We start from the raw sequence: 51,156 nt of genomic DNA on the forward strand, positions 1-51,156 counted from the left end.
TTTTTCATTCTTTTTACAGTCTAAGTCGAGCATTCTTTCTCCTTCCATTTCCTGGATTTTAGGAACGTATTTTGATGGTATTTTTGTATATTTTGAATCTTTATTTATAAACCCTTTTTTAAAGGCATAATTATCAAAACTTGTTTCCCATTTAAATTGAGATTGATTATCCTTAGATGTTCCAGCTTCATTTTTTACTTGTATTGGAATTGCTGGTTCTTCGTCACTTGAATAATCTAGAATGTGTTCTTCATTTTCTATGTTTTCAGAATTTACTAATTCTTCTTCTATTTGAAATCCTTGTTCCATAATATTATTTTCTTGAGCCATTTTTAATTGTTTAAAAAGCATTGTAACTTCTTCTAATTTTTCTTCAATATTCATAATTTCAATGGTGGTTTTACTTTTAAGTCTGTTATGTTGATTATATTTTGAAATTTTTCTTCTTTGGGATTCTCTTTTTCCTTATTTCTTTGAAATTTTATGGATACTAATATTTCTTCAAGCATATCTACTATAGAATTTAATTGTGGGTTAAAAGTATGATGAAGATGTGGGGAATCATTTCCATGGTAGCATTTTTTAGAAATTCCATGTGAACAATAAGTTTTTTCAGGTTTTTGAAGTCCTTCAATAAAACTTATAGTAAAATAAAGATTTTGAGAAAAATCATTTTGTATTGATTTTAAGAATTCAGTATCATTACAATTAACATTGGTTAAAATCATTAATTTTTGATCTATTAGTTTTGATAATTTAATTATTTCTTCTCTTAAATCTTCTAATTTACTTTTTTCTATTAGGTGACGCTTTTCTATGTGAAGAGTTACGATTTTAAGTTAAAAGTGTGGTTTTAGAATGTGTGGTTTAGATTTTGCCACATAAACACATCTTTAAAACAACATCTTTACCATATATTTCTCCTAATAATAATAGACTAGCAGCGTTAGTATAGGACCATGCAATTGGAATTCTGCAATTGCAATCAGTAGGTCCCACATATTTTTAATTTATGTTTAATGAGATTTATTAAATATTTAAATTTGCTAGTGATTACAATTAAAAACGGAAAGTTATTTATGCATAAAAATACAAAGAATCTTTTAAAAAAGTTATAAAATTTTAAATAAATTTTACTATACCATTTATAGCTAATAAAAACTTACAAATAGAAATTATTAGTTTTTTTTTATCCCTGTTAATGATAACGAAATGTAAACTCTTTAAAATAAATATATTATATATAAACGATATACTTATTATCAAATTCTAAAAAAAAAATATACCCTAACGAAAAATAAAATATATTTATTATCATATTTTATAAATAAAAATATATAATTTTTTAATTAGGGCTAACACTATATACATTATCTACAGGTACATAATCCTACCAAATTCGATTAGTAAAGTTGTTTATTCGATCTGCTGCGAATAAGATATAATGCAAGTAGAATTTATTTGTAGGTAGGATCAAATGCGAGTTCATAGTATATCCTACCCTCTTCTATCCGTACTTCTCATATATTAGATAATATATATTTAAATTTAAAAATTATATATGTAGTGAATGATTATTAAACCCACAAATTTTTTCTTGTACAAACTTAAGAGAATTACTAAGTTAATAATTTAAATTATTAATTTAATATATTTATTATTTAAAGAATAATGCTGTGAGAACTTAAAATTAAAAAAAGAGTGATGAGACATTTATTTTTATTTGAGCTATTTTAATTTTATTAAGAATTTAATGATCATATTATTCGTAATTTTATTTTAATTTTTTTAACATTTTATTATTTTTATTTTTAATTTTAATTTTAATTTAATTTTTTATTTTTTTATTAATATGTATGAAATATGAAATGATTAAATTTTATATTTGTTTAAAAAAAATTTATTTTTCTGCGAATAGGGTCAGGTAGGATAGGATTGAAAACTTTAGAATGCAGGTAAGATTAGAGTTAAGTTTTAAGAAAGTTTTTAACTCGCGGATAGAGTTAGGGTAGAGTTTGAATATAATTAGGGTAGAGTCTAAATCCTATTCTATTATATCCATTGATAGTCCTACTTCTAATATATATGTATTTTTTTTAATTAGCATAATATTTTTTTAAATTTATAGTGATGAATGAATTAAAACACTAAAGTCTTCTTTGATTAAAAAAGATTATTAAGAACTACAAATAATTAAAAATTAATTAAAATTTAAGGATTTTCATCATCCATTTTCTTTTACTTTTTTTTACTAAAAAATAATATTCTCAAAAAGACCTAATGTTGACAAATAAAAATATTATCTCTCAAATTCGATCACAACATGTTATATTATCCAAAAGTCTTCTTAATTAGATAAATGTAAAAATAAGATACACTTAATTTTTTAAACAATAAAAAATTCAAATGCATTTGTATGAAAAAGCCCTTTTTTTCACAAAATAATAAAATAATTTAAATATAATCTACTATTCTCTTCCTTCATTTCAAATTCATTATTTCTTTTTATTTTATTGTGGTTGGAAATTAAATGTCTTTCTTTAATACTAGAAATATTTTTGTCTTTCTTTTCTGATTGATTACATTTTCAATAATTTAAAAATTAACTCGGTCCAATATTTTCATCAATTAATCCTCAATCAGGTTCCAAAACTCAAACTAATTAAATAGTTATTATCTGTTAATAAAGTCACCAAATCATATTAATTCACACTATTCATTATGAATCTATATATTCCTAGGCTGCAGATTTTATGTCTAATAGACTACAACTTTCAATCAATAACTGTCAAGATGAATGACGATAAAATGATGAACATTAGCTACATAATCAACACGTGATTCTATATGTGTAGAATCATATGACTATCTATAGAATACATGTTTCATTTATTTACTAGATAATCTGCCTCTGATCATTCATAATAACTTGGGGTCAAATTCTAAAAGCTTGTAAATGGCTGAATGAAATGACTCACTAATCAAGTATATATGCTGGCTAAACCTTCTTCATTTATATAGCAAAGCTTCTTGCAATAACCCATCAAAATAGAGGTGGCAACACTACTCGAACCCGCGGGTATCCACCCCACCCCTATCCGTTCGGGGTGGGTAATTACCCGCACCCGCACCGGAGCAGATTTTAGCGGAGCAGTTTTTTGGGCAGGACGGGACGGGGCCGGATTTAGGTTAAATCCGCCTATAAAATAATTAGTAAAATGATTAATAATATTGTATCATATTTAAATTTTTACTTTAATTTATATTATGAATGTAAATAATAGTTATATAATTTTTAAAATTTTATTTTATTTTTTGGATTTAATAATTATTGAGGCGGGTAGGGACGGGACGGGTACCCACAGGGACGGGTTAGGATTTAACATTTTACTACCCGCGGATAGAAGTAGGGCGGGTTCGATGCAGGTTTTTGTTGAGCGGAACGGGGTCGGGTAGAGCAAAAACCCGCCCCGTTGCCACCCCTATATCAAAACACATCCAATCATCCATAAATTCATGTTTTGTAAAATATGTTTTGTTCTTTTTTCTAACTGGTGTGAAACTTTTGCATATATTACAATAGTTATTAAATTTGATGGGAAATAATTTTAAATTAAAAGTACTTATATACATCCTATGGTTAATTTTGTTTTATATCATATAAGATAGGATAAAATATAAAATATATACTACAATTCACCAAATCAAATACAGTCTATTATATCGTTGCTGCATAGGTTCAACCTTTCCACAAGTCTGTAATAGTTCTATACACATCATCCATCTTTGGCCTCTGTTCCATAGAAGGTTTAACACATTTGCATGCAACTTCTAGGAGGCCATGAATTTTATCATCAAACCCTTTCCCAGTTATGCATTTGTCAGTGGCATAATAAAAATCACTAGGATCAGTGAACAACCTATTGCTAATATAGCTCCTCAAAGAGCTATTATCAACACCAATGTCATCATCATAATTAGTAGAACAAGAATCACTACTTATGCTTAATTTTTGTCCTGTTATAAGCTCAAAAAGGATTATTCCAAAGTCATAGATATCCTTCTCAAAAGAACCCTTCACCCCAATGACTTCATCAACCAGAAACAGTCTCATCCTTGCATGATTCTTTTGGTTCATGATGAACTTTGCTTTGCCGAAATTCGAAATTTTTGGCTCGAAATTCTTGTCTAGCAAGACACATTCAGAAGATAGATTGAGGTGTATGATCTTGCACTTTTTGTGAAGCCAAGATAATCCCCTTGCTATCCCAATTGCAATGTGAATCCTCTCAGGCCATTCCAATTGAGAATTATGTAACCAGTGACATAATGTTCCATTTGAGATGTAGCTATAGACTAGTATCCTCTCCTTCTTCTCTATGCAGAATCCAAGCAGAGAGGCTATGTTTCGGTGCATGTGTCTCCCTGGAATCATTGTTTCAAGCAAGAATTGTCTCTTGTACTTGTCAGAATAATAGAATCTCTTCACTGCTATCAAACAGTTATTTGAAACCTCTGCCTTATACATTATCCCTGTTGTTCCTAACCCCATGATGTTGTTTGAGCTAAAGTAGTTAGTTGCTTTGCAAAGCTCCATGAAGCTCATTCTTGGTATCAATCTCTCCAACAATCTACAGAGCTGTAAATCATGAAATAGTAATATACTATATTAAACTACTCTTCTATATTAGCCCATGACAATAATAAAGAAGTCTTATGGCCCACAAATTCAGCCTAACAGAATACATAAATTCAGTTCTAATTTCAGTCTTTATTATTTTATCTTATCTTATCTTTATGTTATCTTCTCTTCTTATCTTATCTTTACTTTTATCTTTCATAAGACAATACTCTATATATATTTAGTTTTACCTTCATAATTAATATCTTTTTTAACGGTATTAACACTTAAGGGTATAATTAAAACATATTTAAATTTTGAAATATAAAGATAAAATTGAAACAAATTGATATTTTAAAATTTTTAAAAAATATTGGGATAAAATAAATAAAGAAAAAATAAACAAAGCAAGAGAGAGAAACCTCTTTATTTCCTTCCTCTTGCAAAGCCAGTGGAAGCAATTGAGCTACATTAGTGGTATGCTTTTGGTTGTTCTGTTCTTTTCTCAAGGGATATATGGTGTTACTCTTCCTACTACTCTTTTTGAATTCATTCCAAGGTTGAGTATAGTCCATGAAAGTTACTATGACAGAAGTTGCTGAACAAACAAAAGCAATAACAAAACTATACCAAAAGGGTTTACCAAATAAGCTCTCTTCATCACAGCTTTCCAATGTTGTTCCCCCACAGAGTCCATTATTATTGACATAGCTCAAGGTAACATTAACATTATTGTTCACAAACACAGGCACTGGCCCTGATAACAAATTGTTTGCAACACTGAACACTGTGATCCTTGGAAGAAAGCCAAGTTCTTTTGGGATTGTTCCATTTAACTGGTTACCATCAAGTCTAAGGGTATTCAAGTAAGACAAGTTTGCAATAGCCTTTGGGATTTCACCATAAAAGTTGTTGTTTGATAGGTCAAGTGAGGTTAGATATGGAAGCTTACTTGAAATATCAGGTGGGATATTCCCAAAGAGCTTGTTGTGTGAAAGGTTCAGATTCTGCAGCCATGAGAAATTCTCAATGCAATGAGGAAATTGGCCTTCTAACCCCATGTTAGAAAGCTTGATACTTATTACTTTTTCTTCATCAATACCACTGGTCATGCATTCAATACCAGTGAATGATGAGCACAAATCTATGGTGTTGATATTGAAATTGAAATCCCATATTTGATTAGATGAGTCCGATGAGTTGTTGATTTCTCTTAGGCAATTGATGTCACCTAATTCAGCTCCATAAACAATCATGAAGAAACAGAATAATGACCACAAGAATATATGAATTGGAACAAAACTCAACATAATTTTGAGCATGGCAAAAACCAAATGAAAATGGACAAAATTGAAAGATAATGTTGGATATGATGATACTAAAGAGGGAGAGAGAATGCGCTGAAATTTTCAATTTTCATTGTGCTCGTTATTACTTAATTAATTCATAGTCAATTTTGTTGAGTTACTAGATCTTCAAACGTAGCAATAGTTGATCAAAGAGGTAACGAAATTTCGCAGAGACACAATCCGTTCCCAAGTTTCGCATAGAACGTAGATATTTCCAATTCTGCTGACCATAATAATAACAAAATTTTATGTGGTCACAGTCACAGTTAATTTGACGAAAAATATTAATTTCATTCATTGATTTTCCTCATCACTATTATTATATTAATCTAGATAAATGCCGTGCAAGACAAGGGGAAAGGATTTCGAAATGTCAAACAAGCTAAGAATTTTTTTAATTTAAATCTAATTCACTTTGAGTGTGTTATTTAATACAAATCATACAAATCTAAGTATCTTAAGTGAGTTGGCTAGCCAACTAGAAGTTGATTGAATATTGTATTACTATTAATTAATATTTAACTTATAAACAGGGTGATTGATTATGAAATGACCGATCAAATATAATATATAGAGTTAATAGACAAAATCGTCCCGAAAGATATTCTGATCTTCATTTTCGTCATCGAAAGATAAGTTTAATCAAAATTATCCTCGAAAAATTTAAAATTAATCACGTTAGTCCCTTCGTCTATTCTATCACTAACAACGTTAACTTTACTGATGTGACACGTTATTTTTTTTTGTCTTTTTGGTCATCCAAAAACCAGAAACAAAACACTAACTACCCAGAACCCGATCCACCTATATCCGTCCCGAAAATCCCTCCTCAACCCATCTGAAATTATGAGTAGCTTCGAGCCTCTATTTCCGTTCCGCTGCAACACAACCCCCACAATGGTGGTTCTTCAAGATTCACGCTACGCACCGTCTCCAGTAACCACCACCGTCGTCGTCGGAATTTAAGCAAAGATAAGACCTCGTTCTATGAACAAAACCAAACATGCAAAAATACAACCAAAGATAAACGAAAAAATTACTAGAATAAAAAACACAAAAACAAAAGCGCATGATCAGTGTACCATGAATGATCACACCACCACACCTGATATGCTCCAAAAGAGGTACAATCTTTAGACACAACAGCTTCAGAAAATGAAAATTTCACACGATATAAAGTAGTAGTAATAAAAGGGAGCTACAACGATGAAACATACCAGTGTGGTAAAGAAGTGAGATATAAGCTTAAGCATCAAGAGTATTTGTTAAATAACTCTAACGAAAGCGACAGAGAAAAGAAAAACCGTTTTCACAGAGACGACCTCCAAAATCCAAACTCTAAAGTAAGTCAGATCTCTCTCCAAATGTGAAAGACTTAATCTAAACCGATAGTAGAGAGAGGCAGCAGCTGTGGAGCAGGGGTTCTAAGACGCTTGATAGGTAGCGGAAGTTGCGTTGCAGCGAGATGGAAATGGAGACTTGAAGCTACTCAGATGGTTGAAGAGGGATTTTCAGGGTGGGTCGGGTTATGGGTAGTTAGCTAGAGTTCTGTTTTTGTTTTTTGGGTTTAACAGCCCATGATTAAAAAGAAAAAAAAAACTAATGTGTCAGGTCAGCAAAGTTAATGTTGTTAGTGATAGAATAGACGGAGGGACTAATGTGATTAATTTTAAATCTTTCGAGGACGATTTTGATTAAATTTATCTTTTGGAGATGAAAATGAAGATCGGAATATTTTTCGGGGACGATTTTGACTATTAACTCATAATATATACTTGTACACGATGATGAATGCTTTAATATATTTGATTAGTGCTAATTGCAAACTTTTTATTTATTTATTTTTCATTTTCACAATACATTACACAGAAAGATACACAGGACAAAATGTCTTTAACAAACTAACACCACCACAGTTTAAACCAAAATCATCATTAAAAAAACTGCAAGATTAACATATCTACCGTAGTAGCTAGAAAGTACAAATTAATTCATTATACCCAAAATATTTATTCATTATTTATTTAATTTTTTAAAGTAAAGATATTGATAAAATATTAAAGACTAAATACTTATTTTTTCATTTGACCAATAACAACACTTTTAATAGGGGGGTTTATTTGGAATGTTGGCAAGAGGACTATAGTAAAAAATAACAAGAGTGCCTTCATTATTGCGACATTTAAAAAGACAAAAAGATACTTATTTCTATCATTAGTGCAAGAGTTGGAGTTGTAATCAAAATAATTTTTTTACGGAAAAAGTCTAAGGCATCAATTATATAACAAGTCAATTAAATCAACTTCTTTTTATTTTAAAATTTAATTTGAGAAACTAAGATGGTGAGATGTTTTCTTTTTTTATAATAAATCTTGTTGAGTTTAAAAATATAAATAACAAAATTAACGATGACAAACATGTTGAATTTGGGTTAATAATCCAAGTGAGTTTGATGATATTTATTGCATGTCTAAATTATTTTTGTTATAGTCTAAATATATGAAATAAAATGATCAACAAAGCAGCTGAATGAAAAATGATTCGTTAACTCAGTTCATTATCTTCCAAAGAAAAAGAAAACAATCCTAAATTAAACTTCAGAAAAGTTCATTTCGGGTAATGCTCACACAAAAAAGAGTATTCTAACACCAAAGGAAGAAAGAAAAAAGGAAATCAAGGAAGCCATGTCAAATCAAGATCAACAAATTAAGTTAAGCAAAATCAAAGATTAAAGGTAATTAGTTTCTTTTAACATGTTAATTGCTTATTTTTTTTCTGTACTACTATTTCGAGTAAAATAAAAAAAGTGGTGGCAAAATTTTTTTATTGTGAATCAATGGTTGAAAATGTTTTTCATAAATTTAAGGGTTTGAATTTTGCTAAGCTCTTTAAAAAAAAATAAATAATGTTGCTGCTGTGTCTGCTACGGTGCTTAGCCTTGATTCAAAATTTTTAATTTTTGGGGCTAATTGAAGAAAGAAGAAGGAAGATTTCAGCTAGTTCAAGATTCAAGAAGTTTGACTTTTTCAAAAAAATTCTAACCGTGACTCAAGGAAGATACAAAAAGAAAAAATAATTTTTATTTGAAGACAAGGTAGGGGAGAGAACTCGAGAGAGAAGAGTGAAAACCTCACAAAGAGTTTGAAGTTTTGGAAGCATTGCACCTACACTAAAGGGACACTCCGCCAAGATGAAGAACAATGTTTTGAGTTCTAAAGTTGGGTTTAGTGCATATAGTCAAGGCTGTGAATCATCATCTCCTTCATGGTTTAGTGTTTATATTTCTGTTTCAATGTTATATCTTTCTTTGTATTCAATAAGAGGTAAATGGCAAGAAAAAAGGCATTGAGAAAAAACCATTAAAAAAAAGCTGAGAGAAACACTTGGAGAGAAAAGTCGAGAGTAATTTCAGATTTCTTTTGGTTGAATTTATGTTGTGTCATGTACCTGAAAGGTATTTTTTGCCAAGTTTAGTAAGTACTTAGTGTGTTGAGTCTAAGTAGTTATATAGCCAAGTCAAGTTTATGTTAAAGTTTGATGTGTTTCTGATAGAATTACGTTGAGTCTTTGGGATTAGTGTATGCAATACTTAGAAAGATAGTGAAAATTTTACCAATATTGTGGTGGAGATTGAATGTAGGTTGCATTACACTAGATAACTGAATCAGGATATATGACTATGTCATTTTCTTTTTTCCTGCTTTAATTCTGTTTTTTTCAAAATTCATGAGACAAAACGAAATTGTTTCTTGCATAATCCAATACACAGATCAAACAAAAACTAAATTATAAATTCTGATTTGAGACTTTATTAATCAAGTTTTTAAGAAAGTCATAGATTTAACTATTTTTCTCTAGGCCATCAAAAAATTTTAAACTTTGTTTTTCAATTAATTAATCGGAGTTAGTTTCACTCTTAATTAATTTTCTAGTAGAACTGTTGTTTATGTCCACCCAAAAAGACACCACATCTGCTCCACTTGGCGATCCTAGATTATATGCAACGTTTCGGCCAAATTTGCGAGGTTTCTGATGTGTAATTCCCCTTTGCAGTTTGCAATATTTGAAAAATTATAGCATATAAATTTGTTTATACAGATTAATAGATTATGTGACAAGTGGCACTATGATGCTTGAAAGGGAACAGGTTTGGCAGAGATCATAACACTTGTCGGGCTTGCAGGAGGAGCCACGACTTAGAGGAAGATAACCAGCTGCTTGCAAGGGAGCTACAAGAAAAACACCTATTCAGGTACACTTGAAAAGTATAGTCAAAAGTGAAAAAAAAATGATGCTTTAGGTTACAGCTACGCTTTTTGGACTACGGCTATGCTTTTTGTGGTGATTCCTATTCGGCCGTTGCCTATTCTCAAAGGCTACGCTTTCCTGCACCAAGGGCTACGCTTTTGGTATTTGGGAATAGGCTACGCTTTTCAAGTGATGCTGTCCAAGACCAAAGGCTACGCTTTTCAGCTTTCATTTTTCCAGAATAGGCTACGCTTTTCAACTCTACTGCATCACTTGTAAAGTATAGCCACATTGTATACAATAGCTACTTTTTATAAGCATAGCCTTAGGTCTCTTTTTTTTGTATACTATAACTACTGTATATAAGTGTAGCCTTAGGTCCCTCATTGTTTTTTTTTTATTTTTCTATATATATATATTCTAATAATTTTTTTTTCTAAAACCTAATATTTAGTAATATGATTATGTGTATAATCCTATTTTTTTAATTAAATTAGTCAAAAATTATAAAATAAAAATAAATACATAATAATACCATACAATATTCTTTAAATAATAAAAATTATCCTTTAACAAAATATATTTATAATGAACTAAAAATATTGAAATGATCATAAATGAATATTCATACATCTCACACTAAATTAAACATATCCATATCAAAATATACATTAGACCACTTAAAGTTTACTACTAATAAACTATAAATAAATAAAAATCAGGAAAATGTAAAGTAAAACCATGATTACTGTGAGATACAAGTTGTAACAATGCAACCAATAACTATAGAAAAATCCTGTGTTGCAGGGCCAATGTGTAATGGCACTACTGTGCCAGGTTTAACCAATAATTCCTTAAATTCATCACTGCTACGTCTCAAGCTCTCTATTTCTTCCACTGGCCATTGAAGCAAATTAGTTCCAGTCTTCTTGTCATACAATACTGTTCACGAAATAGTCTGATTCCAGCACCCAAAACACAAACATTTGTGGATTAGAAACAAAACAAAAGTTGAAAACAAAACACAAACATGTTGGAAACTTTGCATGGTTTTTTTCAGACCAAAGTTGGAAACTTTTTTCTCTTATTTTTGCATTAAGCTTTTCCTTAGTAACCTCCATGTTCACAAGGCAAAAGGGTCATTCACTTCATATTGAAAAATGACTATTATTTTAATATTTGGTTATTGACCGTTTTTTTCATGGAATTTCTTTTTTTATTTTTTTTATTTTTTTTGATCATGTGGTGGGTGGCTAATTAAATAGCCTTCTTTCTTAGTTCTTTTTATTTAGTTAGATTAAATTTTATTTTGAAAAAAAAATATTATATTAGATGTGTATTTAATCTTTTGTTATTTTTTATGAAATTCTAAGAATACATACAAATTTTATTATTTAAAATAAAATAATAACAAATTATTTTATTTTAAATTAAGAATGTTAAGCTTAAAGAATTAAAGAGGCTTTAACGAATTCTCTTTTAAAAATATATATATATTTTTTATATTAGTTATTCAATACAAAATAAGCATTTAAAAAAAAAGATCCAATGACAATTAATTTTATGCTGAATAAATAACTTTTATTAAAATAAAATGTATTAAAATATTAATTAGTTGATTGGCTCTTATGTATATTTTATTTTGATTTAATAATGATAATAATAATATAAATAATAATAACAAAAAAAAAACAGATAGTAATAATGTTAAGAAACAAAAAGTAATGAGATAGTAACATTATATTTTTGAAAGAGCATAAATGAAAGAGTAATAAATTATTTTAGAAAAATTAGTACAATTAAGCTTTTATGTTGTCTCATCCAAAAGAACAGATATAATCAAATAATTATATAAAAATATTTTATATTGTCAGTACATTGAAATTAAACTATAATTTGTATCTTAAAGTGTAAGATAAAAATACATATCAAATCAAATTTAATAAAAAATAAAATATTATTGATGCATTATAAATTAATGAACTTATTTAGTTGAAGTTTATATAAATGAGTTTTTTTACTCAAATTTATTATTATTATGTTTTCTCTAATTATATAGTTTGAGGTATAGATTATCATCATCGTCCTTCTTCGTATTGGAGGAAGTGTAACTATAGATCTCTTCTGAACTCTTTGAATCAGATCCCTCCTCTTCACTGCTAAATCAAAGCTAAAGTCCATGTTCAATAACATATCAACTCAATCACCTGGCCGGCCACGGTACAAAGAAAGCGCATCAATATGATACACCACTAAATAAATCCAACTACAGTCACGGTTCCAACATTTATATCACAGCATCAATGAAATGACACACCAGATTACAGTACATCACACCACAAGTGACCACACCTACTCAACAATCATATCATACACTATCATTTTCTCTTATCATTCTTTATACATGTATAACTATTATCGTCTCACAGTCAGTTCGTCACTATTATATTGTCTTATTTTATTTCCTTTCTTTGTTTTCTTCGTCTATTCACCTTAACCGCAATTAACTATCACCATGCTATTATTATTATTCTTTTAGACTTTTTAATTTTTATTTTTATTATTCTTTTTTCTTACTATTCTCTATATACATATATATCTATCATTGTCTCAAGACTACTATTATATTGGCTTGTTCTTTCTTCTTTCTTCTTTTTTTAATTCTTTTTTTACCTTCTCTTTTCTAATCCCAATTAATTATCACTATGTATTAATTTATAATTATTACACTAAAAAATGAACACTACTTTAAAAATAAATTAAAAGAATATCATAACTAGGAATCATCTACGTTCCTATAAATGTAATGAAAGAGTAAATTTAACTTCCTCTACTATGAGTAATTTTTTTAATCTTTATTTTTATCTTTATAATAATACAAATAAAAAGCTTTTATGCTAACATGGCACTCATATATTGAATTTGGGAATTATTTTCTTAGATGTCGTCTTAAAAATTTTTGAAATTTTATTTACAAATTAATAAATAATAAATTATTTGGTTAGATTATTAGATATTAACAAGAATTTAGTTTTTGAGTTTATTAGCAAAATTGTTAAAAATTTAATTTTTATTTTTAATATTATTAAACTAATTTAAAATGCTGACATGACGCTCATATGTTGAGTTTGAGAATTATTTGCTTAGGTGTTGTCATTATAATTTTTTCAAACTTTATTTATAAATTAATAAATAATTTGGTTAGATTAATAGATATTAACAAGAATTTAGTTTTTTAATTTACTCGCTCGCAAGTAGTTAGATATTTAATTTTTAATATTATTGAACTAATTAAAAAAAAGTTATTTATAAATTATTAATAAATTAGTACCGTAAATAAACTTTAAAGTATTGATTAAGAAAAACAATTTTTAATAGGTTTAATTTAATAAATTATTGTGTGCATTTTTTCTAAAACAGTATAAACTAAAATCTCTCATGTTTTAGGAAAAGTTTAAAATTAATTGAATTAATTTTAAAAAAATATTTAATTGAACTTAAATGTCCTTAAGTAAAGATGGATTTCACTCTTTTTTGTTCGTGTTAACAAAATCAAGAGTAAAGTATTGTTTTTGTCTCAAATGTTTAGGATAAGTTCTAAAGTTGTCCCTAACATTTCAATCGTCCTATTTAAGTTCCTAACATTTTAAAATTGACTCAATATTGTTCTACCGTTAGAGATCCATTAACAGAATTGACGGCAGAACAAAATTGAGACGATTTTAAAACATTAGGGATTTAAATAAGAGGGAAACTTTGGGGACAAAAATGATACATAGAAATAAATTTTAATTTTATCCTTCAATAATATCAATTTTTTATTATACATAGTATTCAATTATTTTTTAATCAGATCTAAGTAAATTACAATTAATCACATTACTTTCATTATAAATAAATTAATTTTTTTATAATTTTACACTTAAAGTAATGTATTTTTTTATAAATAAATAACTTTTACACTTTTATTCTAAATAATGTAATTTTACTTTGATTACTTAATCACATTACTTATATTTTCTTTATAATTTTACACTTTCATTCTAAATAAATTAATCTTTTTATTATTTTACACTTAAAGTAATGTAATTTTTTTATAAATAAATAAATTTTATGCTTTCATTATATTCTAAATAATGTAATTTTACTTTTATTACTTATAATTGTTTTTATAATTTTACACTTTCATTCTAATCATTATATTATTTATTTAGAGTGAAAGTATAAAATTTATTTATTTATAAAAAATTATATTACTTTAAGTGTCAAATTATAAAAAAATAAATTTATTTATAAGGAAAATAATGTGATTAAGTGTAATTTATTTAGATGCGATTAAAAAATAATTAAATACTATGTACAGTAAAAAATTGATATTATTGAAAGACAAAATTAAAATTTATTTCTATGTATTATTTTTGTCCCCAACGTTTTCGTCCTATTTAAGTCCCTAACATTTTAAAATCGTTTCAATTTTATCCCGCTATCAATTCTGTTAACAGATCCCTAATGACAGGATAACATTAAGTCAATTTTAAAATGTTAAGGACTTAAATAGGATGATTGAAATGTTAGGGATAACTTTAAAACTTACCCCAAACATTAAAGACAAAAACGATACTATAATCCAAAATAAAAAACACTTCAGATCCATTTTTGTTTTTTTTGAGATACACAGTATAGCCACTATCCAAGCCCTGCCAGGACCCTGCATCTGCTAGTACCATGTGTTGATATGCTATTGAGGCATATAAAATATCTATAAATCTGCACCAAATAGTATTTTGAGCATTCTTATGAATTTTGAGATAGTCTTTGGAGAATTTTTGAGCCATTAATAACAATGGCACCACACTTACAAAACTTATTACGAGTGCCAAAGTTTTCAACAACCTTTCCATTTTCTTAAATTTTTCTTTGTTCCTGTGCAAAAAAATTTCTTCGTCAACATTTTACCATTTTTCAACCGGTTATAAGGGACACGAAGATCATTTTTCTTGGTGGCTGAGCACTGCTTCGATAATTTTCAACTTTTAGGGCACACTGAGTTCCTTATCCAAATAGTTAGGAACTGGAACAAATATTTACTCTAATCATAAAGATCAAGAACCGTAGTAAAAAGTGCAAACTTATATTAAATTCTTACATATATTGGTAGTGTAGAGTGCTAACAGGTTTTATTTATTTAGTGATGATAAAGTGTGTTGAGGGAGATAATTGACGAATTAATAAGGAATGGATCTTTTTAAGTGTTAAAAAAATTTGAGAGTATAAAGTGTGATCTTTAATCCTTTATTATTCTCTCTCTCATATTTATTTTTGGTCCCACTTATAAAATTAAGGAAAAGTATATAGAACCAACTAATAATCAGTCAAGAATAGAACAACATAATTAATTATAATTAGTTTTATTAATTTATAATTTAATTTGTTTTTTAAATTATTGTTGCGCTAGTGATAAGAGAGAATCACAGAACAAATGCTTTGATCATTCATTAGTTAGTTCCATATAATTAATTATGTTTTATTAATGCGTTACACATGAAACATAGAAATCATATCCAAAATCATCCAATTTACAAGAAAAAGAAACATCCGTATGCTTATCAATAGCAACATCCGGTTAAAGTCACCGATGCCTCTGATTTATCAGTTGGCTGATTTTTGGCTTATATAGAATTGATTCCCTAACATTATTGTAAAATTAGTGAGGTGAGATCACACTTTAAAAAAAAATTGAGAGGATCGATTTCCGAATTAATAGGGGCGCTCATTTGGAATGTTGCCTTTAGGGCTATAATAACAAGTAAAAAGGGTTCCTTGATTATTCAAGCATTTGTTTCCAGAACATCCTACAGAAGTAGTTGTACGCCAAACAACCTGTGTATAGTAAAGACATTGATTTTTGTCATCAATGCAAGAATTTGTTTTGTAGTCGTAATATCTTTCTTGATTCACAAAGAAAGTCACAGCATCTTTTCCGGTTCGATCTAATTCTGATGAATACTTGAAGCGTACAATGTTTTGGCCATATTTAGATTTCGTAAATCTAATGCTATTGCAACGTGAAATGTATTTATACACGTATCCCATAGCATGTCTTGCCAGCTTCCGGTCCCACTTTAGTGGCTCTACACCAATTTTTGCACGTGCATCGTTGTGAACTCTAAATTTCTTAGTGTTGCAGGGAAGGGGGTATATATATAGATAGATATACGGTTATATTAGAAAGACAAAAAACAGCTAAAATTTATTTTATTATTAATAAATATTAAATAAAATAAATTCTGATTGATTTTAGTTAATTTTTTTAATTAAATATTTCCAATATATACATATAGCCTTAACAGATAACCGAGAAGGTAACAAGTGAAATAATAATAATATCATGTTATATATATTGTCTTTTGGTTCTCATTAGTGTGAAAGCTGGTTTGTTTAATATTTCAAAGTTTACTAATATATATGCGATGCAGCTAGTATATTTAGGCCTGGTTTAATAATTTTTTATTTTTGGAACTACTTGTATTTTTTAAGAGTATAAATACGTTTATTCTTTGTATTTGATTGTTACAACGTGCTTAAGTAACTTATAATACGACGAGGATGCGATAAAAAAAAAATAACGACAATAAAATTGCCACTAATTTTATTATGAAAAATGAATAAAACCATTAACATATATGAAATTAAACTAATTTTTAAAAATATCTTGACTGTATTTTTGTTTTTTACACCTCTTTTTTCTTTTACCTAAATTAAATATATTGTAACATGTTTTTGTTTTCAATTGCTTATGATTTTATTTAGTCATTGTATGTGAAATTTTTACGGTTATATTTTCAATTAGTAGGCGATTTGCATATATGATTGAACTCGTTAGACAGTGATGATGAAAAACATCGCAGCTTTATTAGGAACTTTTAATGTTGATCGTATCCGGAAAATTAAGATATGATTATTGATCCGATGATCATTCATTTTAAAATAATCAAATAAATCCTTCATTTTTAGAATCGTTAATTTTCATTAGTCTAAAAATTATTAGATGTATTAATGTTGTTGATGTATACAATTAAGTGTTAAAAAAGGAACATCAGCATCAAAAATGAACTTCAAAACGAGTTTGGTGTGAATTAGAAAAAAGTGAGGCGGAAAGAAAAGAGAGGAAGCGATCGAAATGAGAGGATGAGTGAATAAGAAAAGAGAGAAACAGAGCTTGAAATGGCATCATCTTATTGCCATTAGCTAGATCCTAAATCCTAAATGATGTCGTTTAGTTAAGTGCTAACTTATCATTTAATTGTATACCTCAATGACGTTAAAATTATGTTTGATAATTTTTGAATTAACAGAAACTTACGATTCTAAAAGTAAAAAACTTATTTAGTCATTTCAAAAAAATAAAAGACTAATTTAATAAGAATTAAAAATTTCGGAGACCATTTAAACATTACCCCTCTATATATATTATGTGATGTAACTGACACCTACCCATTTAAAGCTTCAAATGCTCTAAAAATATTCCACCCTACAAATTTATAAGCTTCAATTGGCTGCTAACTGTTTAATTCAATTTTCATTTCTTCTTCAATTATTTCTCTCTTCAATCTATATTTCACATTATCATAAGTTCATTAAATATCTTAAGTATTCCTTTTTCTCTAGGTATAATTTGGGAGAATATCAAATCTAATTCATATTATTATGTGTATTATTAGGTGGCTAATACTTTTTTTTCTTTCTAAACAAATTTATTTTTTTGAAATAACACTAAAACCACTCTTATTAGATGGTGAATATTTTTTTATATTTTTTTTGTTTTTAAACTAACATTAGTCATTTTTTTTGTACTGAAAGTGTTGTCCTAGCATTTCTCCTTTCTATTACTAAGCATACTCTAAATATTACTTGTTAATTACACTTAATCAGTAGGCTAGTAGTATTTTAATTTAATCCTGGGTTTTGTGGCCCAGCGCTTCCAGAGAATCGCCGCAAAATCATATAACTACCCCCTAATAGGCGATGCTTAACAAACTGCTGGAATTCTGTTTAGCGGCGGTTTGAAACCACCGTAAATCACTCCAGAAACTGCCGCTATTTCCCGTTTCCTTTATAGTGCCAGTGAATGATGAGCACAAATCTATGGTGTTGATATTGGAATTGAAATCCCATAATTGATTAGATGACTCCATGAGTTGTTGATTTCTCTTAGGCAATTGATGTCACCTAATTAAGCTCTGTAAACGATCATGATGAAACAGAACAATGACCACAAGAATATACGAATTGGAACAAAAGTCAACATGATTTTGGGCATGGCAAAAACCAAATAAAAAATGAACAAAATTGAAAGATTATGTTGGATATGATGATACTAAAGAGGGAGAGAGAATGCGCTGAAATTTTCAATTTTCATGGTGCTTGTTGTTACTTGCTTAATTAATTCATAGTCAATTTTGTTGAGTCACTTAGATCTTCAAGCGTAGCAATAGTGGATCAAAGAGGCAATGAAATTTCGCAGAAACTCAATCCATTCCCAAGTTTCGCAGTTCGCATAGAACCTAGATATTTCCCTATCCTGATGACAATAATAACAACCAATTTTATCACCTGATTTTAGTATACAACCGATAGTTTTTTAAGTGGTGGAAACTCAGGTGCAGTGGACTTCACGTGAAGTTGATACTTGAGAGCCGTTATATTCACGTGAAGTCGATTTCACCTGAGTTTTCACCTTTTTAAGTATACAACCGTTATTAACTTGAGGAAAAAATTAATAAGAGAAGATGAGCACTACTAGTAAGGCCTTTGGTGAACATAATTTCCTGGAGGATGGTAGTTACAAGTAATGAAAGTGCCTCCATTATCGCAATTCACTTTGGCACATCCAAGCCGAATAGTGTTACTCCAAACAACTTGAGTGTAGTGACGGCACTCTCCGCCAACACATGAGTTTAAATCGTAGTCATACTTGTCTTTCTCATCCGCCCACATTGCCACTGCTTCGCTGCCTGCAAGATCACCACTGCTCCATGCAATGTTCTCGCCGTAACCCTCGTCGCCGCCACCGGAGTGAATCATTTCGCAGTCCCCTTGGCGTTCCGATGCGTAGTTCTCGGCGAACGCCGCAACGTCGTCGTCCCAAGCCAAATCGGCTACACCTGCCTCTGATCTTGCTGCGTTGTGAGCATCAAGATAGTCTTGCGGTGAATCTTGAGCATAGGCGGTTATATCGGCCACAATGCCTAACCCTAAAACACAGAGGAGAGGAATAAATGAAATCTTGTGTAAGCAAGAATTAACCATTTGGATTTGATGAAAAATGCTGGAGATGTTGCCAGGTATTTATAGGAAATCTTAGCTTGCAAGTTGAAAGTGGGCATGGCTGCACTCCTTGTTGATTATCTTGCGAATCTGTACGAAAATATCTAACTGCCATATATGCAAGTTGATGTATGCTGCCTACTCTATTCGCCAACATGAGATGAAGAAAAGAAAGATGGTACTTGACACTATGAACGTTGTGGAAAACTTATTATTATTAGCGCACGTTACACCAATTAGATACTCTTCTTGTGCTCATAAAGTTGAGCTTCACTTGTACAATGGGTACCATACTTCCAAACATTTTATAAAAAAAATTAGTAGATCTATATCAAAAACTATAACTCCTACTTTTTTTATGTACGTGTTTTGTTAGGTAGACAATAATTTTTGTGAACAATGAGCTCTAAAATTAATTCAATAAATTAAAAAAAATACTCCATTTCTAAATTATCTTCTAAATTCTAGCATTACGATAACCATCTGCACACCTAATGAATTGAATATCCGACATATTCATTATTTACATTGTTTAGTATTTTGATTGTTTACCTATACTTTTCTTTTTTTATTTATTCTATTTTTCTTTTTTCTTTTTTAATTTAAAATGTTTAGACATTTTCTCCCACAAAATGTATTGGAAAAAAGTATTCAAACACTCATGCCAGGTTGAAAAAAATTTATGTGCAACTTAGAAAAAGTAGATCTTATTTCTTTGGTTACTGGGATAAAATTGAGAGTAAATTTTATCTTCAGTTATGAATAATATAAGATAATCTTGAGTTATAACGTAAATTTTGACAGTTCTTTCAAGTTATGTATCTCAAACTACAGTGGAGTTATAATATATATCCAGAACATGTACTTATTAGCTCACTTTACTTTAAGTGAAGATATTGCTCAACCTTATTGTCACGCATTTTCTCACACTTCCTTTGAACGTGGTTCCTATACATAATATCAGAGACCTGTTAAATATACAAGTAGTGTAGCACTATGGAATTTAATTTGGGAAGGTAGGCGCACCGATTACACCAATTTACGGTCACTTTAGTTTGTATGATCAATTATTCTTTGTCTCATCATATATGTGTTGGACGAGACTAACCAATCAATGTGAGCTTAGGTGCCAAAATGCAAGCTTTCACATCCATGTGTGGTATGACAGTAACAAGTTGAAAGTGAAAGGGCACATTGCAACACTCTCAAATTCATCAATGCCACTCTCTCCACTTTTCTCACCACTCTTAGCTTGTCGTTTTCTGCATTTCACTTGTGCATTTTATTTTTGTTTTTATTTTCTAAAGATAAGATGTTTTTATAAATTTGAAGAAAAACATTACCATAAAAGATCAATCAATCTCGCTACGTAACTAATAGAAATTCTACAAACTTTTACCAACTCTTGTTTGTAGTTGTATTTAATAAAAATATTTTTGTAATTATGTATGTCTAATAAAAATATCTTTTTTTATGATTGTATCTAATAAAAATATATTTATAAACATATCTCTTTAATACTAATTGTAATTGAAATATAATAAATAATTATTATCACTACTAGAAAATTAGTTATTACAGACGTATATTTTCGACGGATTTTATCCTACGGAAATACAGACAGAATTTCAGAAAGATTTTTTTGTCAAAAACTAAAATAAATAAATCAGCATAAATTACAGACAGAAAAGAGAATCCGTCGGTAATTTTATCGAAAAAATTCATTTTTTTGTGAAAAATAGTTACAGACGGAAAATCCGTCTGTAATTTAAAATTTTCCGTCGGAAATATTGAGTTAAACGTCCCAGTCTTATCGAGTTCCATTCACACCACACATTATCAAACGAGCTTCTCCTCTCTCCGTCAAGCGTGAACAAGCTACTTCTTCTCTACGCCGCTGACGCCGCCGCTCGCATCGCACAAGCTCCTTCGGCGCCGCTCGCATCACACCAGGTGCCGCGTCACCATCGTCGCAGAGCCCTCTCCGCCACTCTCGTCGCACGTCTGCTCCCTTCATCGCCGTCGTCGCAGTGCTCTCTCTGCCACATAGGTTATCTTTTCAACAACTTTTGTATCCAAGTATTCAAGTATCCATGTTTTATGTGACATATATTCCTAGCTAGGTTTTTCAATCTGTGATATCTTGATCTGATCTATGAATTTTCTTTTCTTTTCTTTTGTTGACATAATCTTTTCTTATTCCAACTCATAAACCACTTCAAATTTTCCTAAATCATAAAAACCTACCAAAATCTGAACTAGAATTAACCCATAGAAGGTGAAATCAGAGCCTAACAGCAATGGTGTAGGTTCTAGTAGTGGTGGTACAGGTTTATGAGTTTATATTCTAGTAGTGGTGGTGCAGCTTCTAATAGTGGTCATCATCAACATCAACATCATCATCATCAAGTAGTTGAAGAGGTTTCAATGCAAAGGGTGAAGAAGGAGGAGGTTAATGCAAAGATATCAGCATGGCAGAACTGAATTTGTGCAGAGAGTTTGGAATTGAATTATTTATTTAATTTGTTGAAATTGCTTCTTGTTGTGTTCTGTACCCCACTCAATTGGCTACGTTCCAGGTGCTTCTTACTTCCTCTTCTCGCTCCTCTTTCCATTTTTACTTTGCATTTTTTCCTTCCTTTGTTTTGTTGGATTGAGAATTTTCTATTTTCGGGAATTAGCTCCAGATTTTGAGGATGAAGAGGATGGGGAAGAAGAAGGATAGATTTTAGTTCCTGTGCCGGATTCTAGTTTCAACGAAGATGATTTGTATCCTTCTCCAATTTTTGGTTGCTAAACAATTTTTAACATAGAACTGAAAAAAATGAAAATAAAAAATTCTGTAGATGAAATAGTGAAATTATATTGATCTGCCACCCTGAATGATACCAAAATCAATCACATATGATTGTGTTTTACATTTTTTATCCATTTGATTTATTTCTGTACTTTGTTTTCAGAAATTCTATATTGAAGCTATGAAAACTGAAAAGATTAGATGACGTATGATATTTTCATCCCGTTTGATTTTATTGGTGTATGTCCCTTAATCTAGTTCTCTTTATATTTGATGAATCTATGAGTTTGAAATAAATTGGACTTTTAGATGCTTGTCTGGCCATGTTAGCATCTGGAGGTTAGTGATACTGATATGCCACTTGCCTCCATTGGCATTGTTGTTGGTTGTGAGAATTTCATGCATATGTTTTGGTTCTAATATTCTTCATTTTCTGGTTAAAAGGGATGTCACTTGATCTGGTCTTGTGGTCATATTGATGTTGATTTCATGAGAACAAAACTTTTGCTTTGATTATTTGTTTGATACTAACTCTATTTGTACCACTATCTTATTTTCTTGCAACGGTGCTGCTGATTTATTTCCACAAGAACTTGAGATGTAAGTTAAAAGTTGTGAATATTATTTCCACATTTCTGTAGATGATTGCTGCAAGTTTCTCATTTACTGAGCAATGGTTGAACAGGCAACAAGAGTTTAAGCAGCAGCAGCAACCTGTGGTAGACAGAATAGTGGCATTTGAGGGGAGAAATTTATTATCTGATGGTAATAGTTTTCTTTCTTGCTTCAATACTTCAAATCCCACCATAAGCCACAAAGAGATTTTTTTATGTATTATTTTTAAACTAAATTTAGAGGAAAAAAAGGAGAATTTAGAGTCACATGAACCTTTCAGCTCTCTTATAAAGATATTGGAAACAGAATTTGAATGTCTTCCTGGCTACATGAAGGGTCTAGCGACATGGGAGGTGAGGTTCTTTGTGTCTAACTAGATGTTCTTTACAATTTACATGGATTATTCTTCTTTAGTGTTATCACCAAACTATTAGTTTCTTATTGATTTATATCTTCTTTTATTACTTTGTAGGAAGAGATAAAGAGATAGAAAGGGAGCAAATCCGACAAGGAATTGATGAGTTTGGAATATTGTATTCTGAATTAAGTGATTCTAACCGATCTGAAAGCAGTAATGGTTCTTTTGCATTCCCTGTGTAAGTAAAACCATATGCTACCATATTTAAAAATGTATTGTATAATGTAAATTGTAAAATAAGATAGTGTCATAAAATATAAAAATGGGTAGGTTGTTTATGCAGTTTATCAATGATTCAAAAGTGAGTGATTCTCAAAGTTATTCTCTTATTTGTTTTGGAAAATTTCAGGTTAAAATTGGAAATGGATGGGAAGCCCTATAAATATGCCTAAGTCGAAAGATATTTGTTAAAAGAAGCAAAAGATCCAATTTATTCAATTTCAGTGCACATTAGTTTGTTCCCTTCAAGTTATATTATCTTTCTTGTCTCTATCATTATATTTTTGTTTTTGTCTTCTGCTGTGGATGTTATTTTGACCTGACTTTTTGTGTTTACATTTTGATGTTGTCTCAGATACTTGCAATTCCTGCTATTCCTTTAACAATGTCAGCAGGACTTCTTTTTGGGTCTGTTAATTGTGTTGTTATTGTTGTTGGAGGAACATGCTTGAGAGATTGTCTCGCTTCAGTATTGTTATGCTTGCCATCTGTTTGATGAATTTCCTGACAGAGATGGAAAAGAGCGGAATTTATTTTCTGTGTTTTCTTTTCCTAATTCACAAGATTTAAGTACTTTTTCTCTTGGATTGCTTATGAAATTGGGTATAAACTTTCTCATGTTTTGCATTTGTGATTGGTAGTATTTTTTTGGAAGTATGTTTTTTTCTTTTTTTTGGAAATATTAAGCTATTTTCTGAGTGAGGAAGAAAAACAAAAGAATTGACTTTTGACTTATGAGATTTTATTTTCTTAATATGTCGGTGGCATTCCTAGCATAAGATGGTCTGGTGTAGATGGGGAGGATAATGTTCTTGTGATGGATTTGCTTGGGCTTAGTCTTGAGGATCCCTTTGTGTATTGTGGAAGGAAGTTCTCATTGAAGACAGTATTGATGTTGGCTGATCAAATGGTGACCTTGCTTTGCTTTCACTTCTTTTATTTTATTTTTTGGTTATAAGGGTAACCACTGTGCCAGAAAATTAACTACTTACCTGTTTTATTTTTGTTCATTTTTTTCCAGATGAAACAGATGAATTGTTTTAGCACTCTTTATCTGCTATACAGTTCTGCTGAAAATTTTGTCATGTGCATCACTATTATAAATCTTGTTGTGTGTTATGTGTTCTGATGCTAAGAGCGCGTTTGGTATTGACTCTTTCTTAATTTTGTTGGGATGCAGATGACTAGAATAGAATATGTGCATTCCAAAGGTTTTCTACATAGAGATATAAAGCCTGACAACTTCCTCATGGGACTTGGTCGGAAAGCAAACCAGGTAGCTACGCGGTTATTGCTGCAACGCTGTTTCGCGTTAGTTAGGTTTTAGCAATTGAGTGGCACTTTTGTTCTTCAGCTCTTTGTTAGTGTTAAGACACCATGCATGCATAATGAAATTGTTCTACTTGTCAGGTTTACATAATTGATTTTGGGCTTGCAAAACGATATTAGGACTCTACAACCAATCGCCACATCCCTTACAGGCTTGCAATACACATCTTGGGATTGGTAAGTCTGACGTCAGAAGTTATTTAACTGCTTCATTGCAAATAAGCTGAATTAACTACTTTTTTAATTATAGGTTCTTTTTTAGTATTATGGCAAGATTCTGCTACTAGTAATATCTTTCCTCCCTGCTACTTCCATTTGTAACTACTTTAATTACTTTAAGGATCATATGGTATAAATAAAAATATGATGGTTGGTGTTACTAATTCTTCATTGGTTGAAAGCTATCCTATAAAGTATATAAAAAAAAGTAGATGCTAGTCAAAATTAAAGGCATTATATATAAAATAATTCTAAGCAAAGCAAATAGTTATCTATTAAGAGTAGATGTTTGTTAGTTAACTATATAATCATCATCAATTAAAACATCATGCTTATTTTTCTCATTTTCTGTCCGTTAAAGGGGTTAAAACATCAATATTGGCATGAATATTTTTGGTTATGGAGCTCAAGGGGTTTATATGTACTCTGGATCTAAAATTCACAACTTCCAATCCAAAATTCTTGTCCTGTTTTTGTTCTTTTTGTATTCAGCTTCATTCTTTTCTTTGTTTCAACTATATGATCCGTAAATGAAGGATGAAACTTTTGAGAGCAAGAATGTCTAAATATATGAGTGGAAATCAGAATTGAATTTTCCCTAATGAGGGTTTTCAATGTTGAGATTCTGCATATATGGAATAAATTCTGCTAAAGAAAGTGGTGGTTTGTTGTGATTTTGTTTTTGGAAGTTCGAGATTAACAAGAGTATATACTAAATTCTCAACTAGGGGACCACAGCCTCACTTAACTTGTTTCTCTATCAAAATGAACAACTATACATCACTTTTGACAGAAGAATATATTTCTATGAACTTGTATTCTTTTTTTATCATTTATGCAGCTGAGACGCAAGTGTTGCAGGATCTATCTTAGTTTCTTCCTTGTTTCTATTTCCCTTAAAATTGTATTCTACATCTATCGGTCATGAAAAGGATGAGGGGATGGCACCGTTTTCTTTTCGGTCTTCCTCTAATTTTATTGCTTACTCATCTATTTTTTGGTGGGTAATAATCACTTTTTATGGTTTAATGATATATGTAATGATATATTGATATTTACAATTTCCTTTTGCTGATTTTTGCATGCTTACAAGTCAAGATTATATTCACTACCTTCATATCATTTATCACTCTGTCTAATATTTGTTCTAACCATCAAGCAAAAGTCTATATAGAAATGGTCTAAATCCAATTCCAAATAAGATACCTAAATCCTTATCCGCATGGGAGAAAGTATCATCCTCTTTGTTATTTTGATCTTTTTAAAGCAGTGCATAGTTTTCCTGGTTGAAGTTGACATGATTTATTATTTTGTTTTATCTTCCTAGGTGTTTTGGCTGTCATTATCTACTTGTTGCCAAGTCGGCAATTGTAAGTAGAAAATTTTCTGTACTTTATTTCTCTTTCTTTAACTGTTTTCATTTTCCACTTAGAGTTCATTAATCTCTTCTTCTTTTTCTCTTGTTTTATCTTCTTTCTGTGAATTTGGTTGCGTTTGTTTCCTTTTTAGACTTGTGGATCATATTTTACTTCAGTCACGTATGTGGAGCATTGGTGTGAAGAGCACTTTAAAGGTGTGACAGTTGGAGGCCCAAATTTCTCTCATAATGAAATGGTAAGTTGTACTGAACATTTTGATGAATGGGGTGCACACACACAATAATCATGCTTGCAACTATTTTACATGTTTCTCGCTGATTGCTTTGTGCACATCAGTTGCCAGGTCATATTGAGATACTTGTCTCCGCCGTCACAAGAATTAATGAACCAGATAGCTTATATGGAATTCTTCAATCTCACAAGGTAAGTCAACATCATCTTTTGATTTTGTAGTTGCATCTCTTAGCTTGGTGAATAATATATCACCCTCAAACATTACTTAGCTTTTCTGATTCTTCCTGTAAATACTAGAACTGAGTTTCACTTTTGAGAACTCATTATAATTTGGCTTCTTCCTGAATGTGAATCAGCATTGACAGTCTTAAATCGTGATCTTGGAATTTTCTCGGCTTTCAAATTTTCAGGTTAGCCCACTCAATGATATTGATAAATAGTAAATACATACCTATTGTTTATTAGATTTTAGAATGCTGATACTCAATAATGTACATCAATTAATAAAATAATACTATTATAAATTGCAGTGTCAAAGCAACTATTAATAGGTATAAGAAATCATGTTCAGATTCATCTGGTGCTGGATCTGCTTCCGAGATTAATGCTCAGGTATATGTATAGAACATATTATTTTATATATATTCCATGATAGCCATAATTATCATTATATTAGTTAAATTACATTATATTTTGCAGTATTACCAGCAAAAAGTAGAAAAATTGTGTGCCCAAATTAGTAACCTGCAGAATAACAAATTTTGAAAGCTATTGGGAGTTTGAGACAGATATTTCAGCATTTCAATCAAAAATACAAAGATTCAATAAATTTCGGTCTAGATCCATCAAACTTGCCTCCATGAAGCAAAGAAGCAGTGTTAAGGATGATGTTGAATTGAAGAATTAGAATATGTAAATTTCGGTCTAGATTCAGCAAACTTGACTCCTACATGTCTCTTTTTATATTTCTTGATTTGGTTACAGAATTACAATGCAAACATTAATATTTTAATTTGTTTATGACTTGTTTGTTTATAGTACTTTTTTTTAGTTCGATAATACGATAAATTTGTTTATTTTTTGAAATATTATAAATATTTGAATATAAATTAGATAAAAAATTGTATTAAATTTATATATATTTTGTATGAAAACAAGTTTATTTTGTAATTAGAAAAATAAAAAAATTCTATTTTACCTTACAGACGGATTTACAGACAGATTTTCTGTCTGTAAGATGATTTTCCGAAGTTCAAATTACACACGAAAAATCTGTCGAAAAATCGGTCTATAATTACAGACGAAAAATTCGTTTGTAATTACAGACGAAAAATCTGTCTGAAAATCCGTCTGTAATTACAGACAGAAAATCCGTCTGAAAATCTGTCTGTAAATTACAGATGAAAAATCCGTCGGAAAGTTCGTCGCCTTCGAAAAATGGATGCAGAATTTACAGAAGGAAAATCCATCGGTAACTGGTAAAAATCCGTCTGTAATTTTCCGACGGAAAAAAATCCGTTAGTAAATAATTTCCGACGAGACTTTTACAGAAGGACAAAATACGTCGGTAATTTCGTCGGTAACCAAAAAAATCTGTCTATAATAAAGACTAAATCCGTCTATAAATCTATCTGTATTAATCCATTTTCTAGTTGTGTATTAATAATAAATTAACAAATAATATTTTAATATCCTATATTTTTCCAAGATCAATAATAAGTTAATAACATAGAAATAGGCATATACAATCAAGTAATTAATTGTGGTTGAATTTTCAGCAGCTATGATTCATGCTAGAAGCCGCCCAACTACTTAATTGGCTAATGCTGTATATTAATCCATTTATATAAAGAATTAGACTTTGTGCACCACATCTAGAAATCAACAAGTAGAAAAAGAACACTTGGAACTTAATTAAGGGAAATTAACTATTTAACTCTGGTTATTAAATGATATAATCTAATCCTTATTTTGACGACTTCAGTTCAAATTTGAGTCCGTCAATACTAATAATACCTCTACTTATACCATAACATATTTTTCCAATAAGTAATCAGCACCGATTTTTCAGTAAGCTTATTTTCCTCCATTGGTTTGTTTGAATTTTTTGTTGTATAGACTTTTTTTTATATATTTATCTTATGCTAATTTTTTTTAATAATAATTAAACCCTAAATCTTTCGATAAAAAAATGTTCCAATATTGTTATGATATTATTTTTTTAATTTTAAAATAATAAAAAATATAAATAGTTATATATATTCTTTCTTTGTTTAGATATATAGTTTGCGATTGCTTTTCCAATAAAATCTCACTTTTAATTACGAAACAAAATTCTAAAAATGTTTCTTTTTTTAACGCAGTTTTTTTAACGTTGTTTAATAAAGTAGATGTTTGATATCAAGGGTAGAACTAGCCTGCCAAAGACCTTAAGCCTAACCAGGAAAAAAAAATCCAAACCCAATAAAATGTTATAAGTGAGATTTGAATTAATTTTATTTAAGAAATTATTATTGATTAATGAATTATCACTTATTTATCAAATCTTTTTAATAAATATATGAAAAAATTTATATCTTATTCAATTTTAGACTTATTTAAATTTTAATTTAATTTAAATTATTTATTTATTAATTAACAGACTTGTTAATAGATTTTAGTTTAGACTAAATTTTTGAACATGTTAAATTCAGCATCTAAACAAGGTTTTAACTTTTAATAAACCTACGGCCAAGATTACACTGCAATAATACAGACTTAGCTTTTTAAAATCTGGTCTGATCTGAATCTATTTTTATTCCTCAGTTGATAAATGCATCTTTTTCTCTTCATTTTTTTATTTTATTAATATTTTTTTGCCATTGTTCAATTATTTGTTTGTGCAGTATACTTAAATGTTTATGGTCATATTATATTAGAAGTAATATTTAATTTTGGTCTCTAAAATTTTGAGCGCTCATTAAAATATATAATTTATGACTTTTGAAAATAACTAAATTAATTCATAAATCTACAAATAGTGAATAAATATTCAATTGTCTCTAGTTCAACTTTCATTAACACAATGCTAAAATAAAATACAAAATGATCAAATAAATGTGCCAAATTAATTATTTAAGATATCTATTTAATCATACTAAAATTTTAGCCATGTCATTTTAATGCTAAAGATATAATAATGCTGATATTTTAATATTCCATATTAGTACTATATTAAATGCAGTTAAATTAAGCTAAAAATAAAAGAAATTTACTATTTGTAAATTCAGAATTAATTTAATTATTTTTAAAAGTCCAAAACTATTTTAATGATCCATAGAAATCTAGAGATTAAAGTACTGGCCTATACCTCTATTGCGTATAACACCTCTCGTTTAAAAATAATATGAAATGGGTTTACGTAAACTCTAGATAATATAGATGCAAATTCCCTTAATTATTACCATTAGAAATTAATGATACTTGCTGCTTAGAAGAACTACGTTTGCTGAGTCTTTTTTTTTTTCCGTCTCTAAACTATCTTGCTAAACAAATATGCATATATATTCAGTTCATAGATCATATATATCATCGTATTCTACAAATCTATGCCATGAGAAGAAACCTATAAAAATAAGTATTTATGAGAAGCCGTGAGAAAATAGCGCGATGACTTAGAGAAAAAAAAAATTAGATGTATACTAAAATTAATTATTAAAATTAATTGTATATTAAAAATAAATTAAAATATATGTATTTATATATAATATATATAGTTAATTTTTGTCATTAATTTTAATATACAAATAGTATTTTTATAGAAAAAATATAACCTACAACTTAAAAATCAATGGTAGCTTATTTTAGTGTCTAATTAGAGGTGAATAAAATAAAATATAACAATTATTATTATTATTATTATTTCTATTTAAAAATATGCAAATATATTCAGTTGATAAATACAAAGTATACATTAAAAATAAATTAAATAATATATATATTTATACATAAATGTATATAACTAATTTTTGTAACTAATTTTGAGGTATAAATTATTTATTTTTTAAAATTTAATTTTTAATCAAATTTTTTAAAATTTATTATTATTTAATTAATTTAAATTTAAATACTCATTTTTACATATTAATTACTTAAAAAATAAAGAAAAATATTTATTTTTTATTTTTTCTCTTTCTTAAAAATTAAATAAAATACAATATTTAAAGAATATTTAATTGCATTGAAAAAATATAACCTACAACTTAAAAATCAATGGTAGTATAATTTAATGTCTAATTAGAAGTGAATAAATTAAAATAAAATATAACAAACATCATTATTATTATTATTATTAATGTTTCCTTATTTCTATTTAAAATTATATATTAAGCAGTTGCTAGCAACTGCTTAATGGAAAGTAGTGGAAACAAGCGATAATATAACATGTATGTATGCAATCAGCTAGTAAGGTTTTCGGCCAATAATATTGCCACGTGGAGCATAGTTACAACTTATAACTGTTCCTCCATTCTTACACCTCTCTTTGGCACACCCAAGATGAATCGAGCTGCGCCAAACCACCTGAGTATAGTGGCCGCAAACCTTGCCGGAGTCACAAGAATTAGAGTTGTAGTGATAGTATTGCTTCTCCGCCACCCACAAGTTCACCGCGGCGGTGCCCGTAAGATCGCCGCTACTCCCTGCAAGGTTCTCTCCATAAGGACCCCCAGAGTGCACCAAGTTACAACTTTCTTTGAGTTTGTTAGTATAGTTTTGTGCAAAAGAAGCAAGGGTTGTATTCCATGTCATTGGACCAACCCCAACTTTGGAACGGGCATTGTTGTGAGCGTTGATGTAGTCTTGGGGTGCGTTTTGTGCATAACAAACTTGTGATGATAATAATAATAATATGGTTAGGGTTATGGCAGCCATGAGAGGAAGCGTTGTTGATGAGATCTTAGTCACACCCATGTTGTGATATTATTTCAAGATCAATATATTTTCTTATAGTATACTAATATATGCATATATTATTTGTGTTCTAGGGTATATATATATATATATATATGAAGGGGTTTGATGAAAATGTTGGACTTAATATTGTGATTTATTTATAGTGATTTTCACGTGGAAACTAATGAACACTAGTAGAATTTTCAAAATGTAGTGTATACGGAGAGGACTTAGGAAAACTAACGTGAAAATTAATCAACTAATTATTTAGAAATTCTGGTACCTATCCAGCTGTTCGGTCGTTTAAACCAGTTGCAAGTTACGAACTATTTATTGTAAAAAAATTATTAACTAGTTGGTCATGGCTGCCACGTATACCTCATCATCATCATCATGAATTAACGTTTGAGTATTGAATGGAATTTGTATGTTTGACTTCAAAGGAAAAAAATGTATATGAATAACCAGTTAAGTGATTTTCCTTTTTTTTTTTTTCTTCCAAGAAGAAAGATCTTGCATCAATTTTTGTAAATGATGATCAAAATAAGTGCGATAAACTTTCACCATATGCAAGTTATTTAATTATGTCTTGTCTATAAGTGAAAAATATTATGAATTTGACATTTCTAATTGAGTAAGTAGTAATTTAGAGCCCGAAGCTCATTTTTAATATTTTTAAAAAATAAATTCAAATAAAATTAAAATTTGTATTAGAATTAATACGTAAATTAAAATAAAATTAAAGTCTTAGAAAGGCAGTATTATTTTGATTGAATTTAATTTTAATACATTAATAATATAAAATATTTTATTCTATCGTATAAGGAATTACTCAGATAATAAAGATGTTTGAAATATTTTTTTAAAATATTTTTTAGTAATTAAAATTTAACACGTATAATCAATTAAACCGTATTATTTTTATCAAAATTAGGTAAGATAAATTAATTTTACCAAAAAAATAATAAATCAAATGTTAATCTGATCTAAATTAATATTATTTTTTATAAAAAATAACTACAATATCTTTATTATAGAAAATAATTAAAATACTCTTATGATATATATTAATTTTGATAATTCTAAATTCTAACATTTTACTTTTCTGCCGTTATAGGATTAGGATTTAGATTTTTCGAAATTAACACACACACATATATAAATGAGAGTATTTTAGTCATTTTCTATAATAAGGATATTGTAGTCATTTTTTATAAAAAATAATATTAATTTAAATCGGTTCAAGATTTAATTCACTATTTTTTGTTAAATTAATTTATCTATCCTAATTTTAATAAAAATAGCACGATTTAATCAATTATATGTGTTAAATTTTAATTACTAAAAATTATCTTTAAAAAGAATATTTTAAACGTTTTTATTTGAATAACTCCCATGTTTAATAGTCACTAGCATAATTATTGATTCACATTTTTATACTGCCAAGAAAACATATGGTTATAAATTAAAAAGAAAATTATATGTATTATTTTAAGATGATGAAACTTGTATTACACGGTCTATATATGCTTTTGGATAACTTCAACATAAAAAGAAATTACAGTTATAATATTAGAATTTATAAAAAACATCATCGATTCATCGTTAACCACAAACAATAACTTCACACAAAACTAAAAACATACTATTATTCGCGTGATTTAAACCCCAATCCACCCGATTTTTCATTAAGGAATGGCTTTGGGCGGTGGCTCATGAATACTTACAGATATTTACTATACTTCGTATGCGTTGTACTTGAATGTGGAGTATAGTAAAGGGACCGATTAATTAAATTAAGTTACTGTTATCGATGTATGTTAGCATATATGCTATTTTAATTCTCGTACTGACTTAATCAAAATTTCCATGTTATTCGTAAAAATCTCCGGATGATCTTATTACTTTTCTTAAATAGCGACTTAGTATATAAGGATGACTATTCAAGTTGGAAGAAAAATACCCAAAATGATAAAATGATAAGAGTAATAGCCAAATATATAGGAACTTAGCATCCATGGTTACGGATGCAGATTATTGAAGAATGCAGAGAGTGGAAGACTTCCATAGTTGACTTGCACTAGTCAGCCGCAAATCACGGGAGTAACTAAATTAAACTAGACAATTTTATCTAGAAGTTAATATTATTTATTTTATATTTAACACTTGCTTGAATAATCCACCAAAAACAAATTGATTTTATGGCATTTGAAATGTGAAACGATATTAGACACTTTTGTTTTATTGAATTCTTACTATTCCTTAATTTTATTTTCAAAATTTTATTATATACTGTACCTATTGAATTACCTATTAGTTCAGAAGGTGTTAGTTATGCATTTATGCTATTAATTTTCACGGTAATACTAAAAAGACAAAAAAATAACCAGAATTCATCTTATTTAATATTTTTAATTATTATAATAATTAATAAATATTAAATAAGTTTTAGTTATTTTTGGTTAATATTTTTTTATTATTAAACATTTTCATAGTTTTTATCTGTTATATTTAAAATTCAATGTAATTCAACAAAAACCGAATCCTCTTAAAGATATAATTGAGTAATTTTTAACTAACCCTTTTATAAATAAGGGGTTAACTATCTTCTATGACAAGTTTTATAATTATTAAAAAAATTACAAATTAAATTAAGATAACTAATACTAATTAACTATTTTTTAGAAAACCAAACTATTCAAGCATGGTAAAATTATTGTTACAAATTATAAGTGTTTTTAAAGAAGACTAATTTTACAATTTTTTCCAAATTTTTGAACCATCCAATTTATCAAAAAAAAAAAAAAAGTTGAAAAGAAAGGTTAAAAAATTAAAAAGAAAAAACAAAATGAAAGGAGGAAAAATTCATGGAAACTCCGTGTGCGTGATTTTGTTGCAGCACTCATGTGTGCAACATCATTTTGAATAGAAATATCAAATATGAAGAAACTAAGTTGGTTATTCTCTCAAGAGACAAACCAAGAGTTGAGAAAAGAGACTTTGAATCAAGACATAACAATAGAATTGGCCAAAATTTGTAGGTCGCTGAATGCAACTAATATGATGATACCGGATAATTATAGAATTGGGTGTTTTAAAAAAATTGAAAAAAAATTAAAAACATTTATAATTTACAAAAATAATTTTTTTATAGTTGAGTGATTTGATTTTTTAAACTTAAGTTAAAGAATCGGTTAATGTTAATTATAATGACTCAAATGAATTTTTTTAATAATCATCAAATATATTATAAAAGATATCTAACCTCTTATTTATGAGAAAATTTGCTAGAAATCACTATATAATTGTGATTTAATTATAAAATTTTTTTGCAAATAATTATTAATAATAATGGGTACTAATAATGTCCTCTCTTTTGTCCTCTAGTAAATTAAATCAATGCATGCATTATTTATTTAAGTGCATCAAATGGCAACTGCAATAGTATTTATTTATTTATAAAAAATAAAATCCTTCATGATGAGGAACAAAAGCATTTTTCTTAAAAAAAAAAAATTGCGGTTCTACCTCGTTACCTTCAATTCTTCAAAGGTGCACCTCAAAAAACCTTTGAAATTGTTGGCCCATGACACCACATTTAGGCCAATAATTCTCTTATAAATACTAATTCAACAATGCTAGGAACCAACTCTATATAAGTCAAGAATCAACCAACTGATAAACCAGTGACTTTAACCAGATGTTGTTACTGATAGGCACATGGATGTTTTTTTTTCTTGTAAATTGGATGGTTTTGGATATGATTTCTATGTTTCATGTGTTACGCATTAATAAAACATAATTAACTATATGAAACTAACTAATGAATGATCAAAGCATCTGTTCTGTGATTCTCTCCTAACACTATCGTATCTTCCCTCATGTTTTGAACATGGTCAATAATAATTTAACAAACAAATTAAATTATAAATTAATAAAACTAATTATAATTAATTATATTGTTCTATTCTTGGCTGATTATTAGTTGGTTCCATATACTTTTCCATACTAATTATATACGATAACACATATAATTAATCGCCTTTAATTTTTTTCAATTAAAGAACAAAACTAAAAATGAAGATATTGAGGCTAGTAATAAATTTTGTGTGTGTAATCTCTTGTAATCTCTTATTTTGAGTGTTTAAACTTAAATGCATTTAAATTAGACTACTCATTCAATTCAATCTAAATCGAAAATCGATTAAAACCACACTAATTTAAATTTGATTAGATTCTATTTTTTATAAATAATATGAATCGAATCAAATTTCAGATCTATTTATCAAAACCGATTAAATCCAATCTAAACCGCATAATATACTATAATATCATTACTTTATTATTATATTTATAATTTAACTTATAATATATTTAATTCGTTATATTTTTATATTATCCTGTCTTATTATTATTTAATAAATAATTTATGTTTAAAATATTATTTATTTATTTATTTATTTATTTTAACTAATTTATAATTTTATTTTTATTATTAAATTATTGTTAATTTTTTAAAATATTATTAAAATTTGTTATGTTATTATTAATTATTTAAAATTTGATGTTGAGACTTGTTATATATTTTTAATTTTTTTAATTTATAAAATTATAAATTCAATTCCATCCAAATCATTTAAAATTAGATCAAATCGGATCAATTTTTTTATATTTAGTTTAAATCGCACCGCAATCGCTCCTAAACTCCTAATTTGTTAGCTCAAAATTCTCCAAAAACTATCTTGAGAGTTGAGACTCACAACGTTATACGTTTGTCTGTGAGACAGATTGCGCAGCAGCTTTTGAGCTAGTGACTGGTTGACAAGTTATACTCTGACATTTTGAAAAAGAAGTGATACAACTGATCTTTGACTTGAAGTTAAGAAGGGATTGGGATATTCGTTTTGAGCTTATCCCGAGAGAAACTAATGTCGTGGCAGATCGATTGGCAAAAATAAAATCTGGAGATAGCGGAACTGATGAGGTTCACCTTTGGCACCAGCCATCAGAGATGGTTTATCCTCTCTTATTGTTAAGAACCTAATTTTTTTCTGCTCTTTTATTTTTTCTCTTAGTTGTTCACCAAAAAAATCAGTAAAATGAAACTCGCAGATAGAATCATATGCACGCGCGCACTTGATTAAGTACATTGGGGATTGCAAGTCAAAGCTATCGCCCGTTGATATTGGTCCTTATGGTGTGAGCTATTGAGTGTTGTTGACACAGAGGAGCCGTTTATAGAGATTACTGGAGCATATGCTGTGGGTGTATGGTGGCACAAAAAAAGTACTATGACGAAAAATCCAACTCATGCGTTGGTGCCTTAGTGGGAATTGCCGTTTATACAGTACTTGCCAGCGTGGCATTTGTTAGTTAGATTAACTAAGTTAATACGCATAGCTAGATCGGTGATATATATATACTCCGACGACTCATGTAACTTACCTCTAACCTAACAAAATTTATTTACATAACACGCATATAAAATTAAAAAAATATTATGGTAAAAATATAAATGATATATATTTATAAATATTTTAATTTATGGTTCTTTAGAATACCACGTAAAGTTATATTTAAATTAATATTAATCAATTTTTATTTTTTATTAAAAAATTGATTTTTTTATTTCACCCACTGAAAAAATAAATGGAACTAACTTAAGAAATATATAAAAACAAAATAATAATATTATTCTTATACCAAATACTTTTGATATTTATGTTAAAATAATTAATTATGATTTAGAAAAATAAAGAGTTCATGTAATGATTATCACAAAATATTTTAAAATAATGTATATTATAGAAAATACATACGCCTTAAAACTTAGAATGTTTTATATAAATAAAATAAATATTTATTTATTAATATATATAATTCTTGAATATATCAATTATGGATAATAAATGTATAAATTTTAAACGATATGTATTTAAAATAAGTAAAATTTGAAATTAACCAGATTTTAATTTCACCTATAATGTATAGTTAGGATTATGGAGATACGAATATATTAACTAACTAAACGAAATGTAACACAACATCAAAGCATTGATTTTTTGAGATTGGTGTTATATTTTTTGAGTTTATTTTAAAAAAAATATTTTTTATTGTTGAGATGGTTTAATTATGGAATAAATTATCATTTGTACCCATGAAAGTTTAACACGCTGACAAATGTACCCATAAAAAAACGAAAAATAACTTTGTACCCACAAAAGATAGATTTTTATAGACAAATCTATCTAAACCCTAAAAAATTATTTAAAATTTTTAAATTGCCCTCTATTCCTCTACATGATCTTCATCCCCCACAATAGGCTCAATCCTGAACCCATTGGCTTGCTACCACCATAGCCATCAATATCATCACCACTTCCGCCGCCATTATACTCAACCCCATCTTCATCATCGTTGTCTTCAATCTCATGCACCTCAACAACATCATTATCGTCCCCCTCGTCTTCATCTATCTCCTCCCCAACAACATCATCATCGTCCCCTTCGTCTTCATCTATTTCCTCCCGAGACTCATTCTCCTCTTCATCAATTATGGAAAAAAATTCAAACTTTTAAAAAAATCAGGCACCCCACAAATCAGTAACACAAAAAATCAAAGTGAAGGAGAAAAGGATCCACAATTGAGGAACGCAGATATGAACGTGTTGGTAATATTTATTTCTCAAATAAATGTTCTAATTTTAACAGTATCTCTCTCTCTTTCTCTGAATACAATTATTTAATTAAGTTAAGCAAACGAAGCACCCATCTTTGTACAAAAGAGGGAGAGAATAAAAACAACATAGAGACAGAAGACATGCCTACTTTTGATACCTTCAGCATCGACTCCGATCACCACCAAAACCACGCCGACAAAGAAAACTTCTCCGGATACAGCGGCTACTCCAGCTTCTTCAGCAGCAATGTCTCCGTCGTTGACCACACTTCTTCGTCTGCTTCACCAGACATCTTCGGTTTCAGCGATCTGGATCTAAGCTACTCTCAGTCTCCCTTCGAACTGGTGCATGTAGCAGAAAATGGTAACGACAACGGCTACCATGATGACAGCGTTTTCGTCTCAGATGAACCAGTGCTTCCAGCGCCTACAGAGATGGGACGCCCTTCGTGAGTGGCGCCAGTGAGAAGCGAAAAATGATGAAATATTTTGGGAATTCAGAAGATTCAAAAAACCTTAATAAGGATGGGGTTGTTGATGTTGATGATGAGAGGAGAAAGAGGCTATTGAGAAAGAGGCAGAAACATCTAGAAGGGAGAACGGTGGGTCGATGATGTTGATGGCTATGGTGGTAGCAAGGAATGAGAGCGGTGGTAGGGACGCAGAGTTTGGAATTGGGGAAGAGAAGATGGGGAATAAAATTATAAATTAAAATTAGATTATATTTAAAAGGCAAATTGGAAATTTTGAATAATTTTTTAAGATTTGGATATATTTGTCTGTAAAAATCTATCTTTTATGGATATAAAGTCACTTTCGTTTTTTGTGGATACATTTGTCAGCGTTTTAAACTTTTATGGGTACAAATGATAATTTATTCTTTAATTATATTACAATAATTTTAAGTAAAATAGATTAGAATAAAAACAAAATAATTTAAGGTATTTTAGCTAGGTTAGTTAGTGTTCCGAAGTGTTATCTAAAAATTAAATTTATTTTGGACCTAGACGTGAGGTCCAAATGCTTTAGAAGTGAGAGTTTCGACTTGTTCACCGAAAAGGCAGTTTATCCAACGTTCTCGCTTAGATGGTAGTGGAAAAATGCCTATAAAAAATTTTGATGCCTAAGTCAACAAAATTTTATGCAGGTTTTAAGTCAAGGGACTGCAGGTTGTGGCAGACTCGTACCTTATGTGAGTCCCTTAAAACCTACATAAACTTTTTGTTGACTTAGGCACCAAAATTTCTTGTAGGCATTTTTCACTATCGTCCAGGTGAGGACGTCAGATAAATTGCCATTTCAGTGAATAAGTCAAAACTCTCACCCAAGGTTGTCAAACTCGCGAATCTAAGTAAACTCGTGGAACTGACCTAGACTCGACTCGCGAGTTAACTCATAGACTCGTACGAGTTCACCTATTATGAAGTTTATATATATCATACATAATGTATATTTACTCAATTCTAACCCCTCAAAATTAATAATATCAATCTTAAAGCACATAATAAATTAAAATAATAGCATACATTATAACAAATACTTTAAAATACACATTCAAATCCTCTATAATTATTCTTATACAAATACAACATAGAACACACAAAATTAAAAATTCTAAATCTGTAATACTAAATCTTTAATTGAACATTGAACAATATCAAATAATCAAATTAACTCTAATCAAAATAATTAATTACTAATCAGTCATGAATGGATGAACCATCTCGCCATCTAACATAAACGATAAGTAATAGGCTAAAATTAGAAGTAATAAAATTTAAAAAGCAAAAAAAAAAAAAAACAAAATCAAGAAGCAATGGCTCAGAAAATGACAAAAGGCATACAAAAAATAGAGGATACAGAAGAAAAGAAGGGGCAAAGTCCCAACAACAACAGATCGAAGATAAGGGTGCAGCAGGCAGCGGTGGTGAGGGTGCAGCAGCAACACAAAACGACAGCGACAAATAGTCATAGATTTTACGACGGTGCAAACCAAAACAGAGATAGGACTATAGGAGAAGTAGTCGAACTCATGAACGGTGATAACACCATGGAGTTGCGGATAGTGGAGATGTGAAGAAATACAAAGTAGAGGGCAATATAGGTAAAATTCACAAAAACAATGGCACAAATCAGAGTAGAGGTAGTAGACGTAGGCAAACAACGGCAGTTCGACGGAAAACGGCAACTGCAGCAGAACATGGAGAAAGTGAGACTTGAGAGAAACGATGCAGATGAGTGAGTTGCGAGTGAGGTTTCTTTCATTATTTGGGAGTGTTATCGTAACCCTAATAAAAAAAGTATTTTTTGGTTTTAAAATGACATTTTTTTTAGCAAAAAATGAGTTTTTTTTTTACATTTTTTGGATCTCTTGTCTAAGTCCAAATTAATTTTGTTTTTAGGTAACACTTCGGAATACTAACGAAACTAAAATGCCTCAAAATTGTTTTGTTTTTATTCTGATCTATTTAACTTAAAATTATTGTAATATAACTAAATAATAAAAAATATTTTTTTCTAAAATAAACTCAAAATATAATACCAATCCCAAAAATTCAGTGTCTCGATGATGTGTTACATCTCGTTTAGTCAGTTGATATTTTTCGTATCTTCATAGTCTTAATTATACATTACAAGTGAAATTAAAATCTGGTCAATTTTAAATCTTACTTATTTCAGATGCACATCGTCTAAAATTTGTGTATTTATTATGCATAATCAATGTATTCAAGAATTATATATATTGGTAAATAAATATTTATTTTATTTATATAAAACATTCTAAATTTTAAGGTGTATGCATTTTTTATAGTATACATTATTTTGATATTAATATTTTGTGATAATTATTACACGAACTCTTTTTATTTTACTAAAACATAATTAGTTAATAATAATCTTACTTTAACATAAATATCAAAAGTATTTTCTATAAGAATAATATTATTATTTTGTTTTTATATTTTTCATAAGTTACTTCCATTTATTTTTTCAGCCTTTTTAAGGCGAAATGAAAAATCAAATTTTTTAATAAAAAATAAAAATTAATTAATACTAATTTAAATATAAAATAAATAAAAATATTAATTTTAAAAATAGACCATGGTGTAAGACTAATGACAGTTATAAAGTCACGGTTTAATAAAAAAAAAAATAAAGTATCGTTTTTGTCCCCAACATTTGGGATAAGTCCTATTTGTATCCCTAACATTTAAATCGTCCTATTTGTATTCCTAACGTTTATAAAAGTGATTCAGTGTTATCCTACTATCAATTATACTAACAAATCAGATTATATTTTTCTATTATTCTTACTTGAATATATTCATTCTCAATTAGGTCTCACTTGGATGTGTTCGATTTTAATATTATGCCCACTATTTGTGTTTAGATTCAATTATGTCCCTAGAAAAGTGAATTATATAAATGTTGTAGGAATTAGTTTCAACTTTTGATGAGCTATTTTTCGGAGTGGATCATCGATTCTATTCCAGACATTTGTATTCTAACTTCAAGAAGACATTTTTAAAACTCAAACTAAAGCGTTCATGATGTCTAATTGACGGCAAAATAACATTGAATCACTTTTACAAACGCTAGAGATACAAATATGATGATGTAAACGTTAAGGACACAAATAGAATTTACCCCAAATATTGAGAAAAAAAAACGATACTTTACTCAAAAAAAATTAGTAACTTACTAATAGAGACACACACTAGTCTCTTGACACGTGGTGCTTCAAAAAATCACAAATTAAAATATTTGTAAATATGTAACATTTGCATCTTTACCATAACACTCCCCATAAAATTATTGTATCCTGAATTTTTCTTCTTCTTCCTCTTCTTCCTTTTTTTCTCATTCTTTTTTGTGTTTCTCTTTATTTTTTTTCACGTGTTTTATTTCTATCGTTGTTTTTTATTACTTTTGTTATTGTTGTATTTTTTTTTCTACTCCTATTTTTATTGATTTTGCAAGATTATGTAATTTTTTTTGTTTGATTTTTTTATCCAAAAAAAATGATGAGAATATAAAATAAGAAAATGAAAAAGAAGAAGCAGTAAAAGATGAAAAGGAGGAGGAAGAAAAAGAGTTTTAAATTATGCAGAACTTATCAGCACACATAGACCGAAAATTCTTAAATAATACACTCAAATATATTTGTGTTATACCCAAATATCTTCGTGTTACACCCAAATTTGCTACAAATATAGAAAAATATTTTTTCTAATACTGCATTTTTTCTTCTTTTTTTTTTCTTATTTCTTTCTTTCTTTTAGTTGAATGAATGTAAGTTCATCCTCTTCTAAGTAATTTTGTACCATTATGTGTTTTTTTCTCTTCTTTGTTTGATTTTTTTTGTTTTTATTCTTGTTAAGAGAGTAAAACAAGAAAAAAACTTAAGGTAAAACAAAAAGAAAAAGATGAATAAGAAAAAAAAAAGAAAAAGATGGTGATGATGAACTGATGTTGATAGAAAAAAAAAGAAGAAGAAGCAGCGGAAGATGAGGAGGAGAAAGAGGAAGAGTTTTAAATTATACAGAACTTATCAGCATATATACATCAAAAATTCTTAAACAATACACTCAAATATCTTCGTGTTACACCCAAATATCTTCGTGTTACACCCAAATTTACTGCAAATACAGAAAAATATTTCCTCTAACATTGCATTTTTCTTCTTCTTCTTCTTTTTCTTATTTCTTTCTTTCTTTTAGTTGAATGAATGTAAGTTCATCTTCTTCTTTTTTGTTTGATTTTTTTTGTTTTTATTTTTGTTAAGAGAGTAAAACAAGAAGAAATTTGAGAAGGTAAAAGAAAAAGAAAAAGATGAATAAGAAAAAAAGAAGAAAAAGATGATGATGATGATAAAAAAAAAGAAGTAGCACAAGATGAGGAGGAGAAAGATGAAGAGTTTTGAATTATACAGAACTTATCAGCACACATATACCAAAAATTCTTAAATAATACACTCAAATATCTTCATGTACACCCAAATATTTTCGTATTACACTAAAATTTGCTGCAGATACAGAAAAAATATTTTCTTTAATGCAGAACTTTTACATTACATTCAATTCAAACCATCAACGATGAACAACAATTTTCACAAACAAAACAACATTATTCACCTACAGAATCATAAACTACTAACGAAAATATTAAATAGAATCGAACCACATCTCAACCACTTGATTGGATTTAAAATAATAACAATTTTGTTCTGGTTCAATTAACAATTTGAACTTGATAAATTGTTCATTATTTTCAACAACGAGGTAACTGATGATGAGAGAGAAAGAGAAAAAGGAAGAAGGAGAAAAAATTTCAATGAAAAAAAAGGAGGAGGAAGAGGTGGTGGTGTTGGTGACGACAATAACGAAAGAAGAAGAACGTACAGCAAAAAAAAAAAGAAGAACGTACAATAACGACATAAAGAGACCGTGCGTACATGAATATAAATGACTTGTATAGTATAGACTTGTATCGAAAAATAATTTATACGTGGAGAATATTTCATATAATTAACAATAATTGTAGTTGAGATTCATCATTATTGATAATGAGTAGAAAGAGCCAGCTCAGCTTTCTCTAGGTTTCCATTATCTCTCTGCCGTCATGCATGAATTATATTCATGCATTATTGCATGCTCCAGAACATGAATCCTTAACAAATAGAATATATTTATATATAGTTACAAAGACTTGCTGAGTTATAACTTTTATAAAATATAATTTGACAAAAATAATGAAATATCACTACAACATTGTTGACAGATACCACGAATATTTTATCGGAGAGTGTGGTAATTTGGATAGACGCTATAATATTACGTAAATTTAACGACAGTTTTTATTAAATCGCTGTAAAATGGTTGTTTTATGGCGATTGGTCTGACGGATGTGTAGTCGTTACTACTTTTGTATTGATTTAGCGGCAATTTATAAGTCACTACCATAAAATTACAATGCTCGAATATGTTTTTACTTTTTGAATTTATAGTACAATTTCAAAAAAAAATGTTGCGACAAAAAATATCAAAAATGACTTTAAACAAAATAATTTAAAATAATATTTAAAATTTTTCTATCATGTGAACAAATGTAGTAATTAAATTTGCTCGTTTAATTTAAGATCTTTTAAATTTGTGTTTAAATATAAATTTAAAAAAAAAATATTGCTGTCTATCATTACTTCGTAAAAATAAAACAAAGTTCAATTAAACATCAAGGAAGGCTTCTTTCAAATTGCACCTTATGTAACCCGAATAAATATTTAATATTATAATCCTAACCATTAAAATATGATAAATCAACCCAATTTTTAAAATCAAAGATTAGCAAGTCCATTATATCATCAATTACTAGTGCTTTATTTAGATCACACTTCTCTTGAAATATCGTATTGACTTAGCAAAAAATATTCTATTATAAATCTACATACTTTACGTGCTAAAGAATTTGATAAATTATCTTTAAACTATGATTTTTTGTTCATATCGAAGCCTCTATATGCAACTTGTACTTCATCTTTTTTTCATTGTCCATGTAAAGTTTCATTGTCTTCTTCCAAAGTTTTATTTAGATCGAAATGCATGGCAATGTCAGTTTCAAGAGATGCGACCTCAATAAAATTGTGACGTGTCTCAATCTTTGTTCCATTTAAAATATTATTATTAATTATTTTGTCTGAATCTTCACCTAAATCTAAAAATTTTACATACATAAAACAATGTAAGTCTTCTCAAATTATAATAAGAACTCCGAAGTTTAATTAGATGTTAATTTAGGAAAAAAGATATATTAAAATGTTAAGACATCTTTTAAATACCAAACAAAATAAACAAGTATCATTTGCCTTAATAATTTCGGAGCGCATTTGTTTTCGTTAAAAAGTTATGTAAGATACAATTTTATTATCTTCATTTTTTTTTTAGCCGTGTCCTATCTTAAAGAAATTCGAGAATCGTCGCTAATCATTTTGCAATGATAAAAAATGATCACTATCTGACTTAAAAATTGTCGCTACCGGCTGAGATTTTTGTAGTGAATTAAAAATAGTTCAAAATTTATTTTCTATATTTTTAGCCATCTCAAAATCTCACAAAAATGCTTCATCTTCAAACACTATGCAATAGATAGAGATTTAGCTTATATATATATGATGTTAATCTTTTGCTTAATGATGAATAATGAAAATCACTATAGCTAGGTTTATTTAGTGAACCAAGCCCAAGTCCGTTAGTTTTGCTTGATTGGTCACGTTAGATGAAACATGAAAAAGTATAGATAGATAATAAAAATATTAAATAATGTAAATAATGGATATATTGAATGTTCAGTTCAATAAATGCAAATGATTATGTTCATTTTTTTTAATTAAATAGTTATTTTTTTATTCGATTTATTCATACACAATTAACAATAGTTGGATGTTTAATTCATTAGATATGCAAATAGTTATCCTAATGTTAAGATTTAAAAAGTAATTTAGGGTATAATATTTTTTTATTTTATTGAATCAATTGTAGAGTCTATTATTTATATTATTTATAAAAATTATTGTCTATTTAACAAAATCGAGTATGTATTTGACTCTTTGATTCGGTGGGTCACATGCCTTAATTTTAATATGAAAGGGCAGGTTCATTGGTTTTACTTAAATAATTAGATCTTTGGATATCTATATCATTTCACTGCTCTAATAATTAATATTAATAATAATGGTACAATATTCTCTCTTTTGTCCTCAAGTAATAAATTAAATAAATGTATCCAATCAAGTGCATCAAATGGCAACTACGTTAGTATTTATTTGAAAAAATCCTCGTTGATGAACAACAAAAATATTTTTCTTAAAAAAGAAGTGCTACTTAGTTGCCTTCAAAGGTGCATACACAACATTATTTAGGCTACTAATTCTCTTAAAAATACCAATCATATACTACTATACAAATAACTCAATCGCCTCTGATTTCTTTTCAATCAGAGAACAAAACAAAAAATGAAGATATCATTGGTGGGGCTAATAATAATAAGTTTCATGTGTGCACTACTCCCTGAGTGTTTAGCTCAAAATTATCCAGAAGACTATCTTAAAATTCTCAACGCTGCACGTGCAGAAGTTGGAGTTAAACCACTATAGTGGGACTCACAACTAGAATCATATGCATACGCGCACTTGAGTAAGCACATTGGGGATTGCATGCATGCCGACTCTATCGTATGGTCCTTATGGTGAGTGTGTGGTTGGACCAGAAAAAACATTACGACGAAAAATCCAACTCATGCGTTGGTGGTTTTTGCTTTTGCTATATTCAGAGTGTTTGGCATCACACTACTTATGTAGGTTGTGCTAGAGTCAAATGCAACAATGGATTCCACATGGTTTCTTGTAACTATAACCCTCCAGCATTAAAATTTCCTGGTGAACGCACCCTACTAATTAATTAATTAATTAATAAGTACCAACGTTCTGTGGACTATGGAGTAATAATCTGTGGTACAATCTTTTTCATATCATAATTATATAAATTCTGAGGCTTTAATTAGTGCCAATATACACGAATTTGGGTATAAATTTGTGACTCTGTTGTGTTAGTGTGTGCACCGTACATATTGTTATTGTCACAAGTGTGAGGGGTGTTGAAATTAGTCCCACATTAAAGAAATTAAAGAAGAGTGAGGCATTTATAAGATAAGAGACCCATTAATTTGACACCTTAACGTTTTGAATTGGATGTAGTGTTTTTTCATCTTATATTTTTTTATTTGACTCTTTCTCAAAATCAAAAAATAAAAAAGAAAAGAGTAAATATAAAGAACAAATAGTTAGAAACCTAAAAGAACATTTACTCAAAAAGATAAAGAACATTCACTCAAGAAAAATGTCTGCACTTAATTAATACTACTTTTTCTCAAAAAGTTGGAAAAAGCTTGACTCTTTCAAGAGAGAAGCAAAAGGATTAAGATCATAATACATCAAATTCTTAAGCCAAGCAATAACACAAATATGTTTCATCTTTGACTGCTTGATAGAGATTCGGCAAATAGATTCTTTGAAAAGAAAGAAAAATGTTATTTCAATGATTTTCGAAAAATGTTAGTTTTGCAACTTAATCATGCATCATCGTACGATCTATCGAATAGAAGATATATAGTTTTTCTTGTGGAATCATTTTTCTAAAAATTTAAATTAATAAAAGAAGACACTCTAATATATTCTCTCATACAAAATTTTTATATAATTTTTTATTGGTTTTGTATTAATCTTTTTTAATTAATAAAAATTAAACTCTAAATTTGAAGTTATAAAAATCCTGAATACCATATCATGAATTTCCTTCAAAGACTTGTAGAGATTCAACACTTTAGTTATGATGTTAATCTTTTTCTACTATATTTAGGATAAAACTTAACGAGACATACATTGTATTATGGATGAAATATTTGTAGTTTCAAAGATTTGCTTAATGATGAATGATGAAAATCACCATGTTTATTTACTTGATTGGTCACGCGATAGATGAAGTATTCGAACTCTCGACCAAAAACTCATTTTGGTTCACTAAAAATCGAACTCTTAACCTTTTGGATCTAGCACTCTACTATTATGTCATGATATCACTTATCCCAAAAGGAAAAGTCTAAGGGACCAGCAGTTTTATTGAATTTTGACCAGCATATAACCAGCAGAGGAAGGTGAGCCATTGGATGAAATCTCACACCAATCTCACACCATCAAATCATCATTGATGGCTAATTGATGACTAACAATCACAAAAATTGCTGGCCCCTTAGCATTGCTCATCCCAAAAACTTCAGTTGATGGGAAAAAGTAACACTAATGGTTATATCTCTAATACTTCATAAACCTCCATTGTGCACATTATACAAATATTTCATTGTCTCCTCATACTTTTTCATTATATATATATATTAGCGGTGCTCACTAGTTACCTTCAAGGTGCACATCAAAACAAGCTTTGAAATTGTTGACCCTTGATGCAACATTTAGGCCAATAATTCTCTTATAAATACGAGTCATATACTACACAAATATCACAATCGTCTTTAATTTTTGCAATCAAAGAACAATATTAAAAATGAAGATATTATTAGTGTGGCTAATGATAAGTTTAGTGTGTGTACTCCCTTGGTGTTTATCAGCACAAAATTCTCCAGAAGATTATCTTGAAGCTCACAACACAGCACGTGCAGAAGTTGGGGTTAAACCACTAAAATGGGACGGGAGACTAGAATCATATGCATACCTGCACCTGAGTCAGAAAACCGAGCATTGCATACCGTTTCAATCGGATGGTCCTTATGGTGAGAACACAGTGAGTGGTGTTAAAGCAACGGGAGCATTCAGAAAGCTTACTGGAGTACAAGCTGTGGGCGTATGGGTGGCACAGAAACAATACTATGACGAAAAATCCAACTCATGCATTGGAGGTTACTGTGGTCACTATATGCAGGTTGTTTGGCGTGACACTACTCATGTTGGTTGCGCTAGGGTCCAATGCGACAATGGAGCCTACATGGTTTCTTGTAACTATAGCCCTCCAGGAAATTTGCGTGATCAACGACCCTACTAATTAATAAGTACCAACATCTTATGGACTATGGAGTAGTATAATAATCTGCTATATATTATAGGGCTTTAATTATTAGTGCAAATATACAAGAATTTAGGTATAAGTTTGTGAGCCTGTGTTAGTGTTTTCCGTGAGGAATCTTTTCATGTAATATTTTTATGTTTGGCTGGATGCGTTTAAAAGGTTAAAAATGCCTGCATTTAATTAATACTATTTTTTTTTAGAAAGTTAAAAACAGCATGACTCTTTTAAGAAAGGAGCAAAAGGACTAAGACCATAATTCACATCTCAAATTTATAAGACAAGCAATCACACAAAAGTAAATTTCTACATCCAAATCATAATTCTAATCAAGTTTACAAAAATAAATCTCTTATGTATATATTTAAAAGTTTTCTAAACCATACAAAAAATGTTTGCACTAAATTAGTACTATTTTGTTTTGGAATATTAAAGATAGATATAATAATTATTTATATGTCTTTTTTTATTAATTTAAAATTTTGATATAAATAATATTATAATAAAAAATTCAAAAAAATATATATAAATAATTATATTTGTAATATATTTTCTCGTATAAAATCTCTTTATGGTTTATGAAAAAAATTTTATATGAATTTTTCAACGAAAATCACTATAGGTTATTTAGTGAACTGTTGTGATATAAAGGATATGGATGTCCATGCAAGTGACTCAGTTTTTATGTTACTAATAGAGAATGAAATTAATATGGGTTGAAAACATTCCTCCCATATGCTTATAAATAGGAGGTTAACCTCCGTTGTTAACACACACAATAATAAACAAATACTCTCTCTTTATGTTGCAATCAAATACTCTTCTCTTTATATTTCTTCTACAATTCTTTCTCTTCTTTTATTTTATTAGTATTCTAAATTCTCTTTTCTATTACTCTTTACATATTATATTAATAGCAATATTAATCATCTTTATTATATTGAGATGGTAACAATAAACATATGCGATTCTCTCTCTCTTTATTTTTAATACTTATTTCTATCTTTGTATATATATACACATTACAACATATAATATTATTATATATACATAAATTATTATTGAGCTAATTATTTTAATAATAGAGTCTTCTATTTATACATCTTTATTTTATATATATCTTTTATTTTACAACACGTTATCAGCACGAGACTCTGATCAAATTCCTAGAAAGACTCAGGTAACAAATTTTCATTATGTCGAAACTTTCTTATCTTGAATTCAATGCTCTTGATATATCTGGAAACAATTATTTATCATGGATACTAGATGCTGAAATCCATCTTGATTCAATGGATCTTGGAGATACCATTAAGGCTGAAAATAATGCATCCCAGAAGGATAAAGCCAAAGCCATGATTTTTCTTCGTCGTCATCTTGACGAAGGATTGAAAAATGAATATCTTACATTAAAAGATCCTGCAGATCTTTGGAAAGACCTTGAAGAAAGGTATAATCATCAGAAAACGGTGATACTTCCTCAAGCCCGATATGAATGGACGCATTTGCGTTTACAAGATTTTAAATCTATAAATGAATATAATTCTGTAATGTTTTGAATCACCTCACGAATGAAATTGTGTGGGAAAAAAATAACTGATCATGATATGTTGGAGAAAACTTTCTCAATCTTCCATGCCTCGAATGTGCTCCTGCAGCAGCAGTATCGAGAGAAAGGGTTTAAAAAATATTCTGAGTTAATTTCTTGCCTTCTTGTTGCTGAACGCAACAATGAGTTGTTATTAAAAAATCATGAAGCGCGCCCAACTGGCGCTGCCCCATTTCTTGAAGTAAATGTGGCAAATTACCCCAGAAGAGGTAAATGGCAAGGTTTTAATAATAAGAAAAATTATGGAAGGAAAAAGAATTATGTTCAAAAGAGAGGATCTCACCAGAAGTGGGATAAAGAAAGGAATATCGGGCAGAATAAATCAACCGAGGAGAAGTATTTCCGCTGTAGTGGAAAGGGCCATTGGTCGCGTACCTGTCGTACCCCAAGGCACCTAGTTGATCTTTACCAGGCATCTTTGAAAAAGAACGACAAAGGAAAGGAAACAAATTTTGTTTCAAATGATGCTGAGAACTCCACCACTCATTATGATGTATCTGATTTCTTTGGGGATCCTGAAGGAAATATTGGTCATTTGATTAATGATGGAATAGTT

At 28.9% G+C, this 51,156-nt stretch overlaps 5 protein-coding genes and 1 long non-coding RNA gene across 6 annotated transcripts; 3 read left to right on the top strand and 3 right to left on the bottom strand.

The window, feature by feature from the left end:
• Window positions 1-3,704: 3,704 nt before the first annotated feature.
• Window positions 3,705-5,932, bottom strand: LOC107468582 (probably inactive leucine-rich repeat receptor-like protein kinase At5g48380). Its single transcript, XM_016087889.3, has 2 exons — window positions 5,044-5,932; window positions 3,705-4,639 (listed from the first exon to the last, which is right to left on the bottom strand). The coding sequence occupies exons 1-2, from the start codon at window positions 5,929-5,931 to the stop codon at window positions 3,740-3,742; spliced, it is 1,788 nt and encodes a 595-aa protein (XP_015943375.2). The 5' UTR covers window position 5,932; the 3' UTR covers window positions 3,705-3,739.
• A 12,802-nt stretch (window positions 5,933-18,734) lies between these two features.
• LOC107468583 (pathogenesis-related protein 1-like) lies at window positions 18,735-19,696 on the bottom strand. Its single transcript, XM_016087890.3, has one exon. It carries the CDS (start codon window positions 19,525-19,527, stop codon window positions 19,018-19,020), a length of 510 nt encoding a protein of 169 aa, XP_015943376.1. The 5' UTR covers window positions 19,528-19,696; the 3' UTR covers window positions 18,735-19,017.
• Window positions 19,697-21,505: 1,809 nt separating this feature from the next.
• On the top strand, window positions 21,506-25,708 carry LOC107468584 (uncharacterized). The gene is given in 8 exon segments (XM_052255514.1): window positions 21,506-22,124; window positions 22,227-22,582; window positions 22,984-23,107; window positions 23,430-23,553; window positions 24,369-24,504; window positions 24,775-24,870; window positions 25,005-25,100; window positions 25,679-25,708. Coding segments are annotated over 7 exon segments (645 nt in total). The 5' UTR covers window positions 21,506-22,124; window positions 22,227-22,543.
• Window positions 25,709-26,465: 757 nt separating this feature from the next.
• LOC127739683 (uncharacterized) lies at window positions 26,466-27,831 on the top strand. The gene is made up of 6 exons (XR_008003996.1): window positions 26,466-26,512; window positions 26,652-26,756; window positions 26,858-26,944; window positions 27,112-27,165; window positions 27,286-27,367; window positions 27,455-27,831. It is a non-coding gene; the product is annotated as an uncharacterized LOC127739683 (long non-coding RNA).
• Window positions 27,832-31,117: 3,286 nt separating this feature from the next.
• On the bottom strand, window positions 31,118-31,764 carry LOC107468499 (pathogenesis-related protein 1). Its single transcript, XM_016087806.3, has one exon. It carries the CDS (start codon window positions 31,703-31,705, stop codon window positions 31,196-31,198), a length of 510 nt encoding a protein of 169 aa, XP_015943292.1. The 5' UTR covers window positions 31,706-31,764; the 3' UTR covers window positions 31,118-31,195.
• An 8,418-nt stretch (window positions 31,765-40,182) lies between these two features.
• LOC107468520 (pathogenesis-related protein 1A-like) lies at window positions 40,183-48,970 on the top strand. The gene is made up of 2 exons (XM_016087828.3): window positions 40,183-40,405; window positions 48,540-48,970. The coding sequence occupies exons 1-2, from the start codon at window positions 40,183-40,185 to the stop codon at window positions 48,968-48,970; spliced, it is 654 nt and encodes a 217-aa protein (XP_015943314.2).
• The last annotated feature ends 2,186 nt before the right edge of the window (window positions 48,971-51,156 follow it).

Source organism: Arachis duranensis, chromosome 10 (assembly GCF_000817695.3).
Source record: "Arachis duranensis cultivar V14167 chromosome 10, aradu.V14167.gnm2.J7QH, whole genome shotgun sequence".
Lineage (NCBI taxonomy): Eukaryota > Viridiplantae > Streptophyta > Magnoliopsida > Fabales > Fabaceae > Arachis > Arachis duranensis.

Bases quoted from the DNA above. Each gene is read 5' to 3' on its own strand.
- LOC107468582 (XM_016087889.3), bottom strand. From the start codon at position 5,931: ATGTTGAGTTTTGTTCCAATTCATATATTCTTGTGGTCATTATTCTGT. The intron at 4,640-5,043 runs GTTTCTCTCTCT...CATGATTTACAG, and splicing joins AAGAGGAAGGAAATAAAGAG to CTCTGTAGATTGTTGGAGAG.
- LOC107468583 (XM_016087890.3), bottom strand. From the start codon at position 19,527: ATGGTTAATTCTTGCTTACACAAGATTTCATTTATTCCTCTCCTCTGT.
- LOC107468499 (XM_016087806.3), bottom strand. From the start codon at position 31,705: ATGGGTGTGACTAAGATCTCATCAACAACGCTTCCTCTCATGGCTGCC.
- LOC107468520 (XM_016087828.3), top strand. From the start codon at position 40,183: ATGGCTCAGAAAATGACAAAAGGCATACAAAAAATAGAGGATACAGAA. The intron at 40,406-48,539 runs GTGATAACACCA...GGTGTTTATCAG, and splicing joins AGTAGTCGAACTCATGAACG to CACAAAATTCTCCAGAAGAT.